Below are 72,089 nucleotides of genomic sequence, written 5' to 3'. Positions count from 1 at the left end.
ACGGTGTAGGATCCCCACGTCCAGGCACCCTCCCGCTGCCATTTATCCTCTGATATCTGCCTGCGGAATCACGGCTCCCCGCTTCGTACCTCGAAACCAACCGCCTGCGATATTCTGTTTGTAGAGATCCAGATCTTCTTACATCTCAGGCTGGTTTCGCGGGTGCTCAGAGTGGTCTGGTAGATATCCAGCTCAATTCCGGGGACCAGTTGAACTAGGGTCCCCTACCCCTCCGCCATCTTTCCCCCCTCCTCTACTTAGTAACTTCTTAAATAACAAGTAAGTTCCAGAATTGTAGGGGGAAATGGCAAATCACTCAAAAATCCTGGACTTTGAGCCAAGTGTAACAAATGTATCAGACTTTTGTTTTCCAAGGATTTTCCACCTTGATGAGTGGGGAAGTATATTCAGTTTGGGGGAGGAAAGTTGAACATGACATTTGGGTAGCCAGAGAACACAATGTGACAAGAAATACTCTTTGTCTACCAATTTTCAATCTTGTCTGCATCCTTGAATAGCAGAACTCCTAGGTTTCACTTACAGAAACAACTGCCCAGGTAATGACTAAATTATGCAACTTCCCTTGCAATTGTGTGTGGTCGTATGACAAAGTTCTGGGCGTATGATGCAGACATAAAGGAAAGAACCAAAGCAGCAACTTCTACACAGAAAGAAAAGCCACACAATGCAGGAGGTTAAAGTTACATTACTAGGTGTGGGCTGCATACTTCTGAACTGTTACAGGAAAGGAAAATAAAATGACAACTTTAAGGCATTTTGGAGGTAGTCTGAGTTTACAGCATAATACCACAATAGTATCATCCATCTCTTCATGGGGTGATACTACCAATCATGCTTTGAGTTATTTAATGGAAGGACTGACTTTTGTCTCTTTGCCATGTTACACAGTGCATCACACAAGTAGGGATTCTGCGTATGTTAAATACACAAATCAATGAATCAATAAACTAACCAAAAAATAGAATTACTTGGTATCAACATGGGTGAAAGTTTCTGATTATCCTAGGCATTCATCAGTGTGCTGGAAAGTGTGGTCAGCCTATAGAGAGTGGTTCTCAGAAATTCTACACCACCTGTTTCATCTTTGTTCCACTCCAAAATTATGCAAATAACCACAGCGCAAATCACTAAATAATCAATTGCACCCTCATTCTCTCAAGAACTGCTACTTACCTGATCAATTTTCTCGCCATCCGCATTATAGGTGAGTATGGACAGGGAAAGCGTAATTGAAAATTGCAAACAGTTTAGTATCATCAGTATAACCACGAGACCCTGTTAAAGAGAATAAAATTCCATTGGGTTGGATTTTACTCCCATTGCCCTATGAAAACCTCTCTCCCAGAGCTCTCCCAGCTCAGGCCTTTGGAGGGGACCATCTTAGCATTACATAAAATGGTAACACCAGGTTGAATCTAAATTTCAAAATATAATGTGGTGGGGGGTGGGAGGGATGGGGTGGCTGGGTGATAGACATTGAGGAGGGTATGTGCTATGTGAGCGCTGTGAATTGTGTAAGACTGATGAATCATAGATCTGTACCTCTGAAATAAATAATACAGTATATGTTTAAAAAAGAAGAAGAAGAAGATAGCAGGAGGGGAAGAATGAAGGGGGGGAATCGGAGGGAGAGATGAACCATGAGAGACGATGGACTCTGAAAAACAAACTGAGGGTTCTAGAGGGGAGGGGTTGGGGGGATGGGTTAGCCTAGGGATGGGTATTAAAGAGGGCACGTTCTGCATGGAGCACTGGGTGTTATATGCAAATAATGAATCATGGAACACTACATCAAAAACTAATGATGTCATGTATGGCGATTAACATAACATAATTAAAAAAAATGCTAAAAATATATATATATAATGTGGTGTTTTTGAAGAAGAACTGAATTTCAGAAGAATAAAAAAAGCCAGCATTCCTATGAATTTTAACACAACAGTGACTGCATTTTTTTAAAAATTAGCCTTTCCTATGTCCACAATGATTATTTTATAAGTTGTTAGTATTTTAATATTGTTCATTCTCAGATAGTAGAAAAGATGCAATGTCTACAAGGGCAAGTCTTTTCAATGGATAGGGGATTCAAGGCGAAATGGTAGGGGATCCAAATCCTCCTCCTGAATCTGGTGCCCTAATTTTTTTTTTTTAAAGATTTTATTTATTTATTCATTAGAGACAGAGAGAGAGAGGCAGAGGGAGAAGCAGGCTCCCAAGGAGCAGGGAGCCCGATGCGGGACTCAATCCCAGGACCCTGAGATCATGACCTGAGCCGAAGGCAGACGCTTAACCATCTGAGCCACCCAGGCGCCCTCTGGTGCCCTAATTAAACCAGAAGTCTCTTAGAAGTCCAAGGTTCTTTTATAATAATTCATCCGAAAGATGTGAAATTGTCTGCAGGGCCAAGACGGCACTGGTTCTCAAAAATGATGCCAGTCCTTTTTAGCAGATGTGTGGTAACAAGCAACTGTGATCTTAATCTGCGTTTTCTTAGTGACCAGGGGCATCTTTCATGCGCTTATTTGCCATCTATCTTCTTTGTCCAAGTGTCTTTTCAATCTTTTCCCCATTTTTCCCAACTTTTATATAGAAATAATTAAAGGAAGTTACAGGCAGTTGCTAAGAGAGCACAAGGTGGTCCCATTTACCCTTATCCACTCTCCCAATGGCTGTATCCCATGTGTCTCTGGTGCAATATCAAAACCAGGAAATTAGCATTGGTATAATGTATTTGTGTGGTTCTGTGAGATTTTATAATATGCACAGATTTGTGATAACCACCACCACAAGTAAGGCACAGGATTATTCCATCTCCACAAAAATATCCCTCTTTCCTTCCGCCATCACTAACCCCTGTTCACTACTAATCTGTTCTCTATGTCTATAATATTGCCATTCCAAGAATGTCATGCGAATGGAATCATACAATACATGGTATTTTGAGATTGGCTTTTCACTCAGCATCCTGCTCTTGAGATCCAGAGAAGTTGTTTTTATGAATGAGTAGTTCGTTCCTTCTATTTGCTGAGTGGTATTCTGTTGTATGAGTGTATCATAGTTAAATCATTTCTCTCCAAGTCTCTAGAGAACGCTTGGTTGTTACCAGTTTTTGTATGTAGCTGCTATGAGCATATGAAGCTTCTATGAACAGCCAAGTACAGATTTTGTGCAGTTTTTATTTCTCTAAGATTCACGCTCAGGAGGGACACTGCTGGGTTGCATGTTAAGTGTATCTTTAGTTTTTTAGAATATTGACAAACTACTTTCCTGAGGGATATTTTCCAGAGTACCATTTTATCTCTCCACCGGCAATGCATTAAAAGATCCCGTTTTTCTGCATCCTTGACACCATTCAGTATTGTCACTATTTTTAAGTTTTATATATTGTGTTAGGGAGGTAGTCATACCTTGTCATGGTCTTAATGTACATTTACCTAAATAATAATCATGTTAAATGTCTTTTCTTGTGCCAATTTGACCTATGCATGTATTTTCTTCAGCAAAGTGTCTCTTCGTATCATTTGCCCACTTTTTAATTGGACTGTTGGTGTTTTACTCCTATGAATTCTTTATATATTCCAGATATATACTCCAGGTGCCAGTCCTTTGGTAGACATGTGTTTTGCAAACATTTTCTCCCAGTCAGTTTCTCTTTTCATTCTTATTTTATGAATTCAATTCCTATTTTGTTCATTTTTTTCCCCAAAATCATCTTTATCATTCTAAATGACCTCCTTTATCCCTAGTTGTATACTTTACTCTAAAATCTACTCTGATATTCACAGATCAACTTTCTTTTCATGATATGTCTTTTCTTCCCTCCTTTACTTCAAACATACCTATCTCTTTATATTTATAGTGTATTTCTTATAGGGAACACGGAGTTTGGTCTTTTTTTTTTTTTTTTAAATCCAATCTGTCCATCTCTGGCTTTTATTTAGGCTATTTATATTTATTGTGATCCCTTATATGGTTAACCTTAAGTCTTTCACTTTATTATATATTTTATATTTGTCTTATCTATTTTTTCCCCTTTCTCCACGTGCTGCCTTCTTTTGGATTAATTACATATTTTTGTGATCTCATGTTATCTCCTATTTTTGCTTATTAGATATAATTCTTTGTTGTGTTATTATCGTGGTTGCTTTAGGATTTATATTATATATGTATTTAAACAATCATAATCTATATTCAATTGATATTATAACACTTTATCTGTAATATAAGAACCCTATAATCATATATTTTCATTTCTACCCCCTTGGACTGGATGCTTTTGTTATTTTACACATGATTCATATGTATTTTTAAGTCCCCCAAATACATTGCTATCATTGGATGCATTTTCCTTCTTCTTGAAGAACTTAACACTTTTTTTGTAATGTAAGGCTCTGGTGATAAATTATTTTAACCTTTGCATGTCTTAAAACATGTTTATTGGGTCTTCATGTTGAAAGATATTTTCATTGGGCACGGAATTTGAGGGTGACAAATTTTTTTCTCTTAGTATTTTAAAATTTTGTTTCACTCTGTTCTCCTTTCTGTTGTTTCTGATATGAAATCTGTTGTCATTCTCTGTATGATATGTGTTTTTCTCCCCACCCTGGCTGCTTTTCAGATTTTCTTTCAATCATTGGTTTTGAGATATTTCACTATGATGTGTCTTGATATAGTTTGTTGGTTTGTTTATTTTCTTATGCTCAGAGTTCATTCAGCTTCTTGGATTCTGTGATTATACAAGTTTTAAGAAATTTCGGGAAAATTTATCCAATGTTTCTTCAAATATTTTTTCTGTCCCACATTCTCTTTCTGTGGGGACCCCAATTACATGTCTCTTCAATAACTTCAAGTTATTTCATTGGCCACTGATACTCTTTTAATATATTCATGTTTATTTTGTGCCTCTCTTTTTCACTTTGGAGAGTTTTTAGTATTATTTCTTCAAGGTCATTATTAGTCTTTTATTATAAGTATTTATTTTCTTGAATGTTTATTCTGTCATTAATCCTACCAGCCAGTTTTTCTTCTCAAACATCCAACAAGTAAGCTCCATGCCCAGTGTGGGGCCCAGTGTAGGGCTTGAACTCACAGCCTGAGCTGAGATCAAGAGTCAGATGCTCAACCAACTGTGACAGCCAGGCTCCCCAAACATGGCAGTTTTCTTCTCTAGAAGTTTGATGTGGGACTTTTTAAAAAAAATATTTTCCAGGTCTGTACCTAAATTTTGGAAGTATGGAATGCAGAATAAAGTAACTCTTAACATCATTGTCTGCTAATTCTAACATCTGTGCCTTTTCTGAGTCTGTTTTCAATTGATTTATCTTGTTATGGAACATGTTATTTTGTTTCTTTGTATGTATGGTAAATTTTTTATTAGATGTGAGACATTGTACTTTTATCATGTTAGATACAGGATATTTTTACAGGTTGGCAGGTTGAAACAGACACTGTACCTGGCCTTATGTGAATGTTGGGTACTGTTCCCTTTAATCGTTCGGGGTGATCCTTTCTCTGCCTTCAGGTATTCTTTCATGCACTGATAAGTACTGTATATGTCTGGAATTATCTCTGTTTGCAGATCTCTCTTCTCAAGTGCTCTGTCCTGCAAACTCTTGATGCCTTGGCTTCTCCTGAGGCTCAGCTTCCCCCATCTCCTCAACTCAGAGAGTTTTCCTGGTTCCACCTGGATTCTCTAACCCTGTGCTGTGGCCAGGAAATGCTTGCAAGTCAGTACGTGGGAGCAGTCATTAGGCTTGCTTCATTTGTATATCATCCTCAGGGATCGAATTCTTTGTTGCTGTCACTGTCCAGTGTCTTGAAAATCATTGTTTCTTATATTTCTTGAGTTTTGTTGGTGGTGTTTCAAGTGGAAAGAAGAACCCAATCCCCATTACTCCAACTGGTCCAGAAGCAATAATCCTCCAATCTTCTTGTTTTTGTTAAAAAAAAATTTCCCCAAGAGAAATTTTATATATTTAATTTATATATAATTTAATATAATTATATGTTACATATTATATAATTATAAAATTATAAATTATATAATTTATATGTAATTAATATATTTCATTATATAATTAAATAATATATATTTTTCTTCTTCTTCCTTAGATATTCAATCTCCCTTTCTTCCACATGGCCATATAGTGCAAGGTCTGCTTACCGGTACTGGTAATGTAGATAAAATATAAACCGTGAAGGCAATGTTTATTATTATTGATGGTTTTTAATTGTATAAGTAATGCATATTTATTATAGAAAAATTGTGGAAGAATTAATATAAAGCAGATAATGGAAATCACCACAGTCATGGACAAAGAAATAAATAACATTGGTCCATTTGTTTGCCATTTTTCATGAAGGTATCCAACTGGGATAAAGGAATATTGGGCTCTCTGCCCTGGTGATGTTCATATGGAATGGAAATATTCTGCCTCTTGTTAAAAAGACATCAAATTTAGCTAGAAATTATGAATAAACCTCAAGTGCAGGAACTTTTTTTTTTTTTTTTACGACTTGTGCTTATGCTATCTTAGCTCCTGATCCTGAGCCTCATAAGTTGTCAGGCTTTTCAGCATTCAGAAGAAAAATACTTACATGTGCAACTCATTTGATACCAGAACATAAATCTCTGTCACAATCCAGGAAGACGGTTTTTATTAAGTCGTTTGAGAGAATAAGTACCCCAATGCCCGACACAGATGTGCTGATGGTGTTAGCTCTCACATTTCCTCTCAGCTGAAATACAAAAAAAAGTTCATTCACCGAAAATATTCAGGACCCTTTACTTCCATATTCTTCTTAATAAAGATTTATGTATTTATTTTAGAGAAGGAGAGCGCGTGACTGGGTGGGGGTAGGGGCCGAGGGGGAGAGAGAGAGAGAGAGAGAATCTCAAACAGATTTTGTGCTGAGTGCGGAGCCCCATACGGGGCTCTTATCACACAACCTTGAGATCTGGGCCTGAGCCTAAATCCAGAATCAGACACTTCATGGACTGAGCCACCCAGGCACTCCTATTTCCATGTTCTTACAGGCTTCCATAAGCCTTTCCCAGGAGACATATTCGCTAAGCTTTCATAATACCTCTTCCTGCCAGTGAAATTAAATGGAAACCCACAATGGAGCAAAGGAAAGCTTGAGGCAATTGACAACTGAATAAAATGTGCCATAGGCAAAATCATCAGCTGTGGGCCTTTCTTATTTCCCTTCCCTGTGCTGGATGGGCCCAAATAGAGGTCTACTGCGATCAAGCCTAAGGCATTCATTTCTCTGTATCAACATCATTCATGACCATGAAGATTTGTATTCTGAAGCGCCAGGGCAATATAGCTTATCTAAACCTGAGAGGGCTTCTGATTATATCCAGACCTGGGGTGATCAGATGAATTAGTGGAAAGAAAAGACCTTTGTACTTGTCCTCAAAAGTACTGAAAACCACGGAACTTCTGGCCTGGCCCACTGGGCTTTGTATAGGGTATCAGAGTATTAGATGGCCACACACTATTCATAAATGAAGTATGAATTAACTGATACTTTACCAGAGCTTTTGTTCACTTCTTTGCAGACACAACTGTCACAGATCCGGAAATGATAAGCTGCTCATGGGAGAGAAAGGGGCATATGAGCACTGCTTCCTGGACATTTACTGTCCATCTCTAAAGGACCAACTTTATTCTTACTATTTTTTTCCTATGAAAATCCCTTCAAAACTTTGAGTAGAACAGATTATTGAATTGACTAAATTTTCCTGCTGTCTTCACATCCTTATGAAAATAACTGCCATATTTAAAGGTAAAAAATCTTTAAAGTAGAGGAGTGAAATCAAAGGAATCCTGTGAATGTTTTAATGGAAGGTGGAGAAAAATGAAAAAGAGAGCTGGATATAAAGTAAAGTTATTTTGAGGTTCAGACAAGGGACTATATGCACTCATACAACATGATATTCATCTCAATAATTTTGGCCAGGAAAACAGAGAAGTTGAAAGGAGTAATTCACCACCTCACCATTATCTTCAACACTTCAATACCCCTTGCACATTTGAAGATAAGTCTGTGGATGAACCAAGGATTATCTAATAACCCAACCCAATATAGTCTCCTAAAGCAAGTGAGCAGGAGTTCACTGTATGACTTTATGCTACACATCTAGAATTTAATAAGAATCCCCAACACATAGACCTTAAGTTTCATATTACAATGGAAGATCTAGAATGGCTGAGACTGAATATTGAATCTTCAATTAGCATGTTTGAAAACTCTGCAGTATTTGCAGGAGTCTAATGCACCACTGGATGATTGACTGAATGAAGAGTTAATTGACTATTAATTATTTTAGACACAAATCAGATGTACTCACAGATAAAGCTGCCCTTATGGGGAAGCCTATCTTAAATGAGAAGAAACTGATTTTGTGTATTGTGTAATGGAGAACCATAATTCCAATGATCCCATAGAAGATGAATATCACACCAATCATAATCTGAGCCACCTGGATAAAGACAGAATAGAATAAAATACAGACATGAGTGAACATTCCAAGAGAGAAGATTTCTTTGTTCAAACATAGAGGTCACCTATGGATCGAATCCTCAGATGTCACTAATTCTACCCCTGAAGCTAATAATACACTATATGTTAGCTAAATTGAATGTAAATAGAAAATTAAAATAGAGCGCTCTTAAGTAAAGCTCCCTCTAGTGGCAACCACTAAAATAGCATCACTGTGACCCCTTGTCCTTTTCCCTGGCATCACCTGGACAGGTATACACTGGTGTCCATCAAGGCCTCCTCCATGGGATTCCTAGGACTCCACTCTACCACCTCCCAGGCAACCCAGCTGCCACCACCACCCAAGATTAAACAAAACTTCCAGTCTCTCCTCACCAGAACTTCCACCTGGCTGAGGCTCACTTACCCCCAGTTGTTTGAGATTTTCCTTCGGGAATCTCTGCAGCTTGTTTGGTGTGTGTCCTGAGGTGTCAGATGTTACAGCCCTCCCTAACTGGGTACCTTGGTTTTCATTTGAGGAAATATCCACAGTTATCCCACTGGAACCCACAATTTCTCTCATTCTGTAAAGAAACCATCTGTTAACAGCATCAGATTCACTATTCACTATTCACTACTCACTATTCACAATGCTCTGTGCTCTTCTATGAGAAATATTAGTAGAAAAGTAGACACTAGTGTTCCTGTTTCTGCAGACTTTATAGCTCACAGATCAAAGGAGTCTTAAGCCAAGCCATGTTTGTCTATGATAGCAGATCCCAACACTACGCCCACACTAGGCCCCTAGTAGCAAAAGTAGGAAAAATAAAGGAGAAAGAAAATGATGGAGACTTAGAAATGTCATTTATCAGGTGTCTGGGAAATTTTCTAGGTTATAGAAATATGTCACTCTTGTGTCCAGGTTTGAAAAAGAGTTCTGTGTGGATTAGGTGGCAAGAGGGCCCAGAAAGAACTATTTCATGTTGTACCATGTATAATATAGTGCTTCCTTCTTTTTTTATAACCAAGGAATATTCTGTTGCAAGGATATATTACATTTTGTTTATCCACATCAGTTGATGGGCATTTTGGTTGTTTCCACTCTTAAGTCTATTAGGTCTGGTTGGTGTGTAGTGTGTTCAAGCCTTCTATATATTTTTTGATCTTATGCCTAGCTGTTCCGTCCATTATTGGACTGAGGCATTAAATCTCTGTGATTGTTGAATTATCTATTTCTCCCTTAATTTCTGTTTGTTTTGCTACCTGTATCTTAATGTTCTATTGTTAGGTGCATATATGTTTATAATTGTGTTTTCCTGGTGGACCCCTTTATCGCTATAAAATGCCCCCTCTTTATCTATACTAACATGTTCCTGCTTCTTTGCATGTCTCATAATTTTTTGTTAGAAAATGGGCATTTTGTATAATATACTGTAGCATTTCTGGGAACTGTACTGCTCCCAGGCTTTCTATTTTTATTTCTTTGTTTCCTTTTACATTCACTGGCTGGACTATTTTAGTAAGCTTATTTCTCCCCCTGGAGTGTGAAGCTTCATGTTTCTCCTCAGGGAACACAGCCTTGGGTATGCCCACAGTCACCTGGGATGACCGTGGTTTCCTCCTTTGAATGTTTTTTTCCCTGCCCTCAACCAGCTATTAATCTCCACTAATTGCAGGCTTATTGCTCTATTGTTTTCTTTTTTTTTAAGATTTTATTTATTTATTTGACAGAGAGAGAGACAGCGAGAGAGGGAACACAAGCAGGGGGAGTGGGAGAGGGAGAAGCAGGCTTCCCGCGGAGCAGGGAGCCCGATGCGGGGCTCGATCCCAGGACCCTGGGATCATGACCTGAGCCGAAGGCAGACGCTTAACGACTGAGCCACCCAATGACCTGAGCCAAAGGCAGATGCTTAAGGCCTGAGCCACCCGGCCCCCCCTGCTCTATTGTTTTCAACGGTGTCATTCCAGTGCCTTTTGAATTGCTTCACAAACATGCAATCAAGAGATAGTTAGCAGTCAGTGTTTAGAATTTGTTTTGGCCCCAGGCAGGCTTCTTCTGTTTCCATTTTTTCCTGTGAAGCTAGCCAGTGTATAGCTTAGCATATATCTCCAGTTAACCTATTGATGCCTTTCACTACAACCTACACTATTTTTTTTTTTTCAGTTCAAGTTTAATAGAAACAACAAAAGACAAAAAGTGATGCCCTACTACTGTACATAACAGTTGGCCTGCCCCATAACAGCTCAGGCCCTTCTCTCCAGAGGAAGAAAGGCTGGCCTCCCCAACCCCTGCAGGAAAGGCCTGTCCTGTCCCATACCACATCCGCACAGAGTCTAAAGTCTTATGTTCTAAGCATGACAATAGTACAAAAGAGATTTTGTTTTCATGGCCACCCACTGCAGCCCAGCCCTAAAATGACCCGGTGCTCACTTCTGCTTAGAGAAATATTCTTCGCTCTTCTGGACATCAGGCTTGATGGTATCACTGCCAGGCTTCCAGCCAGCTGGGCACACTTCCCTATGCTTGTCAGTAAACTGGAAGGCCTGAACCAGTCACAGAGTCTCATCCACAGAGCAGCCGACAGGAAGGTCATTTACCGTGATCTGCCTAAGGATACCTTTATCATCAATGATAAAGTGGCCCCTGAATGGGATGCCTTCATCAGCCTTTAAGACTCCATAGTCCTGAGCAATGGTACGCTTAGGGTCTGATTCCAAGGGAATGTTCGTAGGTCCCAATCCTCCTTGTTTCTTGGGTGTGTTGATCCATGCCAGATGACAGAAATGAGAATCCACGGAAGCACCAATCACTTGACAGTTGAGTTTCTTAAATTCTTCTGCCCTGTCACGGAAAGCAGTGATCTCCATGGGGCACACAAAGGTGAAGTCAAGAGGGTAAAAGAAGAACACAACGTATCTTCCTTTGTAGTCAGATGGGCTGAGGTCTTTGAACTGGCCACCTGGCATAACAACCGTGGCTTTGAAGTTGGGGGCAGGATGCCCAATTTTGGCATTTCCTGAAGACATCTTGCTATCGGCAGCTCTGAGAACAAAACCAATGAAGACAAGGCAGGAAGAAGACACCAACCTACACTTTTTGAGAGAACCTTTAGGCTTGAATTTCTCCACACTCTGTTTCAAAGGAAATAACTTCCTTTGGATTTGGAGACCTCTGTTCTATGGTCAGCTACTCCCCATTCCCAGGCAAAAAAAAAAAAAAATCTCTAAATCATAGCTCTGGTGCTGGGGTGTAGGAAAAATGACACACTTCGTTATGTGTGACGCTGCTACTTTAGGAGCTAAGTGCTCAGTGAAGGAGGGCAACAACCCAGGTCCCCTAGCTTGCCTCTCATGGTATGCAACCCAACTCATGAGCTGGAGGAGGGCAGTCAGGACCCAGTATTCTCAGCAGTGTTGTGCCCAAGGAAGAGCCACAAGTGGGGTTGAGAAGAAAGAAGGAGGCCATGTTTCAGGTACATTCACCTGGAACTTAGCCTCACAACAGGCAGTGGGGGCAGGGTGAGAAGTGTTGATGTCCTGCCCCTCTCAGAAAGACAGCCCTCTGAGTGGGAGCTGGGGGAAGGTTGAAGAAGCAGGTCTAGATTTAAATATCACAGATTCTTGCTTTTTTCCCCGTGTTTTACTTGATTTGCCTTCAATAAATATTATTCATTGACTTTATGACCTTTTATAGACACATGAAATGCTTTTTAAGAATTTTTACCAGTTTGCCTGAGGATAGCTCTGTAAACCTCCTCACACTCTCAGGCTGGAAGTAGAATCTCTAAACCACTTTTTAAGTAGGATTTTACTACCATTATGTATTTTGTTGATCTTATGTTTATGAAGCAGGAGAGCGAGATTCTTGTCTCATGGAGTCAAAGAATGAATCTTGTGGACAAAGGAGAGTGAGTAAAGTGAGAGAGTTTTGTTGAGCAAGGATGCAGATAAAGCTCTCAGGAGTGAGAGGGTTCCCCACTGGGTTGCCAACATGGGCCTCCACTGATGGTCTTTTATTTAGAACAGACCACAGAGCCTGTGGCCTTAACATTCTTGTGACGTCTTGGTTTGAGGAAGGACTGGTGATAACATCTTTAATGGCTTACCTCTTCTTTGGGGTCTGTTTACAATGTGACTGCCATTAAATATAACCCACCTTTGACGCCCAGGGCAGGATTGGCTGGTTTGTTCCCTTATTTCTGGTTTCCTTACCCCTCAGCATTTCTGGGATTTTCAGTGAGCCTGATCACATAGCCCCTACATGAGCCTAGTCATGTAGTTCCCTACCTATCCCTCCCTATCTGGCCTCTCTTGTCTCTTACTCATTTATACTATGGCAATATTTGTTAAATACTAATAACATGCTATTACTCTTGGTATATTTTATATTAAATCTCATTAAATTCATTAAGTGAATTCAATTCATTGAATCTCAACAATCCTACTTTGTAACTTTTAATCAAATTTTTGCTTTTCTTATTGAGTAAACGTGCACCCTGAGGTACAGACAAGTAACACATACCATGTCACAAAACTAATATGAGATGAGCATAGCCCTCTGGCTCTAGCGTCCACATCCTTAAGCATTGTTCTAAAAATAAACCTTGTCGTGCACAGCTCTCCAGTTTTGTTGAGTGAAACTTGGAGGACACATTCCCAAGTAAGGAATTAATGAAATAGTAGAAGAATCATATTTTGGGTCTTTAAACTTCTTGTCAATTTTTCTAAAGGAAAGGAGTAAAGAAAGATTAAGGAAAGATGAGGTGAGGAGGAAGGAAGGAAGGAGGGAGGGAGGGAAGGCGGGAAGAAGGATGGAGGACGGACTGTGCTCATCACTCTGGTGCTAACATTGTCTGGTTCTATGTATTTCACTGCAGCCTCAGAGAAAAGTTAAGATGTGAAGACAATTTGAGACACTCTATATTTTAACTAATCTAAAGCAAGCAAGATTGTCTACGTTCTGAATTCACTTTTGATAAAAGGAACAGAGTAGAGCAATTTAGCCCACTGAAGGGTCTGGGGGTACACTTCTCACTGTTTGCTTGCTTGCTTCTGGATCTAATGGGAGATTTTTATCACCTCCCAGGAGCACTTCTCTCTGCTGACTTCATTCATCATTCATTTGCTCCACATGCACAACCAGACTTCTAATAATTGTCAGAATTGATCTCGATCATTCTGTACATCACAGTAATTAAAACGGCTCCTTAGCATTGAAGGACTCGGAGTCTAGTTCTGTTCCTTCTTTCCCCCTGCCTGGGAAAGAATGCTTGAATGATAAAAACACTAATTCTCCCCAGTTTGTGGTCCAAAAATATGTTACTGGAGCAATGCCACCTTCTTCTGCCACCCCTGCAGAGTGTACAGTTACTCAAAGTCTATTTCCTACTCAGTAGTCCGATGAGATGAAAACTTGCCCATAATCAATTTTATTACAGATAGCCCTACTGGGGGCTCCAGGGTGGCTTAGTCAGTTCAGTATCTGCCTTCAGCTCAGGTCATGATCCTGGGTCCTGGGGTGGAGCACTGAGCACCTATCAGGCTCCCTGCTCAGCGGGGAGCCTGCTTCTCCCTCTCTCTCTGCCACCCCCCCTCCCCTTGTGCTCTCTGGCTCTCTCTATCTCTCTGTCAAATAAATAAATAAAATGTTTAAAACAAATAGCCCTACTGCAAGGATCCCCTGGGAAACATAGCCAAAAGAAAGCTTATTTATGATAAAGGGCAATTCCCTCAGGAAAGCGGGAGTAAGGATACAGGGAAGGGAGGCAGGGGAGCAGAGAGGGGAAATACAGAGGCTCAGAGCACATCTCAGAGCTAGCCCCTGCTACAGGAAGCAGGCATGGTTACCCCAGAGCCCCACCCTGCCCAGTGTCTATCTCCAGAGTCAGGGGTCTGTTTCCACATCCCAGAATTTACCCAAGGACCCCCTCAGAGGCCCCAGATCATGAAGAAAAGTGAAAAGTGGTGTGTACCTGGTTTGTTCCAGCACACAGAGGTGGGGGTCCATGGTCTCCTGGACTGTTGCTTCTCTTCCAGGTCTGGCACAGACTGAGCCACCACGTTGGGGAAAAGATCTACACTCTGATCTCTCTGAAACTCCTCATTTGCTGTACTTCCACATCAAGGGGTTCTGATGTGTTTAGGCAAATGCTGCTAACGGTTGATACTTATCAAACTTTGCTGCTCATAATTAGGAGCGTTCTAGCCTATTCCTTATTCTAGCTGATAGCTCTATTTGCCACTCCCTCTAATTCTGTGCCCCTCCAGTTTGCTGACTAAAGTTCTCTTCATTGTCCCATCATCAGTTCATTAAAATGGGTCCCTCTTCAGTAATCTCAGCCTCTTTCTGTGCCTCAGGTAGACCACTTCCTCAGACACACCTGAGGAGGACCAAGGTGCGGGTGAGTGTTGACAACAGTAGTTGTCGGCTTGGCCCCATGTCTCCTTTCTGTGCTGCAGAAGGAATTTACAGAAGTAAATATGGACAGATGGAATGGTAGAAACTCTTAGTGAAATAGGTTTTGTGCTGAGAACTTTAGGAACAATATCTCCTCAAATCCCTACAAGAAGACGCTGAGGTACAGTTGACTCTTGAACTGCATGGGTCCACTTATACACAGATTTGGGTTTTTTTACAAATACAGTACAGTACTAAAAGTGAATTTTCTCTTCCTTAGGATTTTCTGAACATTTTCTTTTCTCGAGCTTACTTTATAAGACTACAGTATATAATACGTATAACATACAAAATATGTGTTAATCAACTGTTTATGTTAGTAAGGCTTCTGGTCAACTGTAGACTATTAGTAGTTAAGTTTTGGGGGAGTCAAAAGTTATACTTGGGTTTTTGACTGTGGGGGGGATCAATGCCCCTAACCTGTATTGTCCAAAGATCAACTGTATTATATTCCTGATTTTATACTTGAGAGTGCTGGGATTTAGAGAAAAATGGTTTCCTTTTTCGGAGCAGAGAGTTACTAATGATTGGTCTTTGGGCTCAACTCATTCTGTTTTTATTGTCTTTTTAAATATTTATTTTTATTTGTTTTTTTAAAAAGATTTTATTTATTTATTTGAGAGAGAGAGAGCAAGTGAGCGAGTAAGGGAGGGGCAGAGGGAGAGGGGAGAGAGAGTCCCAAGCAGACTCTGCACTGAGTGGAGAACCTGACATGGGGCTTGATCCCATGATCATGAAATCATGACCTGAGCCAAAACCAAGAGTCAGATGCTCAACCGACTGAACCACCCAGGCACCCCTGTCTTTTTTTATTTTTTAAACTAAGTATGAGTTACATCTTTCCTCCTTCTCTCCCTCGCTTCCTTCCTTCCTCCCTCCCTTGCTTCCTTCCTTCCTTCTTTCCTTCCTTCCTTCCTTCCTTCTCTCCTCCTCCTCCTTTTCTCCATCGCCCCTCTCATTTTTGCATGCATAGGAATTTTTAGTTTAAAAATAGACATCATAGTTTTCTGTATTCTATATTCTGTTATGTTCTCATGGCTGTTGGTTTCTGGTAGTAGAGAGCAATTGCAATCACATGGACTCAAATGTTGGACACTATCTTTTCTGTAATATGCAGAAGTTTATATTTATTCTCACCATTTTTCCCCTGGCTACCTTACGGGTCTCCTCTCCATCTGTGTTCTTCAGTGGTCAACCAATCATTTGGAAAGAGAGTATAAATTCAGCTCAAGTTGTATGAAGCTTGAGAAACTCATGCAATAAAAGAATCAGCAATCTAACAGTCCTTACCAGAAACAGTTCTGCCTTTCAATGATAGACAACCCTTCAATATTGCCTGAGATCTCCTGACTTCTTGTCTATTTCTGAAGGAACAGTCATCGGATATAGTCCCCCTCAGCACTCCATAAATTCCCATTTTTTTCTTCCTTGTATATTGCGTATTTTCTAATGCAAAATTTGTTACCATCCATCTCTTTGTTTCTCTGTACATAATTTTTTTCCTCTGGCAACTGTTAAGATTTTCTGATTTGGGGCTTTCAAAAAATTAATTGTTATAGGCCTTGATGTGGTCACCTGTACGTTTTATCCTGCTTGGGCTATCTTGCATTGAGTCAGTGGGCTCCTGGTTTTCACCAACTTTAGAAAGTTTTCTGCTAGGACACCTGGGTGGCTCAGTCAGTTAAGCGTCTGCCTTCAGCTCAGGTCCTGATCCCAGGGTCCTGGGATTGAGTCCTGTGCTGGGCTCCTTGCTCAAGGGGAGCCTGCTTCACCCTCTGCCTGCCGTTCCCCCTGCTGGTACTCTCTCTCTCTCTCTCTCTGACAAATAAATAAATAAAATAAAATAAAAAAGTTTTCTCCCATAATTTTTTCAGTATTTTTCTGTTCTTTACCCTCATTTGATCTTCTTTTGTGACTTCTTATGTGTCAAATTGCCTGGTGTTCTTTCACAAATTACTGAAGTGCTGATTATTTATTTATTTATTTTTAAGGTTTTATTTTTGAAGGAGGGAAGGGCAGAGAGAGAGAGAGAATCTCAAGCAGATTCCCCGCTGAGGGCAGAGCCTGATGCGGGGCTTGATCTCACAACTCTGAGATCATGACTTGAGCTGAAACCAAGAATCAGGAGGCCTAACCGATTGAGCCACCCAGGCACTCCAGAGTTGATTATTTATTTTAAAACATTTTCTCTCTGTGCTTCAGGTTGTGTATTTTCTGTTGTTATGCCATCTCATTCACTAACCTTTCCCTCTGCTATGTGTAATCTGCTCTTAATCCCCTCTGTTGAAGTTCTCATTCCCAATACTGTTATGTTTTATCTCCAGAAGTTTCATTTTTAAAAAAATATATATATTTCATTTTAATATTCCTTATGGTCATGTTTATGTTAATCTTTGAGCATATTTATAATAGCTGCTTGAAGTCTTTGTCACATAATGACATCATCTCTTTCATTTATGGGTCCATTTCAGTGAATTAACTTTTTCTAGTTATAGGTCACAACTTCCATTTTTGTGTCATGTCTGGAAAATTTGAATTTTTGATTGGATAGTGAATATTGTGCATGCTTCTTGGAGTGACCATATTTTGTTTCCTTCTTTTACATAATGTTGGTCCTTGTTGCCTTGGGCATTTGTATTATGTATAGATCAGCTTGATATTTTCAGTTTGTTTTTATGCTTAGTTAGTATGGATCTCAAGTAGCCTTATGCTGGTAAACTTTATCCCTTTTACTAAGGCATGATCTTTTTGTGGTCTCTGCTAAATGTGCTGAATGAGTACAAAGGACCACCACTGCAGGTCAAGTGTCCCTCCCCCTTAGATGAGCTCTAGGAATCACTGGGTTTACTGGTTTCAACTTGTCCTTTGTCCAGAATTGAGGAGTGTTGCACTGTACTTCATGATTTACCATACAACAAAGACGGAGGGACTCCTAAGCAGATTTCTAGAATGTATTTTCCACCTAGCTTCCTCTTTTCCTGAGCTTTTCCCTGCCATTTCTAAATCACACAGGCCTCCGTGAACTAAGGTCTCTGTCTTTTCAAATCAATAAAGAAGCTATGCTTTCATTTGATCTTGCCTTCTCCACTGGGGACTGGACTATTCCTCCAGGCATAAAGCCTGAGTGTAGGGCTCATCTTATTTGTTTTCATTCTCTCAGAAATGAAATCCCTGTGCTCTCTGTTATACAGTGTCTGGAAAGAATTTTTTCAAAAATTCTACCCATTTTCCTATTTGTTCTATTAGGAGAGCAATCCAGGTGTCTGTTACTCTATAAAGTCTGGTTTCATATTGGTTTTATTTTCTTATTTTCTATGGAGGCTGAATATCTATTTTTCATGTGCTTATTGGACACTTAAACTTTTGCTAGTGTCTATTTAAGTCTTATCTATTTTCCCCATTGTTTTGTCTCCTTGACTTACTGATTTGTAGGAGACACTTATGCATGTGGAAGTAAGTCTTTTGCTGATTATAATTGTGACAGATATCTTCTATCATTTGATAGCTTGCCCTTTACATAACTTCATGATAACTTTGGTGAAGAAATTTATATCTAATCCAGGCAATTCACATTGATATTGTGGTACTATCTAATTCCCAGAACTACTCAAATTTTATTAATAGTCAAACACTTTCCTTTATAGCAAAATGAACCAGTAAGGAATCATACACCTATTTAGTTCCCTATCTCTTTGGTCCCCTCAGTCTGGAATAGTTTTGTATTTTCTTTGCTATGATTTTGATGGTTTTGAAGATTCCAAGCTAGCTGTTTTATAGAATGTTTCTCAATGTGGAGTTGTCTGAGGTCTCATCGTGATAGAATGAGGGTATGCATTAGGGCAAGGATAGGACAAAAGGGTGGTGGGGTTTTTCTGTTGCATCTTTTGGATGGTGCATGCTTTTGATTCATCACTTTACTGATGATGCTCTGAATTTTCCTTTAATGTTTACTTCTATATTTACTCTGATGATGTTTATCAAAGGGCAGTAAATTTTACTTTAAAATGTGGTATGTAATCTTTTATGAATGGACCCTTTCAAATGTTATGACAGCTAATCTGTAGCAGGGATTTAGATGGGAAAACATGTGGGTTTGGTAGACTGACCTAAAAACAGCAAATGTTCATGCCCAAATGGAATGTTCCTTCTGAAGCAAAGTAATTTCCCTCATCTAGAAATCTTGTTGGGCTCTATTCACGTAGTCACCAGCAAGAAATCTGAATTTGAGTGAGTTCTTGATCAGAAACAACAATTAAAATATTTATAAAATGCAATTGTGCAGGCATTCCTCCTCTGTCCTCATGATCCAACTGCTCAGATAATACTAGAGGTGTATCTGCAACCAGAACACAGACTGGGACCTTGAGAAAAAATCAAATAGGTCTACCCAGAGAAGACCCCCTGAGTTTGGGTCTTATAAACTGCCTGAGGGAATTTCTCTTTGGAATCCATTTGCTAGACAACTGGCTTGTTACTGAGTTGATTAAAGCTGCTTCTACAAAGAAAGGGAGGAAATATTTGATGATTTCAGGGATGCCTTGGTGGCTCAGTCGGTTAAGCTTCTGCCTTTGACTCAGGTCATGATCCCAGGATCCTGGGATTGAGTCCCATATTGGACTCCTTGATCAATGGGGAGCCTGCTTCTCCCTCTGCCTGCTGCTCCCCCTGCTTGTGTTATCTCTCTTTGACAAATAAATAAATAAAATATATATTTTTAAAGATTTTATTTATTTATTTGACAGAGAGAGAGATAGCAAGAGCAGGAACACAAGCAGGGGGAGTGGGAGAGGGAGAAGCAGGCTTCCCGCTGAGCAGGGAGCCCGATGTGGGACTCGATCCCAGGACCCTGGGATCATGACCTGAGCCGAAGGCAGACGCTTAACGACTGAGCCACCCAGGTGCCCACAAATAAATAAATAAAATACTAAAAAAGAGAAATATTTGATGATTTCAGACAGACAGAGAGGAAGCAGCACAGAAAAGCTCATTCATAATGTGATCAGGTTGCTTCATAACATAGGCAAGGGACAAGCCCTCTGAGAACCTCCTTGTCCCACTCTTCTGATCTGAATCCTAAAATTCTCTCCTATTGATGGAAAAGCAGGTCACATAGTTTACTGATGGGAATTCCTGGGTTAATGACTGCACTGCCGTCTGGAGGACAATAAAATCTGGATGGAGTCAGATGGAGTATTTCAGAGGTGATAGTAACTTATTTAGCAGTAGAAGACAAGTCTGGCTCATGCCTCACAGGGGTGTGTGGGGTGGGAGCGGGGCTTAGCAGGAAGGCTTTCTAGTTGATCAGGAATATTGGCCCCAGATGGCTAGACAATAAGGATCATTCCCATGTGAGGCACTCAGTTATAGAAATTTGTAGAAATTTAGAGGAAGAATTGGTTTGGTTCATTTAGGTGCAACCCCCAAAGAAAATAAAATGAAACAACAAAAGCAGCTTCTGGCTCAGAAGATTAGAATACAGGGGTTGATGCCTTAGTCTAATGCAGAGATTCATAAAATGAAAAGGCTATGGGTGCTCAGTCATGCACCAATAGCCAGAGAGATGATACATTCCCCTCTCGTGTAATAAAAAAGCAAGTGCACTGCGTTGGACCCCTCCGGGTAGTCCCCAAGAGCTAAGAATGACTGACACCTATTCTACTCTTGACTTCCCTGTCTTATAAAAGGAGCAGCCTGATAATGTAAAATTAATGAGTGGGAACAATGAACTCTTGATCAGTTTAGATACTGAGGATATATTGATGCTGGTCAGGTGTATATTTTAATGCTACTTATGGAAAATAATGTTACACTGACCAACCGTATTTCTCATCAACCTCAGAGCAGTGCTTGCCTGTGAAAGTGGAATGAACAATTGAAACATCTGTTATGCAAAATGTTTTCCTTATTGTTCTACTTTTGCAGAGAGATTTTCATGGTTGGGAGAAGATCTTGTTTTCAACTATATTTCTCCAACAGGAGTAAAATATGACATGCCCTCCTTAGAACATCAGGAAAGGTAAGACCCGAGACAAATGACAGGTTATTGCCAGCCATGATTTTCTCCCTCAGGTTCATTGGGTGTTCCTTACATGTAGATTCTTCTCCAGAAAAATAACTGGGGGTTTTGAGAAGGTTGCCAGGGATTATGTCATTGTTGATGAGGCCAAAATGGAGTTCTAAAAGACTGAGAGAATTCTTAAGACAATGTAACTTCTGCAAGGAATATTCCTTATATTCTTCTCATGTCATGATTCTTCTGTGGACAAATTGGCTTCTGATTCTCAAAATGTCAATTTTTCCAATACTGATATTTTCCCTCATGTAACCCATTATTGACTTCTTGGACACCTGGTAGACAGAGGGAGGGAAATATGTGTCAGGCTCTGGGGATAAACATTTGTAGGTTGTGATAAAGGTCTGAATGTTTCAAAATAAAAGATAAAAGACTATCTCACAGAGAGTCCACGTCTTAACCCATCTTAACACCTTATCAGGAGGAAGTAGAGGCTGGAGGGTGCCTGTGAGTATGTTGCATAATTATTTCTTTACACAACAAGGGAACTCAGTTTTGAAGAAAAAACCTAGTGTAATGAGAGAAATATCCAGCTGCCTCATCATATAGTGCCCCAAAGAACCCAGTGTACTGCTTCCTAGGGAAAGTTCTGTGATAGGATTGAAACCAATGCCTTACAGAGCTATCATCCAAAGACCCTGGTGGAATGGGATGTTTATGGGACAGGCATGAATCCCTTTCCTGTTGTCCTACACATATGGCAAATCTTCTCCATTTGTTCCTGTTAGAAAATAAGTTTAGCCCCAGGTCAATTTCTGAGGCTTATCCAAATTCTCTTTTTTGAGCTGCGATTTTGAAATTTTGTCCAATAGGGGATATCTCTTAGGAACAGATTATTCCTTTAAGTAAAGATTACTGCATTGAGAGCATTAATTGAGAAGGCTAAACCCCTTTCTGAAACATTTCTAATTTTGTAGAGAACATTAATGTTACTATCTTGCTGCAGATTTAATGTTGCAAGTTTAAAGCTACAACCAATCCTTCTAGACTATGTTTTAAAAAGATCTCAGTTACTTAATTCCAATTAGCATTAGAGCTTTTCCACAAAAATAATAGAAAACTGGTAAAGATACTTGCCTCACAGCTGTTTTGGTAACCAATATAAGCATCCCAGGGGATCTTCCCAAGAGAAGTATGAATCTCAGGGGTGCTTACGTTGGTTAGCTAATGTGCGATTTTCCCTTTTACAGTCTTCCTCAATATTTGTAGAAAGATAACTAAGTTTGGAATTCTTGTACTGATTTAAGACCTTTCATCTAAGAGGGAGGCCAAATTCAAAAATTAGTTTCTGTAAGATTCTGGAATGTTCCTTCTGAAGCAAAGTAATTTCCCTCATCTAGAAATCTTTTGGGGCTCTATTCACGTAGTCACCAGCAAGAAATCTGAATTTGAGTGGGTTCTTGATCAGAAACAACCATTAAAAATATTTATAAAAAGCAATTGTGCAGGCATTGTATATTTTCTGTATATTTTCACTACGCTTGTTGTAGAGTAAGATTGTTCTAATAATTGTGTGTGGCAATTGTGGAATTAGTGCAAGAGAATGAAAAGAATACAAACTTTACACCCAGAAACCTCTGGTCAAGTTCTGCAAAAGGGAACAGCAAAATCCTGTCTGTTGCTTCATTGTTGAATTGTGAATTGTGTATATTTTATTCAAACTGTTCTGTTTGAGAATACAAAAAGGAAGGATTTTAAAAACTTGAGCACACAATTGGATGTGTGGCAGCTTACTAACAAGGGTAGGAGCAAAGACAGAATATCAGTATACAACCACTCCTAACTGCCATTACAGCAACCTGCTGAACATCCTGAGGAAACAGTAGGTAACAAAGAGGATTATTCAAACTTGCAGTTTTATCAGTGTAAGGAAGGAAAAATTCTTCCTCTACCCTTCAGATTCTTCCAGCTGGACTAAGAATGCAATCTACATGAGACAGATCAACAGGAGGAAAAAACCCAAATTTTTACTGCGTGCACATGGAGGTTTGATAATAAAATTGAGACCTAAAGAAATGACCAAGGAAGGCAGTTTTTATACTTTTTAGACAAACAGACAATAAATCTTTGAGGAATTGACATGAGGAAAAAAATTGAACTTTGCAAGCTTCAATTAGTAAGAAATTCTAAACATAATTTGGGCTAGGGTAGTAAATTAGTAAAAAGTAACAAGTGTTGTTTTTATAGCCTTCCTGGCTCTAAATTTTCTACCTCTGGTGATAACCATGACTCTGTCCCTCTTGGTATGAGAGGGTACCTTTTACATGAGAGATTTATTTCCTGCTTTCAAGGGCAACAGAGGAGGGTCTGAGTGTCCTTCTTGCATGGGCTGTCTCTTAAGTACTTTTATTTAAAATAATGTATTGGGGTGCCTGGGTGGCTCTGTTGGTTAAGCGTCTGACTCTTGATTTCAGCTCAGGTCATGAGATTGAGCCCCATGTCAGGCTCCACGCTCAGCCTGGGATTCTCTCTCACCCTCTTGCTCTGCCCCTCCTCTCCTCCCGCACCCCCCACCCACTCGTGCTCTCTCTCTCTCAAAAAATCAATCAATCAAACAATATGTCAAAGTGGTGCATTTTGGGGCAGCCTACCCTTGGTCTCTATATCAGCTATGAGGTGGTACATACCAGATAAATTAACTGATGAGGTGGTACATAGTAGATAAAGATGCTTATCGTGTTGATAAGGAAAAAGGACATTGGTAAAACAATTGTTTTTGCCTTAGCTGGCAAGCAACAGCCTTAAGAACTTATGATCTTTGTTTATCAGTCAGATTAATGAGAACTGTAGGGGTTCAGAACTAGTCACCTCAAGATGTCCATTCTGGCATGCGGACTATTTCAAGCTGTGAACAAGCAAGGCCCAAATCACTCAGAAAAAAAATTCTGACCTTCACCTTAACTACCTGAATTTAGATAGAAGACTTGCTCCAGGAAGAAAGCTATCACCATAGATAACTACAGTGTAATATGAGCTAGGGGTGGTGTACAGAGAGAAATTTAGCAAAGTCTGTTTGTTGAAATCCCTCTATGTCCCATTGCTTCTGTGTGGCCTAGTAAACTTTTTTTTTCTTTTCTTTTTCTTTTTACCAGACATTTACTCCTTTACATCTTCCTGTGAATTACTTTACTTCCCTTTGGAATCTGAGACCCCATACCCCTCTCCTGAAGTTTAGGATGGCATATATACCTCATTCTGTCTGACTGTCTTTGGAATTTCCATGTCTCTGGATTTCCTGTACATATGTAATTAAATTTTATTTTCTCCTGTTCATCTGTTTCACATCAATTTAATTCATAGACCAGCCAGAAGAATCTTGAAGGATAGGGAAAAATTTTCCTCCCAACAGAACTTTGTAGTTATATGTTTAGTTTCCTTCCTTTCAACATTAATGGAGAACTTTTCCTATTGCATTTGGGAGAAACTGCCATTTTTCTAGTTGACACAAAGGAACTACATTATCTACTTCTTATTCCTGCTATTTTGTCACTAGATCTTTGGAATACAGAGATTTCTTTAGCAGAGTTCCCTAAAACTCATAGACCTTGCTGCTTTCTAAAACTACTTCTGTCATTTAGGCCCTCTGAATAATCTTAATTTAGGCCCCCTTAATAACTCTATCCCTGTTAGGTCTATTAGGTCGAGATATTCTTTGTAAATGGAATATCACCATTTTTCATGGCTCAGGTGGATTATTTTTAGATATCTCAGAATGTATATCAGAAGAAAGGGTATATTTCTCTATAGGATCTTCCAGCTCTAGATTCTAGATTACTTGTAATCCAGTTTTGTCTAATCTACTAGAAAAGTCCTTACTACATTATGCATTACAAGAAATACTGGTACAGACTGTTGAACCATTAAAAGTTACCATGGATCCTAAAAACCAACTAACAACAAAATTGGATTCCTTCAGTAACCCAAAACAAGAAGCCACATCTGGTTTAGAATGAATTGCATAGGATCTAAAACAAAGAAGGTTGAACATATCTCAGAAAAGGCTGTTTAATACCCCTGTCCACTAGCAAAGACACCTCATGGATAAAACTGCTCTTGCTCAGGATCTCATAGCTGTGAATAAGATTATCTCTTGCATTTTAATAAATGATTTCCAGCCAGAAAACTATTCTTGCCTCCTATTTCTTCAGATCCTATTTATTTCATAGTGGTAGAGCTCCACTCTACTGCCATTAGAATTCCTGTGTGGTGTGTGAAAAGTTTGCTTTCACTTGGGAAAAGCAAAACTCCACCTAGGCAGCCATACCTCAGGGCACCTGCACACACCTCTCAGGTTGTAAATCAAGACTTGAACCATAATTTGAGGTAAATTCTACTCTTTTTCAATATATGGGTGATTTAATCTTTTGCTCATCCTCCAGAAAATTGTCACTAGAAGGCTCTCTATCTTCATCTAAAACTTGCCCCAAAAGTTTATTCCAAATATACAAACTTTCTAATATTAGACTTATTTGGGGCATGGCATCTCCAAGACAAGCAGATATCAACAGACCATTAATGGGGCATCTACTTTTTCTCAACCAACTTCCAAGAAAGAGCATAGGGTGTTTTGGATGGCCATAGGATATTGTCATCTGTAGGTCCCACATTTCTCTGAAATAGTCTCCACTATTCCCTGGCCAAAACTGAGGTCCTCAAATTCTTCCCTAAGATTCCTCTCCTGATGCTACTTCTCTGCCTATTTCAGGACTGCTGTAATGGTGAATAAAAACATTTAGAATTTTCCCTGTTGCCAAATGGAAATAGACCTCTCTCTTCCCCACTACCATCTCTTTTTTAAATCATGTCCTTGAGAAACCTAGTATTTGTGAATCCTTTCTATGTTCCTTTGATATGTACGTGAAATTTTTTTTGGCTAAATAGACCTCTTGCCAGCATTACAACTCAAGAATGCTTTTCTTAAGGGCCTAGAGCCCTTAATGTAAACAATAAGAAAGATAGCATCACCATTTCTTTGTCACTGTGGGAGTTTGGCTTAGTACCTTGCTCCCAACTGTAACCATCTGTTTGTCATAGGGATACCAGGTGCTTTATTATTCCTTCACACAAAGACACCTAGCACAGATGGTTATTCCTGGGCTAGATAAATTTAGGTTGAAATATAAAAGAATGTACGTGCTATCAAGTGGTCCGCCATGAGGTCAATTGCCATTATTCTTGGGAACATGTATCTAAAGGATTGTATCTACTTAGCTGTCTAAAAATCCCTTTTGAGGATTAGCTATTGCTTGTTGAGGAATATAATTAAAAACAAAATCTACTCCCAACCCAGAAAAATCCACAAAGGAAAAAGAGAAACAAAACCTTTTCATCATTGAGTAAGCATTAAGCCAGAAGGTGATGTGATTAATAAATTTCTCTGGAGTTCCTGTCAATCATATAAGTCATGTCACATTTATATGACAATGTAGGCCCTACAACAATTTTTACATCTTCCCAAATAATGTTTCTCAGATGCAAGATGCAAAGACACACATGGTCATCATCTAGTCCGTCAGGAGGCAGTTTTGCAACCTAGTGAGAGCTGCCTGTTGGAGCTGGACTCCTACCCTCCACAGAAACTGGGAGGTAGGGGCACTGTCTTGATGACTATATTTCAAAGAGATGGTCCCAGGTCATTGAGAAGGACATTCCTGGGTCTTAAAACTATCAAGAGATGTATTTAGCTTTTCAAGATGATGCTGGAAGGCTGGGTACAGGGACCCAGATTGGGTCCTGCAAGACCAGCCAAGAAGGTCTTTGGCTTCTCGAAGGGTGGAAATCAAATGTGAGCCAGCAGGAAGTGACCACAGAGTTTACTGATGATGTAGAGAGAACAGATAAAGAGCACATCCAGGACACTCAGAAGGAAAAGAAGCATGAGCCTCATCTTTCTTAAGGGTCTGGGGTTTCTTATTGAGGATGGAGGTCTGGTGTACATTTCCTTTCAGGCATCCAGGAACTGGTTGGAACAAAGATGAGGGCCCAGGTGTCATTCCTTAGAGCTAGGGGGTCTTGGCATTGAGACGTTTAATGCCAGTAGTCTGGAATACACATATGGCTTTGTCTGGTCATTCCTTAGATGTAATCTATTCTAGAGAAATCATTAACTCCTTGTCCCTTACCAGAAGGACATATGTTATTTGCATTCTGAGGCATGTACAGAGTGGGGTGGAGGTGCAGGTCCTAGCAAGAATAGAAGCAGGGAAAGGAGCAAAAAAGGAGATTTCCCTGTCTCAAAAAGATGTACATATATTTCAAAAAGACATAGAAAGAATTTACCAGTTTTCTAAAGTGAATATTACAAGAAAGGGAGGGAGAGGGAAGTCTTTTCCCTCATTTTCAAAAGGGCAAATTAATCCTTCTATTTTAACTTGTATTTGCTCTTACAGATGTACTTGGTACACTGGCTCTTATGCTTATTCAAGGTAACATTGAAAAATGTGTGAAGGGGAGTGGGAGATATAGGCTTCCAGTTCTGGTATGAATAAGTCACAGTGGTGAAAGGCACAGCATAGGGAATATAGTCAATGGTGTTATAATTATGTATTGTGACAGGTTGTAGCCATGCATGTGGTCAGCACTGCCTAACATTATAGGGGCCAAAGTCAGGTCACCCCCAAAATGTACCACAATTTTTTACACTTAGCATTATATAGTAAAAATCCTTCCAAGTGTCTTCTAATCATCACTTTTACATTTGCACAATATTTGATAAAAAGGCTAATGGTATAATTTATTGAGCATTCTCAAGATGCCGTATATTTAAGCGATGTTTTTGTTATTGTAAATAAATATCCATTTAACATTAATATTTATAAAATTTCCTTTTGTGGGATTATTGCATCAAAGCATAAGGATTATATAGCATGTGTTACATGCCAAAATGTTTTCTCTGTTTTGTCACTAGAAATACCTGGATTATCAGGTTATGACACCCTCCCTGAAACACTTCTCTTCTAAAGATTAAATCAAATATTTACAAAATATTTCAAGCTAAATATAAAAAGTAGTAGCAATTTTTTTTTCTTTTTCTGGCAGTGACATCCTAAAAATTTAAGATTTCCTTTATTGGGATGCCTTGGTGGCTCAGTCGGTAAAGCGGCTGCCTTCGGCTCAGGTCATGATGAGATCGAGCCCCGCATCGGGCTCCTTGCTCAGTGGAGAGCCTGCTTCTCCCTCTCCCTCTGCCTGCCTGCCACGCCCCCTGCTTGTGCTCTCTCTCTCTCTGTCAAATAAATAAATAAAATCTTAAAAAAAAAAAAGATTTCCTTTATCTTTGTTTCTTTAGCATCTAGACCATCGCTTGGCATCTCAGTGGGAGAATAAGCTTTACTTTTTAAATGAATTAATGATAGACAATGAAAGGAAGATTAGAATCTATTGTTGAAATTCAATAACAAAAACAAGTAACGTTTTTATGGGTAAAATAGGAATTCTGATGCAAAGGACAGACAGAATTAAGGATGACGCACTTTGCTCTAGAAAATTCCTGAATTACTTTTGACCATAAAGTGTACATTTGCCTCTGTGAAATACTTTCTCTCTGTGTATTCAGAGTTCAAGAAAATGGCATATTCAGCTTTTGGTGAAGAAGAAAATTTTATTTTCCCAAACTCTAATTTTAAAATAAACACTGCCCAGACTCAAGCACAGAATCATTGCCAAATTCTATCAGAATATATGAAACCGAAAATGTGCTGCACCCACCTTGATGTCTCTCTGAGGCTGCTGGGGTTTTAAGTAGCAAGCTATCCCGGTTTGCGACCTTATGTTTCATCTCTCTCACGGAGTTGCCCCCCTGCTTTCTGTCCTGGAGAAGGATGGTTACGGTAGAATCGTTACTCTAAACTTCTTTATTTTCAACTTCGGCTTACATATAAGGGCAGTAGAGATAAGCTAACCTTAGTAGTATTGGAAGATAATCAACAATCTACCAAGCTCAGAAACAGATATTTTAACAGCTTCCTGAACTCTTCTGATGGTACATATTCCATCGTATTTGTTTTCACTTGATTCTTTTATTTAGACTCAAACTCCCTGAATGACATTTATATTAACAGTTCTGTTCTAGTTCTTGTGATGTTTTCAAGGTGCCCCTATCAAAAAAGGTGACTTCAAACCCTGGCTTCTTCCCTGTGCCACACCTTTTTCCTCCTTGCTGAGAGTATACTTTTGAAAGGTTAAGATGTTTGCTTTCCCTTATCTCAAACATCAGAGAGAGGTATCATCAATGGCACTCAATTTCTTCTTCCAGTCCTTACACGACCCAAGGATCTACTTACTATCTGTATTTTAGAGTTTTTTTTAAAAAAGGAAACTGAGAATTGATCCAAGATCACACAAGCAGTAATTAGTCAAACGAGGTCTGTCAAAACGCATGGCTGTGTTGTCAGGGTTAATTTCAGCAAGCCTATAACCAGCTGAGCCATTTAGCAGGAGTACCTGCAGGCGCTGACCCTTAGGTCAAGGCATGAACACATTGATTCATTGTGTCGCTTTGTAACCATGGCTCTGAGGAGTTTCTGGGTGACTTGTGCCTGCTTGTCAGCATTATTTATTGATAACAGTATGACTAGTGATTTGCACATGGCTTCAGGGAGACCACAGAATGTGTGCTATTGGGGCTGGTTACATAACATGCCCACAGGAACAAGCCAGGTATAAGAAGTCCAACCACCACTATAATTTGGGGCTCCTTGGTTCTGAGGGATTCTGTTGGGATTCCCTATCAAAAACAGAATGTGCATTCCAGAGGAAAGGGGAAGGCAATTGGAACTCAAGCCTGGCATTATGGACCCCTGCTGCGAGGCACTTTTTTTTTTTTTTTAAGATTTATTTATTTATTTGAGAGAGGGAGAATGAGAGAGAGAAAGTACATGAGAGGGGGGAGGGCTAGAGGGAGAAGCAGGCTCCTCGCTGAGCAGGGAGCCCGATGCAGGACTAAATCCAGGGACTCCAGGATCATGACCTGAGCCGAAGGCAGTCACTTAACCAACTGAGCCACCCAGGCGCCCTGCGAGGCACTTTTTAGCTGGAACATATATCCTTAGTTTAATGCTATTGCGATATTGTGTCCTATCCCTGCAATAGATCCTAAAGTTGTATGCAGAGTCCTGTTGGGTCCTATGAGTCTTCTTTAGAAATTAAACCCTAACTGCTTGTGTTGGAACATTTGGCATCAGAAGTAACATTGCATTAAAGACCCAGATTCATCTTTAACTAAAAATATTGCTAAGGATTTATTTATAGATAAAAAGGATGCTTTTGATAAAGGAGATGCAGAGGTGGTTACTGAACCACTATGGCATGAAGTAGCACAGGCTTTAAAATCCGTTACTGATCATAGAACTTCCTGGGATAATGTGGAAATGATAGATCTTAGGATCTAGCAAAATGGATGCGTAAGAAACTGCAAAAAAAGTGGCAAGTCAGCTAAAAATTCCTTTTTGCGTTCCTGCTTAACAAAAGCAAAAGTGAGCTTTTCCCTTTTTGGCCAGCAGGAGGAGTGCCAGCCAAAGGAACCCGGACAACTCACACGGCTAAATTGTCTCCATCTATTAAGTGCCTGGGTGGCTCAGTCGTTAAGCGTCTGCCTTCTGCTCAGGTCATGATCCCAGGTCCTGGGATCGAGCCCCGCATCGGGCTCCCTGCTCCGCGGGAAGCCTGCGTCTCCCTCTGCCACTCCCCCCTGCTTGTGTTCCTTCTCTCGCTGTGTCTCTGTCAAATAAATAAATAAAATCTTAAAAAAAAAAAAAAAAGACAGCTCTTGAGAATTTAGTTTAGAATGGATTAAGGGAGAGGTGCATCCTATACACTCAAAAAGGGGCATGTGCTCTGCTCATGATGGTCAACAGCTACTGAAGCCATAGAAACACTGCAGAAGCTGGTGGCATCGGAAAGGCTCCACAAAGACTCTATGAAACGAGCTCCCAAGTGGGATGCCCCTCGCCTAGGTTATGACTGATACCGTGATAAAAGACGTCCCACCAGAATGAGCATCTTATTTGACTTTGCCGTTGTGACCTCAGGAAGATGGAAGATGGCAGTCTTGAGGCATATTTTCCTGTAGCTTTCTTTCCTTCTAATGTTTTTTCTGGCTTTGGTATCAGGGTAATCCTGGCAAATGGAATGAGTTGAGAGTGTCCCCTCCTTTCTTTTGTGAAGAAGTTTGTCATGGATTGTTATTATTTTGTCTTTAATTATCTGATAGATATATTCACCAGTGAAGCTATTTGGTTCTGAGCTTCTCTCGGTGGCAAAGTGTTTGAATATTATTTCGTTTTCACTTGTTATAGATACATTCATGTTTTCTAATTCTTCTGTGATCAGTTTTGGTAACTTAAGTCTATTTTATAATTTCATTTATTTGTATAAATTGCTGGCATAAAATTGTCCAGAATTATATTTAATGCCCTTGTAATGCTTTTAATTTTTGTGGAGTTGGTGGTGGTCTTCCCTCTTCCATGGCTGATTTTGATAATGTGTGTCTTCTCTCTCATTTTCGTTTGGTCTGTCTAGCTGAAGTCATCAATTTTGCTGGAATTTTCAAAGAACCAACTTTTGGTTTCATTGATTTTTCTTTTATTTTTCTGTTTTCTGTTCCTTGATTTTTCACCCTAGACTTAATTATTTCTTTATTTCTGCTTACTTTTTTTCTGGTTTCATAGGAAGGGGCTTAGGTTATTGATTTGAGACCTTTTTGTTTCTGACATAAGCACTTAAAGCTATAAATTTTCTTCTAGGCCCAGCAGTAGCCATCTCCCATACATTTTGATATATTTTCTTTTTCATTTAACTTAAAATATTTTGGGGGCACCTGGGTGGCTCAGTCGTTAAGCGTCTGGCTTTGGCTCAGGTCATGATCCCAGGGTTCTGGGATCGAGTCCCGCATCGGGCTCCCTGCTCAGCCGGGAGCCTGCTTCTCCCTCTCCCTCTGCCTCTCTCCCTGCTCATGCTCTCTCTGTATCTCTCTCTCTCTCTGTATCTCTGTGTCTCAAATGAATAAATAAAATATTTTTTTAAAAAGTTAATTGTCTTTTTATCATTTTGGTGAATATTTTTCTGGTTTTCTCTGATAAGTTGTTAAGGTTTTGTCCAAAAGAGACTTTAAATGTGTATTATTCGAATTGACCTCTCTTTAAATTTCTGGCATTTGCTTTACTATTCAGAACACTTTTTATTCCAGGGGCACCTGGGTGGCTCAGTCATTAAGTGTCTGCCTTCGGCTCAGGTCATGATCCCAGGGTCCTGGGATCAAAGGAGCCCCACATCAGGCTCCCTGCTCAGCAGGAACACTCCCTCTGCTTGTGTTCCCTCTCTTTCTGTGTCTCTCTCTGCCAACTAAATAAATAAAATCCTTAATTTAAAATATTTTCCAATTTCTTTTTTTTATTTTTTTGACCCATTGTCAATTGAGAAGTGAGTGATTTAAATTTACAGTTATGTGGGGATTCTACAATGTAGTTCTGCTATTGATATCTCATTCAATTCTGTTTTGTTCAGAGAACTTACTTTATAGTATTTCAATCTTTTAAAATGTATTGTCTTTTAAGTTCTAGCATGCGATTGGTATTTGTTTTCTGTCACTGTAGAAAAAATACATTATTACCAATTTCATGGTTTAACACAATCCAAACGGATCATCTCACAGTTTCCTTGGGTCCAGAGTTGAGCATGGTGGGATGGGGTTCTCCGTCCAGGGTCTCAAATGGCTAAAGTCAAGTGTTGGCCAGAGATGCTGTATCATCTGGGGCGTGGGAGCATCTTCCAAGCTCATTCAGGGTGTTGACAGAGTTTAGCTCCTAACGACGCTGGGAATGAAGTCCCATCGTCTTGTTGGTCAACTGTGGGCCTCTTGGAGGTCATCTGCCATTCACTGCCACATGGCTCTCTCCAAGACATGGCAGCTGCCCCATCATGGCCAAGAGGAGAATGTCTCTGCTGCTTTGCTCTCTGATTTCCTCAGTCCCTGACCTCTAGACCCAGATTTAAGGGGCTTGTGTGATGAGGTCAGGGCTGCTCAGACAATCTCCCCTTGACTAACCCCAAATCAACTCCTAGTAATATTAATTATACCCTTGAAATCCCTTTTGCCATATAGCATAGTTCTGGGAGTGATATTTCATGATATTCACTAGTTTCACTCAAAACCCATTCACAGAATGGGTGGAGGGTTTTAATAATATAATACAATATAATATATAATTATATATTATAATATTATATTAATATTATTTCTTAATGCATATTATATTTTGTTAAGATTTTATATATATATGCAACAGGTAAGTTGGTTAATAGTTTTTGAGTCTTTTATTTTCTTCTTGATTTTCTGTCTAGTTTTTCTATCAGTGATTGAGGATAAAATATTAAAAGCCAATATTGCTGAATTCTCCTTTCAATTCTATCAGTTTTTGCTTCCTATATTTGGGGAGCTCTGCTATTAAGTACACATTTATTTAAACTTATTTCTTCCTGCTCTGTTGACACTTTCATCATTATAAAATATCCCTCTTTCTCTCTAGCAATGTCTCATATTAGGTATATTTTATTTCATATGAATATAGCCACTCTAGTACCCTTATGGTTATGGTTTGTGTCCTTTTTTTTTTTAAGATTTTATTTATTTATTTATTTGACAGAGAGATAGAGAGAGAGCACAAGTAAGCAGAGTGGCAGGCAGAGGGAGAGGGAGAAGCAGACTCTCCGCTGAGCAGGGAGCCGGACGTGGGGCTCGATCCCAGGATCCCAGGATCATGACTTGAGCCGAAGGCAGCCGCTTAACTGACAGCCACCCAGGTGCCCCTGTGTCTTTTTTTAAATTAACATATAATGTATTATTTGTTTCAGGGGTACAGGTCTGTGATTCATCAGTCTTACACAATTCACAGTGCTCACCATAGCACATACCCTCCTCGGTGTCCATCACGCAGCCACCCTAGCCCTCCCCACCACCCTACTCCATCAACCCTCAGTTTGTTTCCTGAGGTTAAGAGTCTCTTATGGTTTGTCTCCCTCTCTGGTTTCATCTTGTTTCATTTTTTCCCTCCCTCCCCCTATGATCTTCTGGCTTGTTTCTCAAATTCCTCATATCAGTGAGATCATATGATAATTGTCTTCCTCTGATTGACCTATTTCGCTTAGCATAATACCGTCTAGTTCCATCCACATCATTGCAAATGGCAAGATTTCATTTTTGATGGCTGCATAATATTCCATTGTGTATATATACCACATCTTCTTTATCCATTCATCTGTTGGTGGACATCTAGGCTCTTTCCATAGTTTGGCCATTGTGGACATTGCTGCTATAAACATTGGGGTGCACATACCCCTTCAGATCACTACATTTGTATCTTTGGGGTAAATACCCAGTAGTGCAATTGCTGGGTCGTAGGGTAGCTCTATTTTCAACTTTTTGAGGAATCTCCATACTGTGTTCCAGAGTGACTGCACCAGCTTGCATTCCCACCAACAGTGTAGGAAGTTTCCCCTTTCTCCACATCCCCGCCAACATCTGTTGTTTCCTGACTTGTTAATTTTAGCCATTCTGACTGGTGTGAGGTGGTATCTCATTGAGGTTTGATTTGGATTTCCCTGATGCCGAGTGATGTTGAGCAATTTTTCACGTGTCTGTTGGCCATTTGGATGTCTTCTTTGCAGAAATGTCTGTTCACATCTTCTGCCCGTTTCTTGATTGGATTATTTGTTCTTTGGGTGTTGAGTTTGATAAGTTCTTTATAGATTTTGGTTACCAGCCCTTTATCTGGTATGTCATTTGTAGATGCAAATAATAAAAATTTCTGAACGGTGCATTGTCCCCCCTCACTGATGACATGTGCAGACAAGTTTGCGGGTATGATTTCATGCTGTCAAATTAGCTGCCTGCAGGGAAATTCTCAGGGATACTGAATTATTACTCTGGCTGGTCTTTTCTATTTATTTGGGGGGAAAGTGTTTCTCTTAATCACCACTGGATGTCAGTAGAGTTGCGTGTGGCAGAAGCTCTGAACCGGGCCAGTACTTAAAAAAATAAGACAAATAAAATAAAATCTTCCTTTGTAGCAAAGGGAAGAGAAAATAAATGACTATGGTCTAAGATTCTCTATTTAAAGCACTATACAGACTCTCCTGAAGAAATGAAGGATTTTATGAGATTAATCAGTTTCTAAATCCCAGAGGTAGATTGAGATTAAAATTGATTAGAGGATCAAGTTGATGTAGGGGAGTTGGAGGGGAGATGAAAGAAAATAAAACTCAAGTTAACTGAGCATCTTCTATGTGCTAGATATAATGGTAAGCACTTCACACATGTGTTTTCAATACATCTTCGTATCTCAAGGTAGAGAGCAGTCTCATTGCACTCATGCTAGAGGGGCATTGCTACTTAGCAGTTATGTTGAACGTCTGATGCGAACTGACTTTGAGTGTTGCCTAAAGAGCTGCCCGCCTTTTCTGAGAAAGGAGTCAAAGCTAGGAGAGGCCCAGGAGGAGCTCCAGCACTAGACGTTTTACTGGTTAATCATGATGGAAGTGGTGGACACGGTGGAGTCAACCGACTGTGTGTGGAAGGAGAGTGGCCCCATGTAGTTGACAGCACGACTGGGAGAGTTTCCATTGGGGTGTTCTCCAAGGAAGGAATCATTCTCTCTCTCTCTCTCTCTCTCTCTCCCTCTCTCTCTCTCTCTCTCACACACACACACACACACACACACACGTATCCCCTACATTCTTTTAGGCAGAGAAGGGTGTTTTTTATTCTGTGCTCGAATAGCACTTAGTGCCCTGTATGATGCTTCTGTACCTTTTTTTGTCATCGGTTTTCCCCAATCGGTTCCGAATTCCCTGAAGCCAAGGAGTGTATCTTATTCACCTTTGTAACCCTGGCATCCAGCATAGTGTCTGGTACCCCCAAATTCCCATAAATGTTGAATATCCATAATAAGCAAATAAATAAGAGAAATGGTGTACATATGTGGGTGTAGGGAGGAAGGGCAGAAGAAAGGGAGAAGACAATGAGAGAGTTTGAAGAAAGAGCTGAAAGCAAAAGGCAATATTCTACTCTCAGAATGAAAAAATAGAATGGGGAAACTGAGCATCAGATCTGACACAGTGGGTATGACCCCTGACATAGTGGGTCAGGGCAGGGAAAACATGAGAAAATCTGTCAAAGAAATGGAGCTTATATGAAATTAGCAGAAGTCTTGAAAGACCAGCGTGTGTGTGTGTGTGTGTGTATGTGTGTGTGTGTGTGTGTGTGTTGAGGCTTAACATTTACACTGGAACAATTGTTCTTTCTTATTTTGAAATCAGAAAAAAATATGAACTGGCTATCTCTTAATAAATATTTTAGTTAGCCTTTGTTTGCTTGTTTTGTTTGAATAGTTGATGAGGGAGGAGGGAGTTCAAATTTAGGTTTATATCTATCATTGTTGACTTACTCTGTATTTAAAAGGAAAAGTAAAAAATGAGTTTCCAAAAATATGTAATGATGATTTTGTGATATTTATAATAAGAAATATATATTTAGTCTTCCTTCCAGTTCCTGGCACAAATCTGGAATTTCCTAAGTGATAGAGCAGTAAAGATGTATTTTTTTATGTTAATGAGTTGACTTTGGGAAAGCCCTCAGGGAACCTAAGGATAGGTAGGGGAACCTCCCCAAGCAGAGGAACCAACCTTATGATTAGAGGATTGGAACTTTCAGGCCACCCACCCCCAGACATCTGGAAAGGAGAGAGGGGCTAAAAATTGAGTTTAATCACCAAAGGCTGATGATTTAATCAATTGTGCATATGTAACAGAGCTCCATAAACCGCCAAAAGGATAGGATTGGGATAGCTTCTTGGTAAACCCAGGGAGATTCAGGGACTGTGGTGTTCCACACCCCTTCCCATTCCTTGACCTCTGTTTCTCTTCCATATGGCTCTTCTGGAGTTGTATCCTTTTATAATAAACTGGTAATCTAGTAAATGAACTGTTTCTCTGAGTTCTGTGAGCCACTGTAGCAAATTAATTGAACCAAGGAGGGGGTCTTGAGAACTCCATCTGTAGCCACTGAGCCCTTTGATGCTATCTCCAGGTAGATAGATAGTGTCAGCATTGAGTTAACTGCTTGGTGGTGTCGAAAAACACACACATCATAGTAATCCAATAAAGATTTTATTTTGGGGCACCTGGGTGGCTCAGATGGTTAAGCGTCTGCCTTCGGCTCAGGTCATGATCCCAGGGTCCTGGGATCGAGTCCCACATCGGGCTCCCTGCTCCTTGGGAGCCTGCTTCTCCCTCTGCCTCTCTCTCTCCCTCTGTCTCTCATGAATAAATAAATAAAATCTTTTAAAAAAAAGATTTTATTTTGAAGCCAATTACTTACACAGCTCCTGAGCCTTAATTGTAGGGGGCTTGTCTGCATGCTGTAATGAGGATAACCATGTGATGCAGCACTAGTGTCTACCATAGAAGAGTCTGAACACCACCATTACTCAGTTAACTCCTGTTGACAATTAAGGAGGACAAGAAAGAGTTGTCTCTTCTACTTCACCATGACCCCTGAATACACAATTCTGTCTAGTTTCTTGGGAAATGTCTATTTGGCAGTCTAGGCAATGGTAATTTACACATTTACACTTTTCCTAATGGCAAATCAAGAGACCCCCATTGAACACATATATTCAATAACAAGAAAACAAAGATATATAATTTTTCCTACATCTTGTTTATTAAATAATTTAGATAGCACAAGCTGAATATTGCTACAATTTGTGTCAAAGAAAAACAGAATTTTATGAAATTTAATGAAACATGTTATGTTTTTGTGGTCTTTTAAATTACAGCATCCTTTTAAAGATACATATTTTCAATGTTCATTATATAAAAGCCTACATTTCAGAGAATTCAAACTTTGCTTTCTTGAGTTTCTTTGGTTGGTTTTTATATATCATCAAAAAACCAAATTTCTGACGAATAATTTCCCCTAGGAAGTCAATAGTTCTTCATATCCAGGGTCAGAAAATGCTTTTGCGAGTATGCTGGATTTATTCTTGTAACTCTGAGGCAGGAAAAGCACACTCTAAAAGAAACAAAATATGTTAGTTTCTTCAGATGCTTGTTCTTCATATGTTAGTTCTTCAGATTTTACTCGGGTACACGCTTGATGCCATTTCCTCCATCTTTGTGTATATATATACATTGTATACAAGATGAGTATAGTATGTCATTAAGTTCTTTAAATAAATGCTGCTCATTAGCTCAATATTCATTCTGCTTTCTGTAAAGTCTGTGGTGGTGTTAGAGTGCTGTCCCATGGAATTTGAAACAACTATTTTTTAAAAATATCTTTTAGGTGAAAAAAGAATTTTAAGATCACAGGAAGGCAACACCAGAGCATTAAGGACATTTATCGAATCCAGTCATGTGTGCAAATGCCCTTGACCAAGTCAAGGCTGTTAGAGAGGCTAGGGCTGTGGTAGAAAGTGTTCCTGTCTGGAAAAGACACAAACCAAGTTCTGGGGACCTGACTGAGCACAAACTCATACACAATGTTGGGTAAGCCATTTAACTTCCAGGTTTCTGCATTTACAAAATAGAAAGATTGAACCAGTCGATTTCCAGGTTCAACCATCCCATTTGGTTAACCCTCAGCCGGTCAGCTACTCAATTGCCATCTGCTTTCCTCATGAGTCTTCCACCCCCATCAAGCCGTCTCCCATGTATATCTCGTGACCGACAACTGCCGACCCTTCTGCCACTCTTGCTGACATCGCTCAACACAGCCCAGAACTGGAGATACACCTGGCAGGATTCAGGGAGGCCGGACAGCACACTCACCCCAGTGAAGTCGGAGTAAGCCTGTTTCCACCAAACCACAGCAGCAAGCACGGCCACGCAGAACTCCAGCACCGTGCAAATCAGCATCACAGACAGAGTTCCCTGAAATTCAGGAAATACAGGTTGGCGGTGCTTGAGTCAACCGATGCCTTCATGCCTTGTTCAGTGTTGACGGTAGAGGTGAAGACCGCCTCAACCATCAGAGGATGAAGGAAGAACATCCTCAGCAAGAGAACAATGCTCCTTCCTAGCCTAGCAATTGGCTTCATTTAATCCCTTTGCTTATTTATTCCCTTGAGAGGGGGGATGAGCAGAACTACATCAGCTACACATAACCCACTTTGTACATTGTTTCCTATCCCGCTGAGACATAGCAACATCCGATTACATTGTTCACTCAGTGAGTGACACAGTAATGCCCAGGACTGAGATGGGGACAGCCTCCATTCTGGCCTCACCTCTGCCACTTAGTAGCTGTGTGAGCCTGAAGTCTCCACATTTATCAAATGTACAGTGAGATTTCCTTCTCAGAGATACCTGAGAATCAATGAGGTTTTGACCTCACTGGTGCAAGCCCTTTGTAAAAGGCTTTCTTAGCCTTTCTTGATGTCGGTAAGAGAAAGAAAATCAAAGCAATAAACATAGCATAAACAAAGCTGCCTCCATTACTAACAACCCACACCAACTCAAAAAAGATATTATGCCAAGAGACTAGGTTCTACCATTTCTGTCCCGAGTCATCCTTCACGCAGACCCAGCAACCTGATAGACCAGGAGAGACAATGTGATTGCACAAACCTCTAGTCTATTTAGGTACAGTTCAAGAGGAAATACAACTTGTTTACATTAATTAGAAACTGTCCCAGCAAGCATGTGCAGTATACTCCCTTTGTTTATAAAGCAAAATTACCCCTCAGGAATTCATACTTTATCCGTTCCACAAATCCTTCCCAAACTTCTCTCCAGAATTTTTCCCAAGGTGGGGCTGCCTCCCCCATGTGTTGGTTTATGCCAATTACTATCAACCTCATTTGCATGTACCTTTTCTCATTATAATATCATGAACCTGGAGAGAAGTGCCTGGGGCCAGGTCCACAAGGAGTGGCGGGCAAGTGCATGCTTGACCAGCTCTGTTAGCATCTGACCATTCTCCACCTGTGGCCTTGATGTAACTCACTTTTGTGGTTGTGGGACAACAGATACTCCGCAGCCTCTTTATTCTTATGTGCCCGTGTCTTTCCCAGTGTTTTCTAACCATACACATACCCTTTAATGCTCCAACCGAAGACATTATTTCTATTAGCCAAACTTCATTGCTTTCTTTTTTCCAATAATGACAATCATAATCAGTTCCCATTCTCCATCTTCCTACATCTCTTATTTCCCAATTTGATAAGTCCCACTGCTGGAAGTTTTCACAAACAACAATGATGCTGCCTTCTCCCCTGATCAATCCTGTTCATCACTGTGGTCCCCAGAAGTAGAAGAAGCCCTCACCTCTGAGGTCATATTTCCTACTTTCCACTTCTCAGTGCTGGGCCCAGTGTCCACTCAGACTGAGTTAACACCGCATCACACATACTTTTCATGTTTCTTGACCACTTGGGCCTTCCTGCTGTCTTTGTCTTTCTTAGGTTACCATTCCATGTGCCAAGATTTTTGGTTGGACAAACTCCTATTTTATACCTCTAACAACAGAATTACTTTGATTATTAAGAAAATCTATCAACAGTAAGTTTTTGTTTTTCATCATCAACTTGATTTGACATTTACTCTTCCATTCCATCTCACTGGTACATAACTCCAGAACCTAGCCCCTTCATCTCAGTCAAGCAGTCCCCTGCTGTTCGCATAGCCCTGGCCCTCCCCCAGATGCCCAAACCAGAAAGAATTAGACAGATCTTCAAAATAAGGGATAACAAAAGTCAAGGATTTCAGAAACCTCGTAAGATTGGAAAACCTGTCTAAAAATACCTACAGCCAAAGTGGTTTTGGCCATGAAACAGTCATCCTTAGCATATGGGTGCATATAATGGAAAAGTGAATACCCTTCAGGTACTTTGTCCTCTCTGTTCAAGTCACACTTCCAAAAGGCAAGATCCAAAGCAGCCAGGCTGACAGAGAGGAGAATAAAACCCACAAGAGCACATAGAGAGCTCAGAATATTTGCAGCCACACTGCTCTGAGCCTGAAAGACAAAGGCTGCGTAAGAATCACTGTCAATGAGCAACACATACCTCTTATCCCTCTTTGCCAAGGCACTGCAAAAAATTTATTTTCTTATCTGTGTCCCTCAGGGGATCTAGCATTGGTAGACTTAAACCAGGATGTCTCCCCAGTACTTAGCAACATCTCTGAACCTAGAAAGTAAATCTTGGCTAAGTGAATGAATATATGAAATGTTTCTCCCTAGGCAGGACTTCAGTAGGTGGCAGAGAATATTGCTCTTCTAAATTCTTTATTCGGGACTGAGAGCAGGGCTCCATGAGGCCGTGCCTGCAGAATCTCCAGAAGAGTACGACCAAAGGCAGTTATGGTTTCTCTCTCCCCCGACTCATTCAGAAACCCCTTGAGGAAGCCATCGGCCACACAGAAGAGGCAGATGAAACAAGCTACTCCTCCTTGCACACGACCCTCTTAAATGCACACACACTCCCAAAGATGAGTGTGGGAACATAGTCCTCAGGCTTAGGTGAGCACTGGAGTGGACAGGCTCTGGTGGGCACAGGCAGGGCTCCATATGAATGAATGTAGCCAGGCCCAAGGATGGTATAATATGCTAGCAGCAGTGTGAGGTAAAAGATCAGACTGGATGTCAGGAAACTGAGGTCCCAGTGGTAGCTTTGCCTGAGACCCTCTCCATTTTCTGGAGTGCTCAGTTCTCTAATTTCACTTCCCTCTCTGGGTTTCATTTCTACATTTATAGGGTGAGTGAGGGGAATAAATAAAATAATCTCAGAAATGTGTTCCCTTCTACCCCAATTCACAGAAGGGGGAATTGATCTAGGATTATCCTGAAAGTTCTATTTATGGGTAAGTGTAGTTCAGGGCACACCCAATAGCCATAAATTAGAATATTACATAATCCCACCCAGGTTGCTCCTCCTTTAGGGGCTCAGCAGTTGGAGCTTTGGGGGCACGGTAGAGAATAGGCAGGGTATTTTTCTCCTCCTAACCCCAGTTTCCTAAAATAATGACTAAAGTGTATGCTCCTGGGCCTCCTGATAGCCAGCAGCAGTCATGATTTCCAGAGGATATATTTCTTAGAATGATTTAGCTTTGTTCTGGGACAGCATTCTTCCCCAGCCCAAAAGGGCTGGTATAATGTGTGACCACAGTAGAATTCACTAAAGGATAGATGACTCTGGTGAGCCTGAGCATATCCCAAACCCACACCCCATATATCCTTGAGTTTGCTGCCCTATTCACTCTGGTATTGTTCTTCTCTGGGGTAAGAACAACATAAGCTTCCCCCCAAAAATCTAGAAATATTATTCTTGTATTGTGCTACCCAATGTGGTTGTCACTAGCCCCATGGGCTACCTACTCATATTTAACGCAAACTCAAGTAAAATTTAAAATTCAGTTTCTCAATTTCATTAGCCACATTTCAAGTTATCAGTTGCAACATGTGACCACCAGCCCGGGCAGCCTGACTAACGGATTCTCTATCGTCACAGGAAGTTCTACTGGACAGCGCTGATCTAGAAGTTTAGAGGCTAGTTGAGGGTTCCAAATGATCAATCTCTAAATTCTGATAAAAAAAGAGATAGATTGACATTATCCTTGAGCACTCTCTCTAATTTCCTGCCGTCTTCAGGAAATATTTGTAAGCAGAACTTCCAAATTGCATTTCTGTGCTACTGTATTATATGGCATTCTCACCCATGACCCTCAACATCAAACTACTTGAGGGACCTAGGATTGAGTGAAGACTTAGTGAATATTTACAGATTAGAAATCTCCCTATAATGCAGCTTTCCTCTCCCTGCCACTCCCAATTCTGGTTTTCCTAGAAGAGTTAAATGCAGGTAAAGTTGTTTTCTTAACCAATACCAATGACTAATGACAACTTTTAGGACCTGAGAGTTCATATTCAAATCCAAGAAAAGTATTAATTTTTAGATCAGATAGATAAAAGAATGAGGGATAAGTGTGCACATAAATAACATTTTGACTGGGTTTTCTCAAGGGTTTGGACAGATGGGCTTACACAGTGAATCCACAACAAATAGATCTCTTTATAACATTGTCTCCTTCTTTGTTGTTGAAGATCTAAAACTGAAGGCCAGTTACCATTAAAAGGACATTATAAGGAGGCAGACGTTTTCTAGAATAGATTCCTGGGCACTGATCTAGGGCATAGTACAACACCCTGATGAAGAGTATGACTTAGGGTACATGGTTGGAGGAATGTGCACTGGGCAGGAATATCGATGAGCCAGGCTCAGTTCCTGACTCTGCCAAATATCTGCTCTGAAACTTAGTTTCCAACTCTGCAAGGTAGAGAGATTGACCTTGAAGAGTTATTCAGTTTCATTTCGATCCATGAGTTGGGGGTTTTGGTCCTCATACTCACCAAAGGTTTAGTTGACTTTTTCTCCATGATGATTGATAGAATGCCAGAAATGACAAACTTTCAGAAAGGAGAGACAATGGTGAGGTCAGTTTCTATGTACAGGTGAAGCTACAATGTTATTATCATGGTGTTTATGGAAAACTCCTATGGAAACAGTCCTGGGAAACCTTTGATCAACAATGTAAGACCCAATGAATTATATTGATATGACTCTTTTACCCACAGAGTATTCAGAAAAGCATGAACAAAGGCAGATATAAGTAGGAATCTATCCCAGTAAACAAAATGAGGGCCTTAAGAGCCAGGAAAGAAGGTGTTTTTTAAATGACAGAAGAAAGTTTTGGAGTTAGACATTATGTAGAGAAAAATATGAAAGCAATGGTATGGAACAAGAAAAGAGTGGGGGCAGTTAACAGATACGGGAGGACAGAGACATATATTTTAAGTTGGTGGTTCCCCAGCTTAGGGTGGAGTGGCGGCTGAGATCAGACAGAAGACAAGGCTGGATGCAGTGAATCATTAATGCTGTGATCCGAAAGTCAAAGATACTACTTCACAATATTCATAACCTAATAGATTTGGGACAGCGAAGTAATAGAAAATCCTTTAACAATGGGGAAAAAAATGGGACAAAACAGAAAGAAGAGAGAAGTTGTAGATCCTACAGCCCCAACATTAAGTACTTCAGGTCTGCCTAAATAAAGCCTGGGTCTTCAAAATTGGACAAGGTGCTTCTACCAATGTGGGCTATGCTTCATGACTTGCTCTCAAAGAGCAGAGTATGGAAAGAGGAAGAAAGGGGAACCTGCCGACTCTACCTCAGCCTCAGGGTCAAGGTTAACGTCATCAGTGACAAATCACGTTGATAGCATATGCCCTTGTAGGACACCTCACCTCTCTCCCTTCCACATGAAAATCCATCGCAATTAGTCTGAACATGAGAAAAAAAATATCAGGGGAACCCAATTTAGGAACATGTTAGAATTCAAAAACTCCTGACCAGTGCTACTCAACATCCTCAAGGACAAGTCTGAGAAAGTATAGAGGAGCCGAAGGAGACACAATGATTAACGTAATGTAGTATCTTTGATGGGATCTTGGAACAGATAACAGGACAAACTTGTGAAATCCTCAAGGATTTCTTCCCACCTCTCCTCCCCCAATCTCCCCCCAACCCCCCGTCCTCCTAAGGATCTCTACTCACACACAAGACTCCTATGAGTGGGTAAGCAGCCTTCAACAGGGTAAATTGTGGAGAGGAAGGAACAGATACCAAAGTAATTCCCAAACTCAACACCATCAGCCCACACAGGATCTGGATGGTCTGTTGGAAGAAGAAGGGAGATGGAGGATTAAAATCAGCGTTTGGAAAGGCAAGGCATCTTTATCTCTCCCAGAGTGCTCGCACACTATCACTCTCTGCAGGACCCCAGCAAGGATGCAGACATTGAAAAGCTCTAGAGTGGGAACCCTGCAAAGATGTTTGGAGGAGATGCTGCTGAGCCAAACACAACTACCATCTCGGGACACCTGGCAAGTGCTCAGCAAGTCTTCAGGCATCTCTGCCTCTCCACCCTTGTCTGGCTCCCTGCTCCCTGAGAGACTGTTTCCCCCAGCTCTCTGATTCCGTTGCTACTAACTCTCCTTCTACCTCTTATAGAACAGGGGACATCTGAAAGCCCTCACACTGCCTTAGCCCTGGTTGTGACGACATGCGTCCTTACATCCCACAGACACTGCTGGACACCACAGAGAGCCTGGCCCTCTGGCCAGCTCCTTGACCCCTCCAGTGCATGTCCCTATAGCTGAGGATCTTGGTTTCCAAGTGGCCAAGTTTTCCTCCTTGACAACCACCTCAGATATTTATGGCTCTGTTAACATTTACCAAGCCAAAGTTTTCCAAACATTATGTCCACGAGCCTTGTAGTAATCCACAGGATCGTATAATCCGCGAGGCAATCGCTCCCACTGGATTCTGCAAACTTAGATCATATAAGTGCAGAAACAATTCCAGGAGGCAGAGCTCTGTAGTTCCCTCCCAGTCCTAGATATACCCCTCCCTCCCTCCCCATTTCGCTCCACAGAGCTTCTTTAATAAATCATGCACAAGAGGAGAGAAGCCGGCAAAAGGCAAATATCTCTGTTCTCAAAAGGGAAGGAGAAAAAAGGGGAAGGAGGTTTGTTTTTCTTATAATTTGTGGTGAGGAAAAAATTCCCTTCAAAAAAAAAATCAGTCCGATTATTAAGCATGCAGTTGGTGAACACAGAAAAAAAAGTACCTAAAATATGTAATTATTTGCCATTACTTTTGTAAAAAAAAATAGATGTACAGCTTTTTGTACATCAATTATTCCTCAATAAGGTGGTTTTTTAAAAAAGAAAATGTTGAGAAGCGTGCTGTTGCAAGAATACAGAAACATCAATAAAAAGTCAATTCTCAGATTCAGAATAGGAGAAATACACTTTTCATATCATCTTATGTCTGGGGAAGGTTCATATGGCCCTCTAGGGGGCTTCCACTGGTCTGTGCATCAACCTGGAGTTCCTCTGGCAAAACTTAAGAGCCTCCATACTCAACAATGTAGTCCCAAGACTTCAGTTCCTTTCCTGCGCCCCCTCCCCATCCCAGTCCAGCAAGTTCTGAATTGGACTTACCCCAAGAACTTTGACATCTGCCTTTAGATGTTTCTCTAGGCTGTCTTGCCTCTGGTTGGTGGGTTTGGGTTCCTCTGTTTGGGGGAAGTTGATGCCATTTGGTGTCAGAACTATGATGGTCTGCTTGGCCATGGTTGTGATTTGATGGTGCCGCCAACCCTGGAAGGGAAAATAAATTCAGCTCTTAAAAAGTATAGAGCTCTTGAGTCTCCCGAAACTGGGAGCCAGTATTCTCCCATTAGTTCTGACTTAACCTATCCTTTCAGGAAGGAAACTGATAGCATGGAGCTGTGAAAACCACAAAAATTTGGTATCATGAATATTTTTTTGCATAGCATTTGGCACAGTTCATTCATTATAGATAAGAGACACTTCACAGGGAAGCAGCAACACCAATCGTGAGAGGTCTCAATGTCCAGAAGCAAATGGTGACAAAAACTTGCAATATGTAGAAATCTCTCTTTCCTCTAGTTCTACCCACAACAATTGAATTGCCAAATAGTCAGTGAATTACACCCTCAAACTTCCCAACCAGTCATGAGATGCAGTAAGGGTTCTCTTTGTCAAAGTTTTCCTATTCAGGTTCTGCACATCTCACACTAACTCTGTTCATTTTTTAGTCCAATAATAATACTTACCAGGACTAACCTTAGGTATTTTTTATCGTATTTTACTGGACATTATCCTGTAATGCCTTTTTTCTTTTTTTTAAAGTAAGCTCTACACCCAATATGGGACTTGAATTCACAACCCTGAGATCAAGAGTCACATGTTCTACTGACTGAGCCTGCCAGGCGACCCCATCCTATGGCGCCTTTAATCTTACAACAACCCTGTATGTTAGTTAGTTCTTTAGTTAGCAAAGCCATGTCATATTTAGGGAAACTCAGAATTAAAAAGTTTATTATGAATGGAAATAATACTCACTTTGCATATACACATGGCAAAGAGTTAATGCTGAAGAAATACTTGCAGTTATAATGATTACTCAGGCACGTTCACACAAGTGGGGAGCTGTAGGACCGGGGCTGGACCCCAGCTCTCTCTGAGTCTGGAGCCTTTGCACAAGTCATCAGAGCATGCGACCTCTTCGTCCGCCCCCCCCACCCCCCCGCCCCCCCAGCAGCAGCAGCCTGTGCCTGTGTTGATTCAGTTTGGAGAAGCAGCAGCGTGCAGAAGTATTGGGAACAGGACCTGGAGTCATGAAACCCAGGTTCAAGGCCTGGCCCTCTGCTTGCCTCAAGGACCAATACCTGCGATGTTAGTGGTATTAGCTGTATTAGCTGTATTAGCGGCGAGCTCAGCTTGGATCTCTGTTTGGGGCACCATTCGCAGCCCAGGGACTGTCCAGTTTGCACAGGGCCCAAGAACATCTAAAGAAGTAAGAACTGTGCTCCCATTAATCACATGACCTCAGGTAAAGGACTCATCAAGGAGACACAGAAAACAGCAGAAAGAGTGAAACCAGATACTCCTTCTCTGCTCACTCTATTTCCAAAATACTCTGGTGCCTCTTAACTTCTTTCCATGAGCTTCCAACCAAATATCCCCTCTCAGGGAGGCACAGCAGGGGAGTGCGAAGGTGAAAACAATCTCTCAGCACTGCCTACCTGTGCCTGTGGATCAGCCTGTTGGTTCCAGCTGAGTGCTCACAAACTCCCAGGAGACTGTAACTCTGGGTTCTCACACAGTCCTGTAGAATTTTCTACTTGTCTTCATCTTTTGAAAGTCACCAGCCCTTCCTTAGTCCAGAGTTTACAGCCACACAGGATGTGATACTTACAGATTGTAGATTTGTGAAATAAGCTTGCACTTCCTTTTTGTCCAAACTCCTAGCATCTTCAGAAAACTCACAAGTAGAACCACCTAATGGCTGGGAGAACGTGGGATTCTTGGAGCTCTATATGTGCATTGCCACCAGAATACTTACTAGCTCTGTTATTAAACAAGTCTATGTTCTTCTTTTCAAATCTCTTCAGCAGGGAAACAATATCAACACTGGAGATTTGTTATAAAGTTTAGAGAAAATGTTTATAGAAGGCCTTTACTGCTTCTAAGGAGCATTCGATAATATGTAACTAATAATAGTAACATTGACTGTAATAGTGATATTGATAAATAATAATATCCAATAATATATAGCTAACCATAGTCTGACTATACTTCTTTCAAGGAGCATTCAATAATATGTAGCTAATAATAGTAATAATAGAATATAGAAAGAAATTTTTTTTGTTACTTATGTATATATATTTTTCCAATTCCCTGGGCTCTGGACAGGCTGAACCAGCCTCTCAGCACCCACTACCTAGATGCTGCTTGCTACAGAATTGTCTTTCATCTCTGACCTCTCTCTAGCAATAGATCCCTGTCCCCTGGACAGGTTGGACACCTCTAGGAAGTGGTGAAACCAGATGGGGGTGTAGTTGGGGAAGGACCTACACAAACTTCACAAACTCACACTTGGGACAGTTTTGTGAAAAAGATGGGTCCTGTGCACCCTCAAGCCCTCAGGTGGTTGTTTTTTGGAAGCCGACTTTGATACACCAGACAAGGGTACCAGCTCAGAGCCAGTCACAGAAGCTGAACAGCCCCATCCCACAAGCTTCTTCCTTCCCTTGGGAGAGTGCCAGAAAGAACCTAGGAACACAGCTGGACAATCACTATCACCTCAGGGGGCCATGGGTTCTGCACTTAACTCCATACTTCAAAGAAAAGAATTAAGAAACAACATTAAGGTTGGCATAGTTCCTGGGACAGGTGGCACAGATTACTAAATGCAATTTTTTTTTCCTTAAATTCTAGAGATGAGTCTGAGAGAGGGAACAGACTCGCTCAGAAGCTGTGAGAGAGCTACAGAAGAATCTCTACTCTCTCGCTCCTGGGCTTCTGGTACCCCTTATCCTTTCCCAAGGTGCCTGCTGGCATTTTCCCATCATGCCCTGTGCCCTTTTCACCATCCCAGCAGCCAGTAAAATAGTGGGGTACAGCTCTCTCCTGGGCTTTGACAAAGAAGGAGCCCAGCACCATAAGGGACAACCACAACCTCTTTCCCTTCAGTGGAATGTGCTAATAACCAAATAAATCTAACTACCAAGCAAAGATTCCCTCTACAGTCCATCTTCCTCTCTATACTATTATAACTTTAAATGATCTCAGAGGAGTCATAAGGATTGCCTGAGACAACACTGGTAGGGTGCTTGGTACAGAACCATGGCCCCCAAAGGGGTCTATCAACGGTCTTCCCTCAACACTCACCCCACCCAAACTCCCAATTCCAATCTCCCTCCCTGCTTCTCTTTCCCACTCTGCATCCTCCTCCTTCTTTTTCTTTTCTTTTGGGCTCCAGTAATATCTGAACAAGAGGCTCCTCTCTCTGTTCTCTCAACTTAGACCCATCCCACCTTGACCATCTGTTGTTTCCAAAGTCTGAACTCTGCCAACCCAACCTGGAGGGAAAGGGAAAGGAATGACAGAGCAGTTAACGCTTGTGGTTAATAATTTAAGACAGTGCTTGTCTGAAGAAGCACTAATGACATTTTGATTTGGATAATTTTTTTGTTGCAGGGCAGGGGGTTCCTGTCCTGTGCACTGCAAGATGTTTAACAGGATCTCTGGCCCCTACTCACTAGATGCCAGAAACACTGTCCACCCCAGATGTGATGTCACCAGATATTGCCAAATGTCCCCTGATGGAGAGGGGACAAAATCTCCTCATTGAGAACCATTGATCTAGAAGCAAAAAGTTTTTCTGTGACTTCCGTGTAAAGGCAAGCATGCAAGAAACAAATCATTATTGTTCTTTAACTCACTAATTTCTTTAATTTTTATTTTTAATTGTAATAAAAAAACCACATAAAATTTATCACCTTAGCCATTTTTAAGTATACAGTTCAGTAGTGTTAAGTATGTTCACATTACTGTGCAACAGGTCTCTAGAACTTTTTCAGTTTTTTGTAAAGCTGAAGCTCTATACCCATTGAATGACAATTCCCCATTTACTCCACCCTCAGCCCTTGGCAACCATCATTCTGGCTCTGTTTCTAGGAATGTGACTACTTTAGATCCTCACAACCATAGAATCATATCTTGTTTGTCTTTTTCTGACTGGCATATTTCACATAGCATAATGTTCTCAAGTTTCATCCACATTGTAGCTTGTGGTAGGATCTCCTTGTTGTTGAAGGCTGAATAATATTCCATTGTATGCATATACCACTTTTGGCTTATTCATTCATCTGCCAATGGGTATTTCGGTTGTTTCCTTGGCTGTTGTGAATAATGCTGCCATAAATGTGAGTGTGGAATCTTTTCGAGATAAGCTAATTCATAGCTCTCCTTTTCCTTAGGGTCAGTTTCTAAAGATTTATTTTGGTTTGGTTGGGCCATGCTTTCCTGTTTCTCTCTCTGTCTTGGGATCTTTTGTTGAGATTTGGGCATTTGAAAAAAAAAAGCCACCTCCTTCAGTCTTTCAAACTGGTTTCATAAAGGGGGAAGACCTTTGCCAATCAACATGGCTAGAGATTCTGGGGACCTTTCCAACCTTTTCTGGGGATGCGTCTGCTCTGGGCATGTGTGTGTAAACCTTCCAGTTAAAGAGGTCTGCCTGCTTCTTCTCTGAAGCCCACACTCTATCTTCCCCTGCTTCCTTCTGAGGTACCACAGCCACTCTGGAGCTGTGACAAGCCACAGTGCTTGCTTTGTTCTTAGCGACTCCCAATCTCACATCCAAACTGTGCCAGTTTCCCTCAGCACTCCAAATCTGTGAGACAGAAACCGATCCCTCCAGTAGCCCCTCGAAAATCTAGAATGCTGGACACATGTTCTGTGCCTCCACTCTTCTTTCCCTCCTGAGGAAAAAGCTGGAGTTGGGAGTTTTCTCCCAATCATATCACACTGTGTCAGGGTGGGTAATGCACTTAGATGCATCTCTTCTTGGCTTTGTGCTTGCCTAGGATGCTGTGACTTCTTAACTGGTTTCCAGAGGGCTCACAAGGCAATTTGGTCCATATATTGTTAATATGGTGTCTCCATGGGAGAATGGGGGCTTGGGGCTTCCTACTCTGCCATCTTGCTGATGTCACTCAAGTTAATTTCTTGTTATAAGACCTTATTCTGTCTGCTGAGAGGTGGAAAGTCTCCCTTCTACCTGTGGCAGAACCTACAAAGCAGGTGTTTATATAGTGATGGAGAATTGGATTGGGGAGTAATTTTGGTGTTCATTTATCAAAGCAGGTCATTGTTCCAAGGATCCACTTGGAAAGTAAGAAGGCCCAAACTCTTTGGACCCCAAACAACCATCTGGGTCTTCATTGTTTTAGCCAGGTCCCTCTGCTTCTCAGCTTTTGTCACTGACCCCCTGCTCCCTCTCTTCTCAGGACCACAGGAATCTTCTTCAAGTCACCAAAGACATCTGTTATTCTCTTAATTATCATGATTACTCCTTCCCTTCCATAACCCCTCTTGTTCCTAAACAGTAGGAACTCTTCTCTTTCTGAAACATTTATCATAACTTCTTTAGTGGGATCTGATTCTTTGGACTTTTGGAAAACAAAAGCTATAAACTAGTAGGCAAAATCTCCTTTTCCTTCCTCCATTTATATATTCCTCTACTTCCCCTACCATTTCCTCACCAACCCCCCCGCCCTGCAATTAATAGGTTATCTTAAGGAAAAAGCTAAAAAAGTCCTAAAATGCTTGGACTGAGAAAAAAAACAACAAATATTATCTTGCAAGAATTTTAGTCTTGCTCACAGTCTGTGGGTAAATTGCTGTTGGGCAACAGGAAGTCTGCAGCTGAACACACAGCCTGACCACCTGCTCCACCCTTCAAGAGCTTTGGAGAAGGAAGGGCCAGAGCCCAGCACAAGCTAGTTCATGGCAGAGATTGAGATGCTTCTACATAAGTGAGGAGTTTCTTCCTATAATAGAGAAGAAGCCTGCAGTGGGCAGGAAGAAAGGGGGAAACTATCTTCCAACTGAGAATTAAGTGGACTGAAGTGTGTAGGATCTTTTTGATTTGAATAGACAGGCCCCTGACTCTGATCTCTGTGGGCATTAGGTTGTTTCTAAAGGGATAAAACCTTGTTTGTTATAGCTGAGGAGCAGCCTCAGGTCAATTGCTTTCTATTTGTGTCCCATATATACAGACATCTATTGCATTTCTGTATACTAATAATGAAGTAGCAGAAAGAGAAATTAAGAAAACAGTCCCATTGTTTACAATTGTACCAAAAAATAATAAAACACCTAGGAATAAACTTAACTAAGGAGGTGAAAAACCTGTAGTCTGAAAACTATAAAACACTAGTGAAAGAATTGAAAATGACACAGACTAATGGAAAGATATTCCATGCTCATGGGTTGAGAGAACAAATATTGTTAAAATGTCCATATGACCCAAAGCAATATACAGATTTAATGCAGTCCCTATCAAAATACCAACAACATGTTTCACAGAACTAGAACAAATAATTCTAAAATGTGTATGGAACCACAAAAGACCCTGAACAGCCAAAGCAATCTTGAAGAAGAAGAACAAAGCTAGAAATCACAATTCCAGATTTCAATATATATTATAAAGTATTAATCAAAATAGTATGGTATGTGCACAAAAACAGACACATTGATCAACAGAACAGGATACATAGCCCAGAGATAAATCTGTGCTTATAGGGTCAATTAATCTTCAACAGAGGCAAGAATATGCAATGGGAAAAAGCTTCTTCAACAAATGGTGTTGAGAAAACTGGATAGCAACATGCAGAAGAATGAAACTGGACCACTTTCTTACACCATACACAAAACTAAACTCAAAATGGATTAAAGGCCTAATTGTGAGGCCTAAAGCCATAAAAATCCTCGAAGAGAGCATAAGCAGTAATTTCTCTGACATCAACTATAACAATATTTTTCTAGATAGGTCCCAAGAGGCAAGGGAAGCAAAAGCAAAAATAAACTATTGGAACCACATCAAAATAAAAAACTCTTGCAAAGCAAAGGAAATCATCAACAAAACAAAAAGACAATCTACTGAATGGGAGAAGATATTTGCAAATGATATATCCAATAAAGGGTTAGTATCCAACATATATAAAGAACTTCTACAACTCAACAACAACAACAAAAACCCCAAATAATCCAATTGAAGCATGAAAAGATGCTCAACATCACTAATCATCAGGGAAATGTAATTCAAAACCACAACGATCTATCACCTCACACCTACCAGAATGGCTAAAGTAAAAAACACAAGAAACAAGTGTTGGTGAGGATGTGGAGAAAAGGGAACCCTCATGCACAGTTGGTGGGAATGCAAACTGGTGCAGTCACTGTGGAAAACAGGATAGAGGTTCCTCAAAATATTAAAAATAGAACTACCATATGACTCAGTAATTCCACTACTGGGTATTCACCAAAGAAAACAAAAGCACTAATTTGAAAAGATATATGCACCCAAATGTTTTTTGCAGCATTATTCACAATAGCCTAAATATGGAAGCAGCCCAAGTGTCCATTGAAAGATGAATGGATAAAGAAGGTATGGTATAGGGTGCCTGGGTGGCTCAGTTGGTTAAGCATCTGCCTTTGGCTCAGGTCATGATCCCAGGACCTTGGGATCGAGCCCCGTGTCAGGCTCCCTGCTCTGCAGGAGGCCTGCTTCTCCCTCTCGCACTCCCCCTGCTTGTGTTCCCTCTCTCGCTGTGTCTCTCTCTGTCAAATAAATAAATAAAATCTTTTAAAAAAAGAAGATATATATATATATATATATATATATATATATATATGTAGGAATATTACTCAGCCATAATAAAGAATGAGATATTTGTGTCCCACATTTATTATTGATATTTTGTTTTATGGCTTATATCTGAAAATGTCTAGAAATATCTCTCTTCAAATTATTAATGTGAGCCAAATGATAAAGAAATAGTAGTTTTATGGTCATGCCAAGGTTTATGGCTCTCTGAATAAGTCAATATCTGCATTTAACTTCCCAGTGTGGGGGAAACATTGCTTTACCTGAAATATACAGATGGTTTAAGCTGTGCTATGTCAAACTAATATTAAGATCTAGGATAATTTTCTCGTGAAATAATAAACATTGAAACATAATTAGGATCAATTTATTTAAGAGAGCTTGCTACAGTTATGTCTTCCCAAGAAAGATACAACATTTATAGCTTGATCTCAGAGTTTCTGTGGAACTACATACTGGATTATTATATTAACAAATTTGGGGATATAATTATGCTAGTAAGTTATACAGGAGAATGTTATTCTTAGGAGATAGGCCCTGGGTATTTGGGGACCAAGTATCATGATGTCAAGCAATTGTTTTCAAAAGATTCAGTACTATATCCATGTATGTGTGTATCTGTAAAGTGGTTCTGACCCCATTCCAACATGTGTGTGTGTGGGGGGGTGGGGGGTTCCCACACCACCAAGCAATTATTGCACACCAGCAGGTGTCCTTCAATTCAACTCAATTCTGACACTATCTACTTGGATACAGCATCAGATTCCACAGGTTAAGGGCTCAGTCCCACAAAACCAATCCCCCCCACAACATATAATTTCAGATGCCAGTCACAATTCCAGATTGTTACTTGTGCTTCTGACCCACTACCTATAGATTTGGAAATTCGACCAACCCCCTTGGATTTGATTAATTAAACTCAGAAGCATTTTACAAGGTGACTCTTGATAATGTGGGGGTTGGGGCACTGACTCCTGCACAGTTGAAAATTGATGTATATCTTTTGCCTTTGCAAAAACTTAACTAATAATTGCCTACTGTTGACCAGAAGCCTTACCAATAATGAAAATGGTGGATTAACACATACTTTGTATGTGTATTACATACTGTATTCTTACAATAAATAAATAGAGAAAAGAAAATGTTATTAAGAAAACCATAAGGAAGAGAAAATACATTTACAGTATGTATTGTAAAAAAAAAAATCCATGTAGGGGGCACCTGGGTGGCTCAGTTTGTTGAGCATGCAACTCTTGATTTTGGCTTAGGTCATGATCTCAGGATTGTGGTATTGAGCCCCACATGGGGCTCCATGCTCAGCATAGAGTCTGCTTGTCCCTCTCTCTCTCTGCCCCTGTCCCCTGCTTGCACTCTCTCTCTCTCTCAAATAAATAAATAAATAAAAGTTTAAACTCCATGTATAAGTGGACCCACACAGTTCAAGACTGCATTGCTCAAGGGGCAACTGTTCTTACTAGATTACTGATTTATGACAAAAGGACACGACTCAGGAACAGGCAGATGGAAAAATGCATAGGTCAAGGTGAAGGGAAAGGGCATGGGGCTTCCATGTCCTCTCTGAGCATGCCACTTTTCCCATACGTCCACATGTTCACCAACCAGGAAGCTATCCTAACCCTTTCCTTTTTTTAAAATTTTTATGGAATCTTTATTACTCAGACATGATTGATTGGCCATTAGTGACTGATTCAACCTCCAGCCCCTCTCCTCTTCCTGGAGGTCAGGGGGGCAGACTAAAAGTTCCAACCTTCTAATCATGTGGTTGTTTCCTCTGGTGATCAGCTCCCTTCCTTAGGTAATTTCCAAGTCACCTCATTAATATAAACCCAGTCAGTGGAAAGTGGCTTGTTATAAATCACAAGACACCCATTTCACCTTTACTTCTATGAAGGGATTTTAGGAACTGAGGACAAGACAACAAACATTATAACAAAAGATGCTCCCATTGATCTTATCACTCAGGAAGTTCCAAGGGTTTTGGGAAAAGTGAATCAGGAACTGTGAATGAAGACTGAATATATATGAGAAATATATTTTGGTTATCTGAGTGGCCAAATACATATTTCTATAAATTACAGTCAGTGTGTTCCTGCATAGTCAATAATAAAAAATATTATCTATAGATGTAGACAGACAATGCCCATCTAATAACAGTGCCAGGGACAAATATGTTGTCCAACAGAGTGGGTTTATTGACTCGTTGCCACAAGTGATAACACACACCATAAGAACTAGGAGACACCTAATCATAGGAAGAAATGGGATTATTTTAGGATTTGGGGAAAGGTGGAATTTAGGTAAACTTTAGATGTGGTGTTTTGATTGGCTTAAAGCAAAGCAGAGCTGTGTATAAAGGGGTTACCACCAAACCTGGGCTAGAAGTAGATTCAGAGTCCCATTTCCTTGGAAACCAAAAGTTAAGAAAAAAGTGTGTAATGTTGAATCCCCAAAGCCCTTATGTGAAGCTCTGCACTGGTGATTTTTGGATTTCTTTGTTTTTTCCCTTTCCTTTTAAACTAGGAATGAAAAAATTTTTTTTTTATTTTTTAAATTAACATAGAATGTATTATTTCTTTCAGGGGTACAAGTCTGTGATTCATCAGTCTTACACAATTCACAGCCCTCACCATAGTACTTACCCTCCCCAATGTCCATCACCCAGACACCCCATCCCTCCCAACCCCCTCCACTCCAGCAACCCTCAGTTTGTTTCTTGAGATTAACAGTCTCTTATGGTTTGTCTCCCTCTCTGGTTTCATCTTGTTTCATTTTTCCCTCCCTTCCCCTATGATCCTCTCGCTTGTTTCTCAAATTCCTCATATGATACTTGTCTTTCTCTGATTGACTTATTTCACTTAGCATAATGCCCTCTAGTTCCATCCACATCATTGCAAATGGCAAGATTTCATTTTTTGATGGCTGCATAATATTCCATTGTATATATATACCACACCTTCTTTATTCATTCATCTGTTGATGCACATCTAGTCTCTTTCCATAGTTTGGCTATTGTGGACATTGCTGCTGTAAACATTGGGGTGCACATACCCCTTTGGGTCACTACATTTGTATCTTTGGGGTAAATACCTAGTAGTGCAATTGCTGGGTCGTAGGGTAGCTCTGTTTTCAACTTTTTGAGGAACCTCCATACTGTTTTCCAGAGTGGCCGCCCCAGCTTGCATTCCCACCGACAGTGTAGGAGGGTTCCCCTTTCTCCACATCCTTGCCAACATCTGTCATTCCCTGACTTGTTAATTTTAGCCATTCTGACTGGTGTGAGGTGGTATCTCATTGAGGTTTTGATTTGTATGCCGAGTGATGTTGAGCACTTTTTCATGTGTCTGTTGGCCATCTGGATGTCTTCTTTGGAGAAATGTCTGTTCATGTCTGTTCAACTCGAGAAGAATGTGTATTCTGTTGCTTTGGGATGGAATGTTCTGAAGATATCCGTGAAGTCCATCTGGTTCAGTGGGTCATTTAAAGCCCTTATTTCCCTGTTGATATTTTGCTTAGATGATCTGTCCATTTCAGTGAGGGGGTTGTTAAAGTCTCCCACTATTATTGAATTATTGTTGATGTGTTTCTTTGATTTTGTATATAATTGGCTGCTCCCATGTTAGGGGCATAGATATTTACAATTGTTAGATCTTCTTGATGGATAGACCCTTTAAGTAGGATATGGTGTCCTTCCTCATCTCTTATTACAGTCTTTGGTTTAAAATCTAATTTGTCTGATATAAGGATTGCCAACCCAGCTTTCTTTTGATGTCCATTAGCATGGTAAATAGTTTTCCACCCTCTCACTTTAAACCTGGAGGTGTCTTTGGGTCTAAAATGAGTCTCTTGCAGAGAGCATATCAATGGGCTTTGTTTTTTTTATCCAATCTTATACCCTGTGTCTTTTGATTGGGGCATTTAACCCATTTACATTCAGGGTAACTATTGCAAGGTATGAATTTAGTGCCATTGTATTGCCTGTAAGGTGACTGTTACTGTATATTGTCTGTGTTCCTTTCTGGTCTATGTTACTTTTAGGCTCTCTCTTTGCTTAGAGGACCCCTTTCAATATTTCTAGTAGGGCTGGTTTGGTGTTTGCAAATTCTTCTAGTTTTTGTGTGTCCTGGAAGCTTTTTATCTCTCCTTCTATTTTCAGTGACAGCCTAGCTGGATATAGTATTCTTGGCTGCATATCTTTCTCATTTTGTGCTCTGAATATATCATGCCAGTCCTTTTTGGCCTGCCAGGTTTCTGTGGATAGGTCTGCTGCCAATCTAATGTTTTTACTGTTGTAGGTTACAGACCTCTTGTCCTGAGATGCTTTCAGGATTTTCTCTTTGTCTCTGAGATTTGTGAGGTTTACTATTAGATGTCAGGGTGTTGACCTATTTTTACTGATTTCGAGGGGGGTTCCCTGTGCCTCCTGGATTTTGATGCCTATTTCCTTCCCCAAATTAGGGAAGTTCTCTGCTATAATTTGCTCCAATATACCTTCTGCCCTCCTCTCTCTTTCTTCTTCTTCTGGGATCCCAATTATTCTAATGTTGTTTTGCTTTATGGTATCACTTATCTCTCAAATTCTGCCCTCATGATCCAGTAGTTGTTTATCTCTCTTTTTCTCAGCTTCTTTATTCTCCATCATTTGGTCTTCTATATCATTAATTCTCTCTTCTGCCTCATTTATCCTAGCAGTTAGAGCCTCCATTTTTTATTGCACCTCATTAATAGCCTTTTTTATTTCAACTTGGTTAGATTTTAGTTCTTTTATTTCTCCAGAAAGGGATTCTCTAGTATCTCCTATGCTTTTTTCAAGCCCAGCTAGTATCTTTATAATCATCATTCTGAACTCTAGTTCTGACATCTTACTAATGTCTGTATTGATTAGGTCCCTGGCAATCGGTACTGCCTCTTGTGTTTTTTTTTTTGAGGTGAGTTTTTCTGTCTTTTCATTTTGTCCAGAGGAGAATAGATGAATGAGAGAACAAGATGCTAACAGGGTAACAACGACCCCAGAAAGATATACACTAAACAAATCAGAAGAGACCCAAAACTGGGGGGAAAAGAAAGGAAAAAAAAAAAAAGAATATGATCAGGCTGGTGAATAGAACAGAGCCACACACTAGATTTTGGGTGTATTTTGGTCTGTTAGAAGAAATTGCCTCCCAAAATTTTAAAGAAAGAAAAACTTATATATATATACAAAAATAAGGGTAAATACGATGAAGGGATGGAATATAACTGTAAAGATGAAAATGTAAAAAGATTTAAAAAAAGGAATTGATAAAAAGTTGGTTGAAAAAAGAATGAAAAAAATTTTTAAAAAAGAATGTGATCAGGTGGGAGACTATGACAATGTCATACACTAGATTTAGGGTACATTTTGGTCTGTTAGAAGAAACTGTATCCCAAAATTTTAAAGAAAGAAAAACTTACATATATATAAAAAATAAGGTGAAATACAATGAAGAGATAGAATATGACTGTAAAAATGAAAAATTAAAAAGGATTTTAAAAAAGGAATTGATACGATGTTGGTTGAAAAAGGAAAGAAGAAAAATTCAACAAAAAAAAATAGAAAAAGAAAAAAATAAAATTTTTAAAAATTAACTTTGAAAGACTAAAGCATCATGGGAAAAACACCATGGATTCTATGTGCATTATTCCCCTAGCACTGGAGTTCTGCCGTTCTCATTGATCGGTAAACTTGGTCTTGGCTGGCTGTTCTTGCTGATCTTCTGGGGGAGGGGTCTGTTGCCGTGTTTCCCAAATGTCTTTGCCAGAGGCGGAATTGCCCCGCCCTTGCCGGGTCCGGGCTAAGTAATCTGCTCGGGTTTGCTCTCGGAAGCTTTTGTTCCCTGCAAGCTTTCTGTACAGATTTGGAGGACGAGAGTGAAAATGTTGGCCTCCCAATCTCCGCCCTGGAGGAGCCGAGAACTCGGGGCCCCACTCCTCAGTGCGCCCCCAGAGAAAAGCAGTCAATCACTTCCGTCTCCCCGGTCTCCGGCTGCACTCCGTGCTCACCCGGCCTGTGACCGCTCGTTTCTATCTCTGGCACCCAACCCCCTGTGGAGTCTCCAAACCCAGCAGATCCCTGCGGTGCACTCCCATGCTGCTCCTCCCAGGGGAGGAAGGGGAGTCTCCCCGGATCTGCCGCTTGTTGGGTCCCTGCTGGAGGAGCAGTGGCCCAACTGTGCCCCGGATCATGGTTTATGGCCACCCCGAGCTGAGAGCCCGCGCCTCCGCTCCATCTCTGCAGCCGGCTTCCCCGCTCTGATACCTGGGAGCTCTGCTGCAGTCAGACACCCCCAGTCTTTCTGTGACCCCGAGGGTCCTGAGACCACACTGTCCCACAAGGGTTCCATCCCCTGCTTAGCCACTGGAGCGACGTCCCGGAGCGGAGCCGACTTCTAAAAGTTCCGATTTTGTGCTCTGCGGCTCTATCACTTGCCAGTAGCAGCTGATGGAGGCCCCCTCCCCCGCCGTCTATCCTCCCGAATATCGCCTCGGATTCACTTCTCCGCACATCCTACCTTCCAGAAAGTGGTCGTTTTTCTGTTCAGAGTTGCTGCTATTCTTTTCTTCGATCTCCTGTTGAGTTCGTAGGTGTTCAGAATGGTCTGATCCCTATCCAGCTGAATTCCTGGGACCAGATGAAATTTAGGTCTCCTACTCCTCCACCATCTTGTTCCTTCCCCCTAGGAATGAAAATTTAAATGCTGGTGTAATTTTTTGTTCCTGCATAGACAGCCTGGAGAAAATGATTAATGCATAGACCAATTTATGTGTATGTTACATATAGGTAAACCTCTTCATATGTAATCTATCTGCATGAGGATGAGGAACACCTATTTTGGAAAATTAACTTTCAATAACCCAAGTTTCCAGAAAACAGAGCTGGAGACAGGGATTTAATGTTGATATTTTAGTTGGAGGAACATCAAAAGTGTGTAAGTGTTAATATAAAGCTTAATGGGAAACACAAAGGGAACACAGCTTGTTACTCCTCCTAGATCAAAAGTTAGAAAAGTGCCAGCACCCAGAGGCACACAGCCCTTGAGCTCCCTTCCAGCCATTTCTCCCCAAGGGTAACCACCCTATTGACTTCTAATACCAGTGATTCATTTGTCCTGGTTTTGGTGTCTCAATAAATAGAATCATACAGCATGTACTCTTTTGTGTTTGCCCTGTTAAAGAAGAAAACCACAGGGGCATGTGGGTGGCTCACTCGGTTAAGCATCTACCTTGGGCTCAGGTAATGATCTCAGGGTCCTGGGATTGAGCCCCACTTGGAGGCCCACATGGAGCCACACATCGGGCTCCATGCTTGGCAGGGAGTTTGCTTGTCCCTCTGCCCCTCCTCCCACTCATACTCTCTCTCCCTCTCAAATAAATAAATAAAATCTTAAAAAAAAAAAAAAAAAAGGAAACCACAGGCCCCTAATGGAGTCACTTATGTTAAGGCCCCATGTCAGCAAACCAAGACTTAACACCTAACTGCAGTTTCAACCCCCCTCCCCGCCCAGGAATGGTCAACATGGAATTTCCTGGTCAGCACTAGGAAATTTACCGATAGACCCCTTCCATCCCCCTTAGAAGGATGACCTTGTCTAAAACAATGCATTCTTTGCTAATAATTTCCTTTTTCTGCCCCCTCTTTGGCTTCAAAAACCTTTCCTTTCCTGCAGCTTGATGGAGCTCCTTTCTATTTGCTGGAATGTGTGCTGTCCAACTCATGACTTGTTCAATAAAGCCAATTTGATCTTTTAAATTACTCCATTGTGTTTTGCTGTTTAACAGCCTTCTCTTCCTATTATTGTGTCATATTGCTGCTGGGTAACACATAACTCCAAAACAGGAATTAAACTAAATGTGTATTATCTCTCTTGAGTTTGTGTGTTGGAGGGCTTTTAGTATGGTAAAGGGAAGCAAATTATAAGGGGAAAATGAAGTTTAGAGACGACGCCAGGTTTTTATTGTCACTTTTAACTGAAAATTCTGCACTGAATACGTTAGAACTGCCTTTTGAAGAGTAACTCTGGAAATAACTAGAACGTCAGCTCTGTGAGGTCACAGACAGCCTGGTTAGTTCATTGTTACATGCTTGGCAGATAGCAGATACTCAATAAATATTTGTTGAATAAATATATTGTAGCGATGGAGTTAATTTGCAACTGTACTGGAAAAGCTCTATCTTTACCCCTGGGGATGCCTGAATATCTGGATTTTGACTCCTGGTCGAGACAAGAACATTGGAATTTATGAGTGCTGTTTAGAATCCCAAACTGCCTTGGTGACCCTCTATATCAGTTTCTTTACTAATAGTTTGCAACTAACCTCACTGGCTTCATAAGCCTGACTTGACTACTTAATGAGACATTGAGAGATTTTTGCACACATCTGGGCAGTTCAAGCCAAGGCTAGCATGGGTCATTCATTTGGTTGGGTCAATGAGGAGCCTGTACTGTGGAATGTCTCCAGTGCTTGCCTGTACTTTCTCTTGCTGCATCATACCTTTTGTCTTTAGAGAAAAGCCTTATGTGAGAATACTCTACGGAGTCTGATGAGTCCTTTCAAATATCCAAACTGGTTAAACAAGACTGATTTAGGCAATCTAATTAAGAATGAAGAAATAATATTTGCAGACAAGAAATAATATTTGCAGACAATATTTGAATCGATTTTCTTTTTGGACCAGATGTCTTCCAGACAGAGAAATAAAAAAATACTTGAAATATGAAACCTGCATTCACTAGGTCAACTAAAACAATTCTTTTTCAGTTTTTAAATTTATTTAAGTGATTGCTACACCCCACGTGGGGCTTGAACTCACAATTCCAAGATCAAGAGTTGCATGCTCTTCCAACTGAGGCAGCCAGGTGCCCCTAAAACAAGTTTCATATAAAACTTCTATAGTATCCAATTGAAAGGTGAATATTTGGATTGTATACACATGATGGATTTATTTGCAAATTTGTATCATTTGTATCACAAGCTCATCCCTAGTTACAAAATAAATTTGATTAGAATGATATTGAGATAATTTAACCAAGTACTAAATAACTAAATTTTGTAGTCCAGATATAATTTTCATTTGGTAAAGACAGTCTTTATCAACAAAAAAAGAAGGACTCTGATCTTACACCCAGACCTTGCCAGGGCTTCAAAACTTAAGAAAAAATACACACACACACACACACAGACACTGTATCCTTAAAATTTATGTATATGTATATATTACATATATATTATACACATACATATGTATGTATGTATATATGTAATATGCAACTTAAGTCATTGGGGGACCATGGTATGGACACAGATTCTGTGGCTTCAGAGCTAGAGGTAAAGTGGAAAATTTTTCATTGCTCTCTGTCATCTTTAATCAAATTTGGGAGGGAAGGAATACTAAGTAGAAAAAACAACTGAAGGGAAAAATCGGTTTTCAAAGGTAATCAGTATGGGCCAAGGCACTCTGGTGTGGTAACCAGGCAAACGAAAACAGCCTGGATGACAGCTGGGCTGCAAAGCACCATGAGGTGCCTGACCCCCAGCTAGCCCATGACTCTCCTCCTCCTGACAGTCAGCCCCACTTGGCCGAGCTGAAGGAGTCTACTCAAGAGGTGGGTGATTCTGGTGAAGCTGTATGTGTTAATAGAGAAGAATCAGAACAAGCTCTCTGATTTTTTCAATGGGGGAAAATACCACAATTTGCTAAAATTGACAATAAAAATGGGAATATCCAGGGAGCAAACACAGGGACTTTCAGAACTTCCTCTACCTGATGTCTGCACTTATTGGACATGAAAAAAAAGGTCTAAGTTTTAGCCCTACAAGTTAATCAGAGTTAGCTAAGTTCCTGAGAATCACATGGGCTGCAGCAACCCCAACAAATGTCAATCAGTAAAAAACAAACTGTTGACATTGAAGAGGTTCCAAAAGGAAGCCAAACACATTGTCAGCTTTGTTTAAACCATATCTCAAATTTAGAAGTCATATTTTCCCCTATCCACCAAGAAATCAAAAGAAAGGAACTTCGTATGTCTTTTCTGTGCTTATCATACAGCTATTTAAAAAATCAAACCAAGGAACGTATTTTGATTAATTAAAAAATTTAAATACCTTCCCTGAAACTTGTATAGCTTTGTCTCATTGTGTTACCATTATTTGTATTGTGTGAAAACAAAAATCTTTGAACATGGATCAAAACTGTCCAGGTATTACTGTATAAAGGCATTGGAAAATATCAGAACTTAGATATAAAATAACAATTGAAATGTGCAAGTGTCTTTTATGAGATGGTTCTCATGGAATCTAAATAGGGTGACTTAAGAAAATGAGCATATGAAAATTGTTATACTTGAAATTTATGATTGAGGATTTTAATGATTGGGCAAGTATTAACTTAATTAAATGACCTCTTTAGATATCCTTAAATAAATTTTAAATATTGAAAAAGGAAAAAAAATACAATCATATGTTTATTGGGATCCTTTTAAAATTGAAGGAAAAAATCAATTCTTCATGTCATCATGGAACCAGACTTACTCTGTAGACCAGTCTGTACAATTACAAAACTAGAAGCAATTCTAAACAACTACTTTCAGACATTGGACAGTAGTCACTGCAGGGCTTACAACATGGAGAAAACAGAAACAAATGTGAATAAACAACTGGTCTGGTTCTGCATGAAGAAACTTTCTAGATCATGGTCAGGGAGATGGATCCCTACTGATCTTGCTACATTGAAAAACAGAAATCAGAGGTTCAGGGAGCTGAAGCAGCTAAAATTGAATTAGTGTGTGTAGAACCAGAAAGGAAGTAGCTATGCAGAGAGAAGAGTTCCTGAAGTCTTCAAGAAAGTCTCCTTGAATTTATTGTCAAATACTAAGCTGACATTTATAAGTTGGAATTCCAAATGTCCAATCAAAGACTAAACAGATAGTTGCAAGCTAAATGATTACCAGAAGTCACACAGAGCTGGGAGCATTCAAGTTCCTATAAGTGGGTGTGCAGAGTCTCCACGAACACTTAGGATATAAGGACCTCTAAAACAGTTAAGCCTTAATGATAGATCTAAACTAGTCCAGCATAATAATGACTCTAAAGCCTCCTTATAAAGGCTTTTAAAAACATTAAAATGTAGACCTAGAAATGCCACATAACCCAAATCTATTTCTAAATATTTATGTACATATATGTATATATGTAAATACATTAGCAAGTTAACAAGCTTACCTTTAATGGTATGATTATTGGTGGGGTTTGTCTCATATATTCCTAGATTTTCTAGTTTTTCTGCAGTGTATTAGTATTATAATTAGAAGAAAGGTAAAGGAAAAATACCACAAATCATACTTCTTTTCCCTTATAAGTTTTAGAACTTTACCAAATTACAATGTTTTGTTACAATAAAAGTCCAGATTAGAAAAAAAAAAAGTCTCAAAAGAAGCAAACTGGTCTACAAGTTTAACTCCCTGTCAGAAATAAAGTGTAGTATTATGAAAAGAGAAAATTTGAGCAGTCAACCACATAAAAATGACTACATCTAACATCCAATCAAAAATCATTATATATGTCAAGAAGCAGAAAAAAGACAATAACCAATAACCAGGAGAAAAACCAATCAATAAAAACAGACCTATACATTACTGAAAAATTTTAAATGATATGATATGAAATGCAGGCAGTCTTCTCTAAAAGTTAGAATCATAACATCTTGTTCTAATAGCCTGGAATATTTGTATGAACTTTTTACAAGTAAAAATACACTTAGATTGCTTATATAAATATGAACATAGAAAGGTTTATGGATGCAAAAATTCTTGCCAAAGGAAGACATTCTCTGGCCATTTAATATAAACCCAAAGCAACATCTCAGCAAATACGAGTATAGGTATTTTCTAAAATCCAAGAAATAGCGAAGAATCAAGTGATGTAGGGTCTTGTGGGACTTAGTAAGAGCTTTGGCGTTTATTGTGAATTAAAGAGGAAAGCATGGTAAGATTTTGTCCAGTTACTGCACTACTTGAATAGATCTATTTTAATTCCTTTATATGTCTAAAATTTCAGGGATTGGCTTGACTCCAGATGTTGGCCCAGTTCCAGGGACACCTTGACTCAAGAGATTCAAATGACAGTGTTAGGTACTCATCTTTCACTTGCAACCTCTCAGTTTTGCTCTCTTCTGTAAGCATTTGTCTCTGATAGGATTTGTACAGTAGCATGATGACAGCTAATAGCATTAGATTTATATCTGCACAGCTCTGAGCAAAACAGGAAAGAGAAAAGAGGAAAATTCTCTTTCCTGGTCAGTGAAGCAAAAATACTGGGATTAGCTTTGCTTGGAAATGTATCATTTATCTTTCTTTTTTATTTATTTTATTATGTTATGTTAGTCACCATACAATACATCATTAAATTTTGATGTGGTGATCCACGATCCATTGTTTTTGTATAACACCCAGTGCTCCATGCAGTACGTGCCCTCCTTAACACCCATCACCAGGCTAACCAATCCCCCCTCCCCCCTCCCCTCTAAAACCCTGTTTGTTTCTCAGAGTCCATAGTCTCTCGTGGTTCATCTCTCCCTCCGATTCCCCCTCCCTTCATTTTTCCCTTCCTTCTCCTAATGTCCTCCACGCTATTCCTTATGTTCCACAAATAAGTGAAACCATATGATAATTGACTTTCTCTGCTTGACTTATTTCACTTAGCATAATCTCCTCCAGTCCCATCCATGTTGATGTAAAAGTTGGGTATTCATCCTTTCTGATGGTTGAGTAATATTCCATTGTATATATGGACCACATCTTCTTTATCCATTCATCTGTTGAAGGGCATCTCTACTCTTTCCACAGTTTGGCTATTGCAGACATTGCTACTATGAACATTGGGGTGCATATGGCCCTTCTTTTCACTACATCTGTGTCTTTGGGATAAATATCCAGGCATGCAATTGTTGGGTCATAGGGTAGCTCTATTTTTAACTTTTTGAGGAAACTCCCCACTGTTTTCCAAAGTGGCTGTACCAACTTGCATTCCCATCAACAGTGTAAGAGGGTTCATACAATTGGTTTTTCTTAGGTCACTAAGCTACCACAGAACCAGCCACTTTAGTTGGGTTGATATAATTCTGCCATTGCCCAGATCTAGGAGAAATTGAGGGTAGAGTCAGCTCCACCTTTGTGGATAAATTGGGAGTACGGGCATGGTGGTTCCTTAGAGGAAATTCAGGTCACGATTATCAGAATAAATGGGAATAAATACTGTGTATCAAAAATGTAAAATGTAAATGAAATATTGGAGAAAAATAATAAGTGAGGGAGGAAGCTGTCATTTAAAATATCAACACATATAAAATAAATACAAGATTGTGGCTAGTACAAGAAGAGACAACTATATTTCTATTGCATGGTAAAATACTAACATGTAATGTCAGTGTTTTATAATATTCAACAATACTAATAAAAATAAATGCTAGAGACAAGTCTATAAAGCAAGAAAAGAAAATACTAATGAATATATTGTAAAGTTGAAATGAGAAATGTAAAATGTGAGAATTTATACTGAATGGAGCACTGAGTGTTATACGCAAACAATGAATCATGGAATGCTATATCAAAAACTAATGACGTAATGTATGGTGATTAACATAACCTAATAAAAAGAATGTGAGAATTTATAAATAAAATGATTTTTAAAAACTCTACATTAAATTCAAAAATAACTTTAGGGCAAGAGACAACAAAAAGATATGTAAGAAAAAATAGCTGACTCACAAAACATAATTGCATCATAGAATAAATATAGATGATGGATTAGTATCACTAATATCAAAATACATATTCATAATAAATAAAAAGAAAATAGGCAAAGAACATGAACAAATAACTCATAGAAGAAGAATGACAAAAACCCAATATTATGACAATTAACAAGGAACTCAACTGAAATGGCTTAAACCATAGAAATTATTTATTAAAAATCATAGTTAATACAAACTTTAGGATACAGCTTCTCAATTATGGAATCAAAGACCCATCTTATTTCCATGTCTTGCTATTTTTCTTTATTGAATTTTATCTGAAATCAGAAGATACAATGCCTCCAGCTTTGTTCTTCTTGCTCAGTATTGCTTTGACTATTTGGGATCTTTTCTGGTTCCAATTTTTATGTCTTTTCTATATCCATGAAAAATGCCATTGAAATTTTGATGGGATTTCACTGATTCTGTAGATCACTTTGAGCAGTATAGATATTTTGACAATATTAATTCTTTTTTTCTTTAAGATTTTTATTTATTTATTTGACACAGAGAGAGACAGCGAGGTAGGGAACACAAGCAGGGGGCTGGGAGAGGGAGAAGCAGGCTTCCCCCTGAGTAGGGAGCCCAATGCGGGGCTCGATCCCAGGACTCTGGGATCATGACCCGAGCCAAAGGCAGACATTTAACAACTGAGCCACCCAGACACCCTGACAATATTAATTCTTCCAATCCACAAACACAGGGTATCTTTCCATTTATTTGTGTCTTCTTCAATTTCTTTCATCAATATCTTACAGTTTTCAGTCTACAAATTTTTTTTTGAGAGAGAGAGAGTGTGTGTGTGTGAATAGTGAAGGGGAGGGACAGAGGGAGAGGGGGAGAGAGAGAATGCAACACAAACCTCGATCTCTTGACCCTGAGATCATGACCTGAGCTGAAATCAAGAGATGGATGCTTAACCAACTGAACCATCCAGGCATATCTTCAGTGTATAAATCTTTCAACACCTTCATTAAATTTATTCATAAGTATATTATTCTTTTCGATGCTATTGTAAATGTGATTGCTTTCTTAATTTCTTTTGCATTGTTATTGTTAGTGTATAGAAATACAGCTGATTTTTGTATGTTGATTTTTTATTCTGTAACTTCTATAAATTTGTTTATTAGTTCTAGAAATTTTTTGGTGGAGTATTTAGAGTTTTCTGTATATAAGATCATAGCATCTAAAAACAGACCATTTACTTCTTCTTTTCCATTTTATATGTCTTTTATTTCTATTTCTTGCCTAATTGCTCTGGCTAGGATTTCCAGTACTATGTTGAATAGAAAAGGCAAGAGTAGCATGCTTGTCTTGTTTCTGATCTGAAAAGGAAAATTTTGTGCTTTTCACTATTAGCTGTGGGCTTGTCATGTATGGCCTTTATTATGCTGAGGTACATTTTTTCTAAACCTAATTTGTTTTTTTTTTTTAAGTTTACTTGTTTATTTCTTATTTATTTAAGTAATCTCTGTAACCAACGTGGGGCTCAAACTCACAACCCCCAGATCAAGAGTCACATGCTCTACTGACTGAGCCAGCCAGATGCCCCTCTTCTAAACCTAATTTGTTGACAAATCTGATCATGAAATAAATTTGAATTTTATCAAATTCTTTTTCTGCACCTAAACTAAAAAGCTTCTACATAGCAAAGGAGATAACAAAATGATAAGACAACCTATGAAATGGGGGGAGAAATATCTGCAAATAATACATCTGATATATACATTGGATAATTAATTTCCAAAACATATAAGGAACTCAAACAACTCAATAGCAAAAATACCCCCAAACAGAAAACAAAACAAAACAACAACAACCCAAACCCAAATAACCTGATTAGAAAAGGGGCAAAGGACTTGAATAGACATTTTTCCAAAGAAGACATGCAAATGGCCAACAGGAATGAGAAAAATGCTCAATATCACTAATCATCAGAGATATGCACATCAAAACCACAATGCAATATCACTTAAACGTGTTAGAATGGCTACTATCAAAAAGACAAAACAAATGTTAATGAGGATGTGAAGAAAAGGGAACCTCAGGCACTGTTGTTGGGAATGTAAATAGGTACGCTACTATGGAAGAGTATGTTAGTTCCTCAAAAAATTAAAAATTAACTGCTGTATGAGCTAACAATCATGCTTTTGGGTATATAGTAAAGAAAATGAAATCACAATCTCAAAGAGGTATCCATACTTCCATGTCCACTGCAACATTATTCACAATAACCAAGATATGGAAACAGGCTAAGTGTCTTCCAGTGGATGAATGGATTAAGAAGTGTGTGTGTGTGTGTGTGTGTGTGTGTGTGTGTGTGTGTAATTTCAGACTTAGAAGGAAATCCAGCCATTCATGACAACAGGTTGAACCTGGAGGATGTTATGCTAAGTGAAGTAAGCCAGACACAGAAAGACAAAGGTTGTATGTCTCACTTATATGTGGAATTTAAAAAATTCAAACCCAGGGGCACCTGGGTGGCTCAGATGGTTAAGCGTCTGCCTTCAGCTCGGGTCATGATCCCAGGGTCCTGGGATCGAGCCCCACATCTGGCTCCTGGCTCAGCAGGGAGCCTGCTTCTCCTTCTGCCTCTCCCCTGCTCGTGATCTCTCTCTTTCTGTATCTCTGTGTCTCGAATGAATAAATAAAATCTTTAAAAAAAAAATTCAAGCCCATAAAACAGAGAGTAAAATGAGAGTTGTCAGAAGCTGGGGAGTGGGGGAAATGGGGAGATATTGGTCACAGGGTACAAAGTTTCAGTTAAGCAGGATGAGTTAAGTCCTGGCGATCTAATGTACAGCATTAGATACAATAAAATGTATACTTGAAATTTGCTAAGATAGTTGATCTGAAGTGCTCTAGTCACAAAAAAAAGAAAAGATAACTTTGTGAGGTACTGGGTATGTGATAATCATTTCACAATATATATGTTTATCAAAACATCACATTTTACACCTTAAATATATATAATTATTATTTGTCCATTATACCTCAATAAAGCTGGAAAAAGTTTAAAAATTAAAAGTTAAAGGAGAAAGAAAATGTCCGTGAACATAAGGAATAGCACAGAGGGACCACAGGGTAAGGGAGGGAAAACTGAATGGGAAGAAATAAGAGAGGGAGACAAACCATGAGAGACTCTGGACTCCAGGAACCAAACTGAGGGTTACAGAGGGAGGGGGGGTAGGGAGATGGGGTAACCAGGTGATGGGTATTAAGGAAGGCATGTGTGGCGATGAGCACTGGGTGATACACGCAACTAATGAATCATTGAACGCTACATCAAAAACTTATGATTACTATATGTTGGCTAATTGAACATAATTTTTAAAAATGCAATGATAGTATTTCTATCATGAAAGTGTTACTTCCTCAGAAAGAACTTTCCTGGTTACTTTTTCTAATGTCCACCCACTCCCCAGCCATTGTTAGCCTGCTAACTTGCTTCATCATCAGCTTCTAACAACACATGAAAATATTTTGATTGATTATTTACATGTTCAACTATGTCCTGCCCTGTAAGTTTAACCTACATGAGAGGAAGCACATCACTCTCTGGATGCCTGCCCATCACAGGCACTTTATAAATATGTGTTTAATAAAATGACAATGAATGGATACATACACAAATACATATACATGCACATATGTATTCATGTATGTGTGTATTAAAACTTTTATGGCTCAGTCTGTGCCAGCCAGAGTAGTAGTTGCTCTACCTCTATTATCACAAGTCTACAAGCCATGTGATATTATTACTATTTTACTGAAGAGAAATAGGAAGCACAGAGACATTTTGTGGTATGTCCATGGCAACTGGGAGAGATGGAATTTTCGAGATGAAAACCCGGGGTTGTCTGATTTACAAGCCCCCATTGTTTTACCACCACACTGTATTTCCTGATATCATCACTTAGTCTCTTTCCATCATATCACATCTGACTAGGAAGTAGGCAGTTCATGAACTTATTGTTTCTAATTTAATTTAATTTATTTTTCTCTGTAATAAAGCAAATGTATTTAATGAGCATTCAGGAAATACTATGTATTGCACCATCACATATATGGCACTGGATACATATTTGATTAAGATATAATCCTGCCCTGGGGCGCCTGGGTGGCTCAGTTGGTTAAGCAACTGCCTTCGGCTCAGGTCATGATCCTGGAGTCCCTGGATCGAGTCCCGCATCGGGCTCCCTGCTCGGCAGGGAGCCTGCTTCTCCCTCTGACCCTCCCCCCTCTCATGTGCTCTCTCTCTCTCTCTCTCTCATTCTCTCTGTCTCAAATAAATAAATAAAATCTTTAAAAAAAAAAAGATATAATCCTGCCCTATAGGAGAGAGAATGGACGGGAGGGGGAAGAGAGGGAGAAAAAAAGGGACAGAGAGAAGGTAGAGAAGAA

At 39.9% G+C, this 72,089-nt stretch overlaps 1 protein-coding gene and 1 pseudogene across 1 annotated transcript; both read right to left on the bottom strand.

The window, feature by feature from the left end:
- Window positions 1–10,935: 10,935 nt before the first annotated feature.
- On the bottom strand, window positions 10,936–11,538 carry LOC110575863 (annotated as a pseudogene).
- A 26,316-nt stretch (window positions 11,539–37,854) lies between these two features.
- Window positions 37,855–47,824, bottom strand: LOC110575864 (membrane-spanning 4-domains subfamily A member 6E-like). The gene is made up of 5 exons (XM_021684884.1): window positions 47,712–47,824; window positions 46,102–46,260; window positions 40,846–41,055; window positions 38,868–38,969; window positions 37,855–38,109 (listed from the first exon to the last, which is right to left on the bottom strand). Exons 2-5 carry the CDS (start codon window positions 46,231–46,233, stop codon window positions 38,014–38,016), a joined length of 540 nt encoding a protein of 179 aa, XP_021540559.1. The 5' UTR covers window positions 46,234–46,260; window positions 47,712–47,824; the 3' UTR covers window positions 37,855–38,013.
- Between the last annotated feature and the right edge of the window lie 24,265 nt (window positions 47,825–72,089).

This window comes from Neomonachus schauinslandi, chromosome 11 (genome assembly GCF_002201575.2).
Source record: "Neomonachus schauinslandi chromosome 11, ASM220157v2, whole genome shotgun sequence".
Classification (NCBI taxonomy): domain Eukaryota; kingdom Metazoa; phylum Chordata; class Mammalia; order Carnivora; family Phocidae; genus Neomonachus; species Neomonachus schauinslandi.
This window is presented reverse-complemented; position numbering and strand designations above follow the sequence as displayed.

What these genes read in the sequence shown, in the direction of transcription:
- LOC110575864 (XM_021684884.1), bottom strand. Translation starts at nt 46,233, where the DNA reads ATGGCCAAGCAGACCATCATAGTTCTGACACCAAATGGCATCAACTTC. An exon ending in TGGCCAAAACCACTTTGGCT is followed by an intron (nt 38,970 to 40,845) that starts GTAGGTATTTTT and finishes CCTGAATTTCAG; the next exon opens with GGAACTCTGTCTGTGATGCT. An exon ending in CTTACTCCGACTTCACTGGG is followed by an intron (nt 38,110 to 38,867) that starts GTGAGTGTGCTG and finishes TGTTTCTTTTAG; the next exon opens with AGTGTGCTTTTCCTGCCTCA.